Here is a 72089-nt window from a genome sequence, read left to right as displayed (position 1 = left end):
GTAACTTAGTATTCAATTTTTTTTCTCTCACTGGTAACTGGATCCAGTAGAGGTAGATATCATGCCTAAGAGATGTTGTCCTAAAATTACATCAGGTTTGAAACTAAGTGATATATTTTTCTATAAATTAACCAAATTGCAAAAGTAAGCATTTACGGAGACCAATGAACTTAGTCATCAACTAAACACCCATAAGTGCAGCCAGTCACAGTATATATGAAATGAAATAACATATAGTAATGTGGTGCATAATACGATAAGTAAAAAAGCGTGTCTCATGCTAATATACAGGCTTACTGGATGCAACCCAAAATGCTTAGCATAATATACGTGCATAACCAAAGCCAAACAAATCAGTAATCAATGGTATCCATTAAACGTAACATAAGACATTCCACTTCCAATTCACTCAGGAACAGGCACTATTTGAAAACAATTTTCTGTAGTATTATGAGACTACAGAAATGTAGAGATGAAAATAGAAATAGTGTCCGTGATGCCTGTAGAAAAAACAAGTGATTTTTTTACACACATCATAAGGGCTGCTGTAAGTGGCTCCAATATGGTTTCTCCATGGGTAATTGATAAGGAAATGTAATAATCATAAGAAAAATGTCTCCTATCACAGGAGGGCAGTGTTGTTAGTACACACAGAACAGTGACTTTTCTACAGCTAACTTTTCTAGGCTGTGCAGTCTAGGGACATGGTAGTCATGGGGGACCTTAACTACCCAGACATATGCTGGGAGGAACAGTCAGCCAGATCTAACCACTCATGCAGGTTCTTAACCTGTATCCAGGGCCTCCACCTAACACAGGAGGTAAGGAATCCCACCAGGGGTAACGCCTTGCTCGATTTGGTGTTGGCCACAGGCGATGACCTGGTGGGAGACCTGCAGATTCAAGGCAACTTAGGGGAAAGTGATCACCAAATGATAACATTTACTATCCAGAGAAGGGCGGGCATTACACCCAGCAGGACACAGGTGCTAATCTTTAAAAAGGCTGACTTTAATAGGCTCAGGGAACTGGCTAGCAGGGTACTAGGAACCAAGAGCCTAGATGCTCTGTGGGTCCAGGATGGGTCATTCCTCAAGGAAACCATCATTTGGGCTCAGAGTGAGACAATCCCATGGCAGAGGAAAGGGAGCAAAGGGGCCAGGAAACCCCTTTGGCTAACCAGAGTCATCCAGGAAACCTTGAGGGCAAAGAAAGAAGAACACAGGAAGTGGCAGCAGGGGGAAACTAGAAAGGAGGACTACACTTTGGCCCGCGCCTGCAGGATGTCAGTCAGGAAGGCCAAGGCAGCTCTAGAACTCAGGCTAGTGGCAAGGATTAGGGACAATAAAAAGTCCTTCTTTAGGTACATTGGGAGCAAAAAGAGGGTGCAGGGTAGCATAGGACCCCTACAGTATGGGCAAGGGTGCTTAGTGACAGATAGCAGGGGCAAGGTAGAGCTCTTCAATGAGTTTTTTTGCCTCTGTCTTCTTAAATAGGAAGCTGGACAAACCCTCATTATGCATCACGGACACCAACAAGGGGAACATCAGCCGACCAATGGTCAGCTCTGACACCATAAAAAGACACTTGGAGGGGCTGGACGTGTTCAAATCACTAGGACCGGAGGAACTCCACCCATGGGTATTGAAGGAATTAGCGAGTGTCATAGCTGAACCTCTGGCAGGGATATATGAGCACTCATGGCGCTCAGGTCAGGTACCGGAGGATTGGAAGAGGGCCAATGTCATCCCGATCTTTAAGAGGGGGAGGAAGGAGGATCCAGAGAACTATAGACCAGTCAGCCTTACCTCTATCCCTGGGAAAATCCTAGAAAAAATTATCAAGGAACACATCTGTGGGAGCTTGCTGGCTAATGTGATACAGAGGGGCAACCAACATGGGTTTATAGCAGGCAGGTCGTGCCTGACTAACCTAGTTGCTTTTTACGACAAGGCCACTAAATGTTTAGATGCAGGAGTTGAGGTGGATGTTATCCATCCGGACTTCAAAAAGGCCTTTGACATGGTATCCCATACAATCCTTATAAATAAACTGAGGAGATTTGCCTTGGATGATTATACGGTAGACTGGGTAGCAAACTGGCTCAAGGGTTGCACTCAGAGAGTGGTGGTGGATGGGTCAGTGTCAACCTGGAAAGATGTGTGCAGTGGAGTCCCCCAGGGCTCAGTTCTGGGGCTGATACTGTTCAACATCTTCATCAGTGATCTGGACAAGGGGGTGGGAAGCACCCTGTCCAAATTCGTGGATGACACAAAAATATAGGGTGAAGCTAACACCCTGGAGAGGAGGAACCAGATCCAAGCTGACCTAGACAGGTTGGGGAAGTGGGCAGAGAGCAACAGGATGCAATTCAATAAGGACAAGTGCAAGGTGCTGCACATAGGGAGAAAGAACTGCCATCATACCTATAGGCTGGGGGGTGACCTTGTCAGCACCACTGAGGAAGAAAGAGATCTTGGAGTCACTGTTGACTCCAGGATGAACATGAGTCACCAATGTGATGAAGTAGTCAGCAGAGCCAATTGCACCTTGTTGTGCATCCCTAGGTGCTTCACAAATAGGTCCAGAGAGGTGATTTCCCCCCTCTATATGGCACTGGTCAGGCTGCAGCTGGAGTACTGTGTCCAGTTCTGGACACTGCAATTCAAGCAGTATGCAGACAACCTGGAGAGGGCCAAAGAAGAGCTACTCATCTGATTAGAGGCCTGCAGGGGAGGCCCTACAAGGAAAGGCTAAGGGACCTTAACCTCTTCGGCCTCTCCAAGAGAAGGCTGAGGGGGGACCTAATGGCAGCATACAAATTCATAAGGGGAGAGCAACATGAAGTAGGAGATGATCTGTTTACCAGCGCACTCCTGGAATAACAAGGAATAATGGCCATAAGCTACTAGAGAGAAGGTTTAGACTGGACATTAGAAAAAGGTTCTTCATGGTCAGGGTTGCCAGGATCTGGAATGGGCTTCCAAGAGAGGTGGTGCTCGCCCCATCCTTGGGGGTCTTCAAGAGGAGACTGGACAGGCACCTGGCTGGGATCACATGATCCCAGGTTTGGTGACCCTTTTCTTGCCTGCCAGGGGCAGGGGGTCGGACTAGATGGCCCACTGAGGTCCCTTCCGACCCTGGAATCTATGAATCTATGAAACAGTAACAGAATGGGTTTACATTAAATATTACTGGTTAAGAATAATAACTGAGCAGATATAAGAATTACTTGCATTTATCCCACAAAAGTTGATAAAGGAAAAATAAAGAAAGCTGAAGGAAAAATCTTATCTGCAGGTAGAGGTTCAATCATTCAAATTCATAAGCACTACAAATTAGTCAAAACAGGGAAGAGAAAATATGCCCCCTGAGTTCTTTTTTTTAAAAGCGGACTACTGAATTTCAGCTCTTAGCACACCTCAGCCAAAAGCTGTGAAAGCCAAATGCTAATATTAATACTCAAAGCCATGTCTACCATGTCTAGCATAATGGGGGCCAGCCTTTTTCGCAGACTTGCCACAAATTCGCTCTGCAAACTCCCAGAGTACCACTCCAATCCCCTTCCTCTGCCTGATCTGCTGCTCTGCTCTCTGCTTCCCATGCTATCTGCCACTGTCCAGCCTGTCCCTTCCCCAGTCTGCCACATACTACACGCAAAGGCTGCCCTTACCACTTGTGCTACTTATTTTGCAAGTTGACCATCCCTGGTCTAGTGCCATGCAAAAATACCAAAGCTAGCTCATTCAAAACTAGCTTGGAAACTTGAAACCTTAGTCCCCTGCTACTGATTACATATATTACACAATAAACTGGTTAAATGCACAACAAATTTAGACCAGCCACACCTCCAAAGTAATTATTACAGGATAAAAATGAATATGCAACTATTAAAAGAGCCAACCAGGTACAAAGGTAGTGCTTGAAAATGCGTAACTACTCTTTAGCTGGTTTAGCTTTCATTTGAATGTGTAGCAGAACCCCTATGGTTGTATTATCATGATACTCTGCCCAGGGGTAATTAGCCCTGTTTAGAAATATGTATATTAGCCTGGGTGGAGCACCATGCTAGTATGACTGTACTGTTTCAATAGGTAGCTTGGGTCATTTTTCATGGCATGGTATTGTCCCATGCAGACCTACCCTAATGCTTAGTAAAGGAGTAGCTGAAATTCCAAATGCCTACCTTTGCAAACTCTTATAGGGTTACAGCGGCTAGTCCCGAGGTCTTTTACTAATAGGGGATAAAGACCCAATCAGTAACTATAGTTTGTGAGCAGTTGAACAAATTTACTGGAAAATTAGTACTTTAAAAAGCCAGGCCAAATGTCTGTCAGTTGAACTGAACACTCCTGTTTTTTCAGGTTCAGCCATTCTGTGTAGATCTCTTCCTTGTCATGTTTTAGGTTGAGATTTAGGGAAAGTATGACTCTTGGTTAATGTAAAAGATGAAATTCTCAGCAGGTTAAGACCTAGACGCAGCAGGTCTGTCCCTCTGGTCCCACCATCTGCATTATGGGAAATCAGAATTTTGATTTTCGTTTTCTAATAATAGGGTCTAGATCCACAAATGACCTTAGCCAGGGCTATCATTTTAGGAGCATCTTCAGAATCTTTACTCTAAAATGGCCCAGTGAGGTGGCAAATACTATAATCCCCATTTTACAGTTGCAGAATTGAGGCACAAACATTACACAGGATGTTTGCAGTGCAGCAAGTACACCTGTGTCCAAGTGCAAAGTTTTTGTTTTCTCTACTCTATCAGTTTCCTCTTTAGAAATTGTCTATATGGATTGACCAGGTCTTCTTTGTCCTTTGGAAAGCCAGAGTTAACAAACCAGCTTCTCTGCAAAGAGGGCAGAGTTACATGCCCAAACATTACTTGTAAGGCTGCCTGCTTTAGACAGCTTTTTGCAATGATTGTGCATTATACATAGGAGGTACAGCAGCCTGGACAAATACTGGATATCTTTGTTCTGTTTTTAGCATAAATACTCATAATCGGTTTGTCACATAGCAAATGTATTCCCTAGTTGTGCTTGGCAACACAGCCAAATCATTTGTCCTTAATCAATTTTCAGTGATGATTACTTAGCATTTTTGCTTTAGTCAAGCTGGTAGAAGGCAGGGCAGGAGCAAGGGCAGGGGTTGCACGTTAGAGATCAACTCATTCAGAAATGCATAAGCTTTCACAGGCAACAACCTGGCTTGTGAATTCCTGAGAGAGTTAGTCTGTAAGGTGCTCCCCTGCCATTCTTTTTGCCAGACTTCATGCTAATACTTCTTTCAGAGCTAACTACCACTCTTTAGTTGAGCTGATAAAAGGAAAAAAACAGATGCTTGTTGTTTGTATGTTGTTTCTTTTTCAACAGAACGGGTAGCTTTAACTGTTTTCAGCATAAAAGAGTTCATTCTTCCTCACTTTCAGCTCTAACGTGAAACAGTTGCATTCACTTTAAGCTAGTGTATATCTCAGAAAAACTCTGATCTTGGTTTAAGACATAGTTAGATGGAAAAATGTGAGAGAGAAAATACGAAAAATGTAGAGAAAAACAAATGAAATGGCAATGTCATTGCAAGAAGACTCCTGTGATAATTACAGTCGTGTATTCGCAAAGGAAGTACCTGTATGTGAATTTTCTTTTTATAATAGTCATGACAAAGATTTTACACTATAGCATTATATTGTAACTTTAAGTTAAAAAAAGAAATATATTAAAATGTGCATTTTTATGGAACTGCTGTTACATGTCCTGGTATGGAAAGCTATGTCATTCTTTGACATTGGTCTGCTTTATTCCACTTGGTTAAAAGTCAGTGCATCAGAATTATTTTTATCATTCTTTTTCTAATTACTTTCCAACATTCATAATTCCAGCACATCCTATTCAGCCATGATGAAAGATATTTCGTGCCCTGCCTTTCCTCACATTAAGTACTTAGGAAGTACAGTGTAATTGCTGGCTTTACATGAATTAACGATATTGGTGGAGAATTGCCCATCTTCAGAGTTTCTTCAGTATATTTAACAAATGTTAGGCATATTCCTGTTCACTTGATTTGTGTTTTCAAAATAGTTCAAACATATTTAATAGGTTGCATCTGCATATTGAAGACAACCATTGAACAGTAAAGATTATTGATGAGGGGAGCTTTACTGCTAATGAAACCTTCTGCATAATAATGTGACATTTTAAAGTGTGCTTTCACCCTTGTGTTAACTGATTAATTTTTCAGGAAAGATCTAAATCTTAGAGATATTTTGTAAGTGATGTATTATGATATGCTACACAGATAAATCAGAAGTTTAACTAAGTAAATTGCCTTATATTAAACATCTCCCTAAATCCAGAGCCAGTCTCAACCTCCCCCAAACTTCAAGAAACTTCACACATTCATAGTTTTGGAGGCTAAAAGGACCATTCTTATCAGATAATCTTAGTTTTTGTATAATTCAGGATGTGGGACTTCCCAGATTGAATTCTTATTTGAACTAGAGCATTGCTGTTAGAAAAGCACAGATCTCTGTATCAAAATGACCTGTGTTGCAGAATCCACCACAATCTGTGATACATTTTTTCAATCACCAATTGCCATTGCTATTAAAATCTTGTTTCTGATTTCTAGGTTGAATTTGCCTACCTTCCGCAACTGGATCTTGTTGCACCTTTGTCTGCTAGTTTGAAGAGTCCTTTACCAAAGTTTTATTTCTCATGTAAATGATTCTAGACTGTAATCAAGTTACCTCTTACCTTTCTCTCTAATAAGTTAAATAGAACCTAGCTCAAAGGTCTGTTTCTATAAGGAATCTTTCCAGTTTTCTGTACACTCTCAAATTCATCAATATTCTTAAAGTGTGGACACCAGATCGGGTGTCTATACACATGCAGGAGAAGCATATCCAAAGGCGCTTTAACTTTAGTGCTTTAATTAAAGTGCTTTAGATTAAGTGCTTTAAAAATTAATACACTTGCCATCTCTTCATGCGAGTTTCAAGCCTTGCTGTAGTTCTGTGGAGTAGAAGGCAGGGAGTGCCAGACACTGCATAATCTAATTGCATTGCAGTGAGTGAGTGAGTGAGCAAGTGATGCATGCCATCTCCTTTGTTATTAAGAAACAGTAAAGCAACAGAATAAAAATAAACTTTTTTATCATTTTCACAACACCCTCCATGGAGGAAGGGAAAGAGGGAGGGAGAGAGCGGCAGAGGCAGGGGATGCAGATGGCATGCTCCCCGTTGTGCCATCCCAGTGAGCACATTAGAAGCTGTGCTAAAGAGGGAGGGACATGGCGGGGTGGGGACTCCTGATGTAAGAGCCCTCCTCTCCATGGTCCAGGAATCCCTAAGGACTTCTGCATCTGGGGATATAAGAGGGCTTCTCTGGTCTCCGATCTACTTCCAGAGCAAGGAGTGGGGTGTTCACACAGTGAAAACCAACTGGCAAACTGCACCCCATAATGTGTGGGTTGGCAAGCCCCAAAGGCAAGCCCCTTTCCCACCCCACAAGCAACCCCCACTGATCACCCCTGAAATGGGGCCAGCCACCTGAGAACCCCTCCATCCAGCTCACCACAACACAGACAGGCTCACCCCCAGTTTCCCCTGCACCCAGGAGGGGACAGACCGGGGAATACACACACACCCCGCTATCACTACATGGCCACTGCATACCCCCAAAAAGGGCAAACCCATCCAAAAACCCTGCAGCTCCCCAAGCCCCTGCCCATTAAAACACACCGGGTTCCCATGCACAACGGGAGCCAATGGGAAATACCTCCACTCCACTGCTGTATCACTGCGTGGTCACTACAAGGCTCCCAAAAGGGGGAAACTCCCAATGAGACCGCCTGCAGCCCTGCAAAACACTGGAGGAGGCCCCCAGGGTCCCGTGAACATTGTGGAGATTGGGCAATAAAGGTGCTCCACCCCACATCATGGCAGGGAGACCACAAATGCAGGGATGGGGGAAACCCACCTATGACACCCCTGAAGTCCCACACACCCCAAAAAGTATCCCCCCAGGTTCATGTGAATGATGTGGGCAGTGAGAAATGCCCCCCCACCCCTCCCCGCGCTTCACTGCAGGCAGTCAGAATCTTCTCCCGGCTTGGAATCAGTCTCCAAAATGACATGGTATGTTTGCAGTGAGATGCAAAGTACAGACAGACAACAGACCTCGAAAGATTCTGACAGCTGCTCCTGGCTGCAGCTGGGGCTTTTGCCTCTGCTCTACTCCATGCCCCTGCCAGCACTAAAGACCCCCAAAAGCCCCCACCAAAGCCCTATGCACATTTTGGGGAGCAGGTTAAACACTTAACCCCCCATCGCAGCCGGGAGAACTGCACTCGGGGGGGGGGGTCACCACCATGAGACCCCCCAAAATCCCCCCCAAACCCTAGGCAGCATAGCAGGTTCTTGTGTACACTGTGAGGAGTGGGTTAAATACCCCCCCCATTTCAGTGAGATGGGAAAACACCCACGTGAGACCCCCTTGAAGCCTCAGAGAATCCCAAAAGACCCCCAAGATTCTGTCCCCACTGTGGGCAGCTGGTTAAATACTGGCCAGCCCATCACAATGAGGGAGAGAACCCCCCACCAGTCCCCCCTGAAGCCTCCCCCAGACCTCGGGCAGCATGTGGATTATGGGGAGGGGCACTGCCCCCATATCAGCTCCAGCAGTGCGCTCCATGCCACCACCATTGCTGCTCCTGGCAGCAGAGTTCAGGCTGTGACTGGGGCTGGGGCTTCTATTTTGGCTCCACTCCGCGCTCCTGCCACCCCAGAGAACCCCCAAAAGCCACCCCACCAGGGTCCCATGTACACTGTGAAGAGCAGGTTAAACATCTGCTCCCCCATCCATCGCATCAGGGGGAGAAACCCCTCTAATACACCCCCAGAAGCCCCGGAAACTCTCCCCCCCCCGCCGCCGCAAGGTCCCATGCATACTGTGGGGAGCAGGTTAAACACCCATACCCATCACAGTGAGAGAGGGAATCCCCCCATGACACCCCCCAAAGCCCCAGAGACACCCAAGGGACCCCCTGGGCCCTGTGCACACTTTGGGGAGTGGGTTAAATCCCTACCCTGTCACAGCAGGGAAAGCTGTCACTCTGGCAAGGGGGTCACTATCACCATGAGACCCCCACCAAAGCCCCACCAGACCCCAGGCAGCATGGCCAGCTGCCCAGAGTCCCATGTACAATGTGGGGAATGCGTTATACACCCACCCCCCAACTCAGTAAGGGGGCAACCCCCCCGCAAGAGCCCCCAAAGGCCCAGAGACCTTCAACCCCTCCCAACCCCAGGGTCCCTTGTACACTGTGGGGAGCAAGTTAAACACCAACGCCCTCCACCACAGTGGGGGGGGGGAACCTCCCCATGAGACCCCCAGAAGCCCCCCCAATAGCATGTGGATTATTGAGAGGGGCACTGCCTCCCATATCTGCTCCAGTGGTATGCTGCATGCCACTGTCACTGCTGCTTCCAGCGGCAGAGCTCAGGCTACGCTTGGGGTTAGGGTGTCTGCCACAGCTCCGCTCCATACCCCTGCCAGCCCCAGAGACTCCCAAAGGGCCCCACCCAGGGTCCCATGTACACTGTGGGGAGCAAGTTAAACACCTGCACTCCCATCGTAGTGAGATGGGGAAAGCCCCCCACTAGACCCCCAAGATCACACCAATATCATATCACATGGGGGGACCCCTGTGATCTTACCCCCCTAGACCCCCCCAAGATCCCTGTGATCTTACCTCCACTAGACCCCCCAAGATCACACCAATATCATATCTTATGGGGGACCCCTGTGATCTTACCCCCGCCCCGCAAAGCTTCCCTACACCCCGGGCAGCATGTGGATTGTAGGAGGAGCACTGCCCACCCCCAATATCTGCTCCATGCCACCACTCTGGTGCTCCCAGTAGCAGAGCTCGGGTTGTGGCTGGGGCTTCTCTCCGTGCCCCTGACTACCCCAAGACCCTCAGCAGCCCCCATATGTGACTCTTTGGAATCAGTACTTTCTGTTTATGGGGTTGATTGAATGAGGCAGTCCTGGTAGATTGGCCAGCTACTGCTCATTGGAAGCTAATTAAGGCAAAGTGAATGGAAGACAGGACACAGTCTCACTGTGTTCACAGTTTGAACCCCAGGTACAGCCTGAATTCACCTGCCCCCCACCACCGCTGTAGCACAAGCTGACATACTGGGGGGGTCACTGCCCCCCAAAAGCCACCCCCCCCCCTGTGTTCTGTGCACACTGTGGGAAGAGGGTAAAACACAGGAGAGATCAAACTCAGTGAGGGGGAAAAGCCTCCACTGGACCCCTCCACGAAACCCCCTCAGACCCCAGGCAGCATGTGGACTATAGGAGGAGCACTGCCAACCCCTCATATCTGCTCCAGCGGTGCACTCCTGGCAGCAGAGCTTGGGCTGCCACTGGGGTTTCTGCCTCAGCTCCACTTTGCACCCCTGCCAGCACCAGAGAACCCCAAAAGCCCCCCCCCCCCGGGTCCCATGAAGACTGTGGGAGCAGATAAAACACCCGTCCCCCCCATCCATTACAGTGAGGGGTGGGAAACTCCCCCCCATGAGACTCCTTGAAACCCCAGAGACCCCCAAAATTGCCCCCAGGGTCCTGTGCACCTGCTCCCCCATCCATCACATTGAGGGAGGGGAACCCCCCATGAGACCTCCTTGAGCATTGAGGGCATTTGCTTCAAATAAATAAAACAAATAAAAGCAGGCTTCTGGGTTGTACCACAGCATTTCTGGGACCCTATGAGGGGCTTTCTGGGATCTTTGGGGTTTTGGGGGCCAGGGTTGTACAGGGGGGTTCCCCCCTCTGGGAGTTTCTGCTCTCACTGCAGCAATGCAGGAGGTAGGGTGAATTCTGACTGCACCTGCAGTTTTGCCCACTCCCCAGTTTGCATGGGACCCTGGTGGGGGCTTTCTGGGGTTTGGGGATTTTGTGGCAGGGTTTCCCTTCCCCCTAACCAGAGGCTTCCCTTGCTTGCACATGGGGTGCATCTAACATGCTGGAGAGGAGGAACCAGATTCAGGCAAACCCAGACAGGCTAAGGAAGTGGACAGACTCTATGAATCTATATAAATACAACCTACACAGACAAAGATGATTATTTTTATTTTTGGTTTTTATTCTTTTCAGTTAAGTTTCAATGTGCAAAGCAGAATGATTTGAACCATACTGATACCAGGCTTCTGGCTGTAGACCAGGGGTGAGCAATTATTTTGGGTGGAGGGCTGCATACCCAAGTTTTGGCAAGCTGTCAAGGGCCACATGGGTAGCCCCACCCCTTGACAGGTGCCCCGCCTCCTGATCACCATCTTGGGACCAATGTCCCAATGTCTTGAGACCAGTGTCTCCGGGCCAGCACCGGTGGGGCCGTGGGGCGGAGGCTGCCAGGGGTCTGGAGCTGGGCTGGGCTGCACCAGCAGGGAGAGGGGGGAGCTGGCCTAGCTCCATGGAGCCCCTGCCGGCTGGGACCCTGTACCGGTGCCACCCTACTCTGGACCCTGCTGACGCTGGCCCTGGGACATCGGTGTGGGCCCTGTGTTCCCACACCCACTCACTCCCAGTGCCCCCTACCCCCACAGTACAGGTGGGGGGCAGCACACAGGTCTGAACCCCTGCCCACTGGCAGGGAAGGAACTGGTGCAGAGCATGGGGAAAAGTGGCCCTTTGCTCACCCCATGGCCGGCACTTCCTGCTGCAGTCACTCACAGCCCACGTGGGGCTGTCCTAAGCAGGCACAGGCAACCCTACATGGGCTGTGAGCAGCTGCAGCGCAAGGCGCTGGCCACGGGGTGGGCGAGGGGCCGCTTTTCCCCTGCACTCAGCACCAGCTTGTAACCCACCGCCGCTGCCAGCCTGGGCCCCGTACCGGCTCCGGGCTTGCCGGTCGGGGCTGCGCACAGCAGCAGCAGCTGCAGCCCTCCAGCTTGCCACACCTGGCAGTGTTTGCTGCTGCTGCCCACCCAGAACTCTCATGCTGGGCAGCCCAGAGGCGGTGCTGCCAGCCTCACTGCAGCCTATTGCGGTGCGAGCTCCGGGCGGGCAGCAGCAGCAAATGCTGCCCAGTATGGCAAGTGGAGGAGCCACCGCTGCTGCCTCTGCAGCACAGCCCTGATTGGCGAGCCCAGAACTGGCACAGGGCCAGGTTACAAGCTGGTGCTGAGTGCAGGGGTAGCAGCCCCTTGCCCACCCCATGACCAGCGCCCCGCACTGCAGCCGCTTGCACCCTGCAAGGGGCTACCTGTGCCTTCTCAGGACAGCCCTGCTTGAGCTGCAAGCAGCTGCAGCAGGGAGCGTGGCCATGGGGTGGGGGAGGGGCCGCTTTTCCCAATGCTCCACATCAGCTCCTTCCCTGCCCTTCCCCCGCCCCCTTACTTGAGCTTCCTGTGCCAGGGCATTCATGTGGTCCCAGGCCAGAAGCCCCCGCTGGGGCTTCCGGCTGGGGGGTGGGGCCAGATGGGTCCTGCTGTTGCAGGAGTCCACCAAGGATTCCCCTGGGTCCTACTGCCCCTGGATCCTGTCATTTTTGACAGGAACCAAGGACAGAAAAGTTTTAATTTTCAAAAGTTGTTTAGGGCCAGATAGAATGGCCTCATGGGCCGAATGCAGCCCACAGGCCGTATTTTGCCCACCCCTGCTGTAGACCTCGTTAGGTACACCTGGTGGTAGCAATTAGTAATTACCACTTAGAAAGCCCCCATTAAATACACATACAATTAAGGCGAATGAAGTGTTCGGACATACATAGGCAACTGGTAGGGTGTGCACAGAGGTGCACGTGCCCCCCCTGACGGGGCCGGTGCCCCCCCTAACGGCTGACACTGATGCTGTCAGTAGGGCTGGTGCTCCCCCTGACAGGGTCAGCGGCTTCTGCGGGTACCCCCCAGATTCAGGAGGCACCAGTCACTCGCGGACACACATTACCACATTTTGCCTTACATTTAAAACACATGCAACCAGCTTTAATTAAGGCAACTTCTGTCATTTTAAAAGTGCTCTAAAGTCAGTCATGTGTATTAAGTGATGATTCAGCCCACTTTAAATGGTGAAAATTGTCACGTGTGTAAGTCCCCAATATTCCAGTAGTGGTGATACCAGTGCTAAGTGCAGACGGAACATAACTCCCTACTCCTGCTTATATATTCAAGATTCACATTAGTTCTTGTAGCTAAAATAACTGATTTTGGAGCTCATGTTCAGCTGATGATCCCCTTTTACCCCCTCACTATATTAGTTTCACTGCTTTCCAAGACTGGCCTGTATCCTTTGTTGTTTGTATACATCTATCTATACCAAAACATACATGGTTTGCTTGTATCCACCTCACTGAGCAATCCAAAGGGTTTTATATCACCAACTTGTTCTCTTCAATATTTATCACTCCCCAGACTTGGCATTTTTTGCACATTTCATGAGTAATAAAACAATAATCAACATAGTTATTTCCCTTGTCAGTCCAGATCAGGCACCAGATATAAAGTACCAGATATGTGTAGCCTAAAACCTCTAATAACATTGATAGGAATTTTGTCTCTGTGGAAAACCGCCTTTGTCAAATTGTTTAAAGTTAGGTAAAACTATTAGACACAACTGAGGTGATGTCATATCCCTGACATCAAAGTCACTGACTCTACTGTTGGGAATCTGGTGTTCCAGTAATGAATAGGAAGTGACAAAAGAAAGGATGAAAGTAGCTAAGAGATCAGGACTGAAATATGGTTAAAATAATAAAAAAAAATTAAATTGGAATCATTTAACCCCATTTAGCAGCTAAAGGTATTTAATCTTTCATGTGGGAACACAATGGAGTGTCCAGCAGTTGAAAAGATTGAAGGAAAAATGTTTTGGTGAAAAGATATTTGATAGGCTGCATAGAATCTACATTAACAAAATGAAAACATCCCCCACCTTTTTGGTGTCCTTTCACTGTGTAATAAAAGTAATTGCTGTTTCAAGATTTCATTTAGTATTAAACCTTAGAATAAATGCCTCTGTCCATGCATTTACTGATTTTAATTACCTGTCCTTCACTGAGAACAAACATTTCTGTTGGGCTATGGTTCTCTTGTGCATCATTTGAAATATCTCCCATCACTGCTATGCAAGGTCTGAAATTGTATCTTGAAGATGGCAGAGGTTTGCTCAACTTGTGTTACTATAATTCAAAAATCTATTTTAGATATTTCCAAAGTGACTGTCACTGTGATATCTAGGGAACAAAATTAAGAAGTATCAATAATCTACAGGGAAAATGATGTTTTGTCTGCATTTTTTGTGAACAAGGGCATTGAATTTAAACGTTACATTTCTATTTGGCTGGAGAGCTGGTAAGATACCATTCTTAGAGAAAGACTTACCTTTAAGTGTATGGATCTAAACATAGTCCAACAGTTCAGTTTGATGTCTATGGATAAGAAACATAGGATGTCTGTAAGTCACTTTGGATATATCTATAATGGCTCCATGCTGTCCTGAATGCCTAGAAAAAATGTCTCTATCAAAGAAGAACCTTCCCTCAATCAGATTTGTAAATTCTGCTAAAAACTCTCCACTGAGACACACAAAAAAGATTGTAGTGATGTGTGCATTATTGTTTAGTTTTGTTCTGTCTTGTCATTCTCTTTCCCTTTCTCCTTTCTTTAAAAATAAAAGTCACAGCTAATTAATGTGATTACTTTGTTTATCTTTACTTGTGGTATTCTTTAAGGAAACAGCTTCCTGTGATTAAAACAGCTAGTTCCCCTGAACTGCCTTTGAGACAGTAATTTATATCTGACCTACAAATTCTTGACTGTATGTTTTGTTTTGTTATTTTAAACAGCCTTATACACTTGTAAAGTGCCCCAGTGTCATTATTCTGTCCATTTTGGAATGGCAACAGCAACTAATCAAAATCCAAATATCATAATAATGGAAGAGTTACCTAATGTGAGGTATGAAGACAGGCAGATGGCCATATACTGGTAATGCAGTGCACATACAACTCATCCTGCAGTACTTGTTAAATTTGTATTGTCATGAGTTTTCTGTTGCTTATCTTAATAGATAGTAGGAGATGGTCATAAGATCACAGCAGCTACTGTGCTACTGTAGTCCCTTGGTTCATACATGGTAGGTATATGCCATGTTGAATACCACTAAGAGTTATGCATCTGAATTTCTACAGTGCATTTTTTTATGAGCGTATGTTCTATGCTGCAGCTAGTGCACATTACAAAGATAAGTTCAGGTCAACAATCTATGCTGCCATATATTAGGGGCTTTGACCCCTGTACAGAGTTTATCTTACTTTACAGAGATCCCCAAATCTGGGATACAGACATAGATAAAAATGCCCTGGCAATCTTTTATACATAGTAAATCTGTAGGCCTCACAGAAGAAGTGGCTTTATAGTAAGGATTTGAATGGGAAGAGCATAAGCTTTCCATACCAGGTTTGGCCGGCTTCTGTATAACACAACTGATGGCTTTACAATGAAAATACAAGCTTCAAGTCCACTCACACATTCCAGTTTCTCATCTGTTAACTCAGCAATGCATCATTCAAATGCTTCTTTCACTCAGCAGCAACTTAGTGAGGGTCTTGACACATGTAACAATTGAACTGTCCCCAAATGCCACTAATTGGGAACAGTTCACAATTGTTGCAGGTCAGAAGTGTCCACCCTAGCACACCGGGTAAGATGGTCACCTTTTCCATGTTGAAATGCTATGCCTTTGACACCAGAGGGTAGGAGTGAGTATCTTGCCCAGTATGCTTGCAGTGAGCTAGTGGGGGTAGGGAGGAATGCTTGCTTCCCTGCTTTGAGGGTCCTAGGTGGTGGGTGACGTAAAATGCCTGTGGGTGTGTAAAGTGCTTATGACTACCAGAACAGTAGTATATTCATTGTCGTGGGCCTCTCCCTGATACCTTCCCTTGTTCCTCTATAGTCTTCCCCCACCGTGATCTCTCCTGCCATTCCTTGACGTAATAACATGACAAGGGAGGCTGCCTCGAGGACAAAGAGGGCTTTGGATAATGGAACTTTGTCTGGTCCGTGGCCCCCTGGCTGCATCCCACATTTACTCTGGCTGAGCCTTTCCACTTGGGGCCCATTGCTGAGGACTGCAAATGTTTGCCTCAGCTTTGGTCAGCCCCCCTGGTCCCATTGCAACTCCTATACAGGCTTCTGTGGCCACGGGTCTCCCCTTCAAAAGTTCTGAGCCTGCACCCCTCAGTCTTTGGTGAGCTTTGCCCCTCTTGGGTTTTGGGCTTATGCTTCAGTCACCATCTTTAGTCATATAAACAACTGCGCCAAGAATTTGGGCTGTCCTGAGGCATCCCTATCAGTGGCCTCTGCCTCTCTTACAGTTGCAACTGGTCCCCTGGGGACAAAAAGAAAAGAAACCAAAACCATGCACACTGTTGCAGCTCAAAGGAAATTATTCATCTAGAGTTAGTTTCACCCTTCAGTGGTGCTTGCAAAACAGAAACCACACAGGTTTGGGGTACATACCTTGTTCCTGGCACAGACTCCAAGGTTCCCTACACTCTGGCTGCCACTCTGAGTCTTTCCTTTGCAGTCCATCCCTGGGCTCCTCTGTCTGGAGCAATATCCCCCGTGGCTTCTATAGCCAGACTGCCCCTCTGACTTGGGCTTGGGCTTTTAAAGCACTTTCTGGGTCACCTAACCCTCCACTTCTGGCCCAGGTCCATCAGCCACTGTTTGCACCTGAGCTAGGCGGCCACTTTGCCTCAGGTTTCTCTGCCTGTCAGCTTGGCTTAGGAAAAACAACCAGACAAAAAAAGAAAACAGGAAGCAAACATATGAAAAAGGGGAAGAGAGCTAGTCACCCCTAGACCCCTCTTTAGTAACGGGGTAGGGATCCCATTACAGGTGACTGGTGTTTAGAAGTGTTGTCACATTTCTCCTTTCCCAGCTCTCCTAAACATCAGTTCAGTAAAGTTCATTAGCTTGCACGTGACCCACCTCTGCAGTGTGCTGGCCTGACTTGGGGTGCTTTGGGAGGGAGAATTCTTGAACCCATATTTTTAAGTTCCCAGGGGTTGGTGAGTCAAGTAGGGAATAAGGAAATGAGGACACAGTTTGTTGTTAGAAAGATAGCTTTTATTGGACCAACAGTACAGCAGAACTCATTGATAAAAATGCCAAGAAAAGGAAAGGAAAGCAGGCAGTTGAGTTCTAGCCACATACCAGAGCAGCTAGTTTCAGCAGCAGGGGTTGCAGGGTATGAGAAGCAATGCAGTGTGGGATACCATGGAGCACTTGGTATCCAGACATAACGCACATCTAGTTTACAGTGTACCAGTTCAAAAGAATACCTGGAAAATCAGATATTCTTTTGAAGTGTTCCAGGCAGCTTTAAATTGATTAAATGGGCTTGTATATCTGTCCTTTTCAGATTTAAACTGGATTTAAAATGATCTAAATATTACATATGTCTATATTCTAAACTGGCAGTGAGGTGATTTTGAGGAGTGCTTCTCAAGTGTTCCTGTCAAAGCAGTACAAATTAAATTTATAGGATATACACAACATATAATATAAATTGATGGTGGCACATCATAAAAATAAAAGGGAGTGCTGCATATCTGGAAACCAAAGTTATCTATTTAGGTGCCTAAATATGAGTTTAAATGAACTAACTAAATTTAATATATTTAAGTTTTTAAAAAATGGCCTACATTTTCTTATCATTTTCTCCACATTTCTTATCAGGCCTATGGATTTATCTTCACAGAAAAGTCTATTATAATGCTTTATTCATAGATTCATAGATTGCAAGGCTGGAAGGGACATGGGAAGATCATCGGGTCCAGCCCCCTGTACCAGGCAGGAAAAGTGTTCTCCTTCCCTCTCCCCAGCTTCAAGCCACCCTCCAGGCATGCTGAAACACAGTTTGGTCATGCCTGTGTAAATGGGAGTCAGAACCAAATCATGTTTATAGCTCTTAGAAGACGAGGCCATAAATCAGCTCTGACAGACTGCCATAAAACAGCCATTGCACTTCTGTTGATTAAATGCATTTTCAAGGTAATTCACCAAAGTTGTCTTGCCATGTCTTCCTTTCCTGCAAAAAAAAAAAAAAAATGACAAAAAAAAAAGAAAAAGACGTTTTTTAATTATGTGGGTTATAGATGAGGTTGCAATTTATGGGGCAGTTGTGAATATCAAAACAATAATCTGTAAGTGCATATGATCCATGTCTGAAGGAATAAAACCCATGCTCCCTGCTATTTCCCTGCTCAATTCCATTCAGTTCCTCCCAGACACAGATCAGGCCAAAGTCATTAATCCCTGTTTTAATTGCTTTTCTCTCCCATTAAATTGTCTGCATTACAGAGCTAGATTTATCCAACAGAGGAGAAAGGGACAATTAAAATCTTTTTGCTGGTTATCCCCTGGTATGATTTGCAAGTAAAACAGGCACTTCTGAACAGAAGAGGGAGGATTGTTCCTAATGGACATAAGATTTAAAGGTATCCTAGAAGGGTATTTTGAAGGATCTTCTCTCATATTTGCCCTTTCTCTTAGTCCAGAGTTATTTGATTTTTAAAATCCTGGTATCTTGTGAATGAATATTGGAACACCACTTTTTTTTCCGATCTCTCTTAAGCTTGCAATGGCTGGATCTCTGAGTTTCCTACAAAGCAGTATCTATTTTGTTTAGATTACATGATCCTTCAGGATATGTTATGGTGTCTTTCTATATTAAAAAACACTGATAACATTTCAGGACACTTGTAGTCCTTAATAGTAATTAAGAAATGATTGCACAATGGTTCATGACAGGTTTCCTTAAAAAACTGGGTTAAAAAAATGGTTTTTAACCTTCCTTAAAAACCCATTGGAAAGAAGATTTAAATGAATAAATTGATACATAATGAGTTAGCATGGCTGGGAGTCAGGAGTTGTATTCACATCTATTCTAGTTGTGTGCTATGTGACCTTGGGCAAATCATTTTATCTCTCTGTGCTTCTGTTTCTCATCTTTTTTTCTTGTCTGGATAGATTATAAACTGTTCAGAACAAGGACTGTCTATGTCTATGTCCTTGTATAGCACTCGTAAACATGTGAATTACTATTTTATTCTGCTAGTTGGAAGGGGGAACACAAACATATGCCTCTGTTTAAAGCATACTGTAGCAGGGCACTAAGATGTGCCTGCTCCTTAAGGCTGAAGAAGCCTGGCCAGGGAGCTCGGTAGGCTAAGCAGAGCTCCCTAGCTGCAGGTTGCTGGGGTAACAGCCTAAGGAAGTGATTGGTCACACCTGCCAACATCATCTGACCGGCAGGAGACAGGATTCTGGGATATATAAGCCCAGGCTGAAGATAGCAGACATATTCTCTCTCTGGCAGGTAACAAGGAAGGAGTGACTGCCTACTGAAGGAATTTGAGACCTGGTGCTGCTTGCCTAGGTTTCCCAGGACTGCCTACTCTGCTATCTAGGTGCTACATGACTACAGGGAGTCTCCCAGGTACCTAGAATAGAGGCATGTTACTCTGAGTGGAAGTTTGTCCCCTTAAAGAGGAATAGCACTGTTGTTATTGCTAGTATTTAAGTTATAGCCTAGGGGCTCATGTTTGTGTTCATGTTTACCACAGAGGATTGGGATGAGGCTAGAAGGGGAGGTTTGGAGGCCTCATCAGTGCCTGGAGAGAGGGCATATGATCTGGTAGAGCCCAGAGGGGTGCAGCAAGCACCTAGGAGAGAGGCACCGAGTCAGGTATCTGAGAGAGGCACAGAAAGCCAGTCACTAGAGAACTTGGTGCCTGCATTTTAGAGGTGTACAATTTCCAAATCCTATTTGATTTGGATTCGGCCCGAATTGGGGACAGTGATTCCATTTGTTGATTTGGATCACTCTCTGACTTTGATTCAGCCAAATTCAAACCTGAAGATTCAATGCTGATTCAGAGAATCAGCGATTTGGACATGGACACAGCTTTAAAAGTTTTGTTTTGTTTTTTTTTCTACATACCTCAAGGTACCAGCATGGTTTGTGAACGCTGTGATCCTGGGGCGCGTGGGGTGTCCCACAAGAGTGTACTCAGTGGCGAACCTGGAAGTGGACTGGAAGTACTTCTAGTCCACTTCCGGGCGTGCTGGGGATTGTGCTGGGGATGGCACTAGGCATGTACATGGTAGAAGGGTTGTCCAGCTTCTGGACAGTGGGGAAATGCAAAGGCCATGGACCCCTCAGCTGCATGCTCTGCTGGTTGTAGACCCCAGGGCCGCACACGGTCCCTCTGCAGGCCTTCCCATCATGCAGACAACTTGTGCAGCCTGAGTCCCTTCCCACCTGCTTCCCCACATGATGATGTGGGCATCATAAGCAGCCCAGTTTCTTCATATCACACCAGTGGCTTAAGTAGCACTGGCCCTATTCCCTCTCTACTTCATTCCTATCCTTTTCTTTGTTTATTTATATTGTAAACTATTCTAGACAAGGACTTTCTGTCATCAGATACTTTAATTGAATAAATAATAAGGATTATATTAAAACTACTTCTTGCATACAACACTCACCAAAAAACAGCTGTTGGAAACTGGAGTGCACATTATGCCACTTACCAGGCAAAAGTGAAAGCCAAGTCTACATATAGATTCATAGATTGTAAGGCCGGAAGGGGACCTTGGAAGGTCATTGGGTCCAGTCCCCTGCACCAAGCAGGAAAGATAACTGGGGGCCAGGTGACTCCAGCAAGATGACTGCTTAGTCTCCTCTTGATTTCCAGGGTAGGCGATTGCACCACTCCTGGAGGGAAATTATTCCACGGTCTGGACACCCTGACTGTGAAGTTTTTCCTAATGTTGAGACTGAATCCATCTTCCAGGAGTTCATGGCCATTACTCCTAGTTTTCCCCTCAGGTGCCCTGGTGAACAGTTGCTCACTAAGCCCTAGATGTACTCCCCTAGTGTAGTGGTAAGCTGCTACCAGGTCCCCTCTCAGCCTTCTTTTCCTCAGGCTGAAGAGTCCCAGATCCCTCAGCCTTTCCTTGTATGGCATACGGGTGGCTCTTCTTTGGACTCTCTCAAGCTTGTCCACGTCTTTGTTAAAGTGTGGTGCCCAGAACTGGATGCAGTACTCCAGCTATGGTCTCGCCAGTGCTGAGTAGAGCAGAAGAATCATTTCCTTGGCTTTACTGGAGATGCATCAATTGATGCATGCTGGAGTATTAGTTGCCCTGCTGGCTACAGCATCACACTGCTGGCTCATTCATATTGTGGTCTGTTGTTACCCCCAGATCCCTTTCATTTGTGGTGCTAGTCAGTTTGGTGCCGCCAAACCTGTAGGTGTGTTGGGGGTTACCCAAGGAGGGTGTTGAGAAAATGACAAACAAGATGGACAAGGTTGATTTTATTCTCTTTCTTTTTTTTAATACCATGGGAGATGGCTTCTATCACTCACTCATTCCACTCACTCACTCTACAAGCAATGCAGTCAGTCATGAAGATTTTGCAGTATCTGGCACCCCCTGCCTCCTACTCTACAGAATTTAAGCAGGCCTGAACCTTGCAGCAAACTGTGAAATGTCTATCAAATGTTAAGGCACTGTACCTACAGTGCTTTAGGTAAAACGCAAAACTTACAGTGCCTTTGGAAATATCTGCCCTGCATGTGTATAGGCACTCACTCCAGACTCATTTTGCATTGTCTTGCTGTGTATCCTTGAGGCTGCAACCAGACCTTGACCTAACCAGTCCTTACAGATTTACAGAGGAGAGTCCTACCAGCTCTTTCCCTGGGTATGCAAATGAAAATGAAGATGGATCCCTGTCTCTGTGGAAATTATATACTTCAATGTCAGCTGCCTTGAAATCACCTTATCACAAAACAAGCTGTGAAATATGAAAGAGAACAGATTATATGATTTTTTTTTTTCCTGTTTTGTGTATAAGAAAAGTATCTGGTAGGTTTAGAGACAAATACGAGGAAAAAAAGCCAGCTATATCTCGCCCTGTTCTCTCCAAGTACAGATATTTGGGAGGTTAAATCGGGTTCAGAATGACATCCCAATTAAAACTTAGCTTGTCCCAGTGCCAATTTTACACTTAACAGACTTGGCTTCAGTGATTGAAAATCAGTCTAAACCTGTAACTGAACAGAAGTTCCATGTACACAAACCAGTCTAAAAATTGCAGAACCCAGTTTAAGATAAACCTGGATCTATGTAGTATCAGACACATTCAATATAAGTCATATCAGTGTGTGGAACTTCTGTCTAATTCCCTTGTGCAGCCCCAGGGCTAGGAAAGCCCAACCACTGGCCCCAGCCCCAGGGTTGCTCTTTTCACTCTCTCCTTCCCCTGCACTGGTCTTTTTTTTTTTTTTTTCCTACCCCCATCCCAGCTCCTTACTCTCCACCGCCATCCCACAAGCCAGTCATATCAACATTCATCGCTGCCAGAACCAAGCAAGTAAGTCCCAGTGGGGGAGGGATGGAGGTGTATGTTCTCTGGGGGGACCCCACCCCAACCTCAGGTTACACCTGCCCCTCCCCTCACCTGTGTATTGTGCTTGCTCCCCCACCCCACCTCTGGGTCAGACTTGCCTCCCCTACCCTACCAGCACATCACACTTCTCCCCACATCCCCCCAGTGGATTCCTGATCCCCTCCAGCCTTCTAGACCCCCAACCCATCCTCCCCTATCCTGACTTACCTGATACTGGACAGCCAATTTGAGTTGACCTTCCACTAATGCCCCAAATGTCTGTACTTAGCCTCTACCTTTTAGAAGCCTTCTAGTGATTTTTGTCAGTGTTTCTAGCAGTCTGACCCTACTGCTGTACTCCAAGGGAAGCTGCTTGTTTCTGGGGCTCTCCACTTTCCACTGAGATTTGGGGTGTTGTAACAGGGCACTCCTGATCCTGTTACTAGAAAGGCCTGAGAAGATGAGGGACTCAAGGCCAAGAAGGGCAGTCAGAAGTAATAGCCATGAGGAACTGGGCCTGGGACTAAAAAGGGAACTTGGCTAATGAAGCAATTAGCTGCACCTGGTCACTGGGTGCAGAAGACCTGAGCACATGACTGGAAGTAGACTGGGCTTGGGGATACAAGTCCAGTCTCTGACTGTGCAGTGGGTATTTCTTGTCTGCAGCAGGAAAAGCATCTCTTGGGAGTGAGGGGTTGCTGGCAATGGACAGACAGGTATGCAAGCCATCCAGGGGAGCTAGGGAAGGAGGCTCCTACAGAGGTAAAGCCTAAAGGCAACATTTACCCCTAGGAGGAAAATTATTTATCTTACGAAGTAGCTGGCTCATGTTTTTGTTCTGTTTGTACCAGATGACTGGGTTGTGGATAGAGGGACAGAGGAGGCAATGAACAGGGATGCCTGGGTGGCACTGTTGTTCCAGGAGCTAGCCCCTGAGTTAAGGGTTGGAGGCTGATACTAAGATTGAACCCCTAGGAAGGGCAGCTACTAAAGCAGGAATGAGGTTCTAAATAGTAGGCCAAGGCTTGGGGATATGGCCAGTGAAAAAGTGGGCCATGGCCACAACAGCTGAGGCTCCAACAAATGCTCAGAAGCCTGTAAGAGCACTCTCTTAAAAGGGAAGTGCTTGAAGGGGAGTGCAGGTCCCCACATGAAGCAACCAGCAAAGTTACCCTAGGACCCAAGGACCACTTCCATTGACAACAAGCAGAATAATATCCAAGGCATGGCAGATGAGAGACTGGAGGTGAGGTGGAGCCAGGGATAGGGGAAAGCCTGGTGTCAAGGTAGCAGCAACCCCAGGGGTACCACAGTATCTTGTCCTTGGTTGTCTCTGTTCTGAAGGACCTTGCCTTCCTCCCAGTTTCTGCTATACCCTCTCCATATCTCTTCATCATTCTTTTGCAGTTCAGTGGAGGCAGAGCTATTTATCTCTCTTTGGAATCCTCTCTCCCTTGACACCTGACTGTGAAGCCTTGGTGCTTTGCTTGATACACCTGTCAGTAGCTCCTCCCATTGGAATATAGTCGGCTGTCAGTTAAGAGTTTTACATCCTTTCTGTCTATTAGCATGCAGGCCATAGCTCTTCTAAGATGTAAATGGCCATTATCTAGAGAAAAGCACCTTTGTTCCCTGATCTGGCTATTCCCCAATTGACTTTTTTGATTAAGTCAGGTCACACAATTGCAAAGATACACACACACACACACACACACACACACACACACACACACACACACACACACTAGCATGATCCATGCAGTCCTCAAAGTAATAAAAATGAAGACAGATTATCATTAGCTTTAAAAAAAAGAAATCAAACATGAAGGTAGTTAAATCAACTCAAAAGATACCTATGCATGAGGGAACATGGTTCTCTGATATTAATTATAGAATAATGAGTAACTATGGCAGCCCCAACCCAGCTTAACAGTCTCATCTTCTTATTTAAACAAAGCCTTGGAAGTTAGACTATGGCTTCCTACAAGATTGAAATGGATCAGAATTTTAAACTTTGTCCTTCCAAAAGTACATTAGCGCTTGTTAATGGAAGTTTTTTTTTTCCATTGATTTGAATATAAACTGGATCAAGCTCGTGTTATACAAAGTTCACACACCATCCAGACTAAGTTTTTACTAACTACTGTAGCTGAATTGCAACATGGTTGCCAAGAGAAACACAGTTGAATGCTATTGGTGCACTAAAGGTAGAAAAGAAACTTAGATGCAGAAGAGGAAGCCTAACCAATGGCTGTTCAATTTAAATTACTTGTAAACAACAGATATAAATATGGCTTTCTACTATTTTCTTCTATCCTTCAATTCTAAACCAGTCTTCTTGGGGTGTATATTTGGTGAGAGCGTAATTTGTTGATTTTTTTTTTTTTTTTTTTTTTAAATCAAATCGCACAATATTTTACCAGTTTTAAAGCACTATCGGGCATGTATTAATGGACTATGAATATGCTTCTCATGAAATTGAACTCATTTGGCCTTCAACCTCAGAATTTAAAATGCACCTGAGGCATGGATTAATGACTCAGGAATATATCCCATTTAATGTCCTGTTCCTTAAATTAATCAGCCCTAGTGCTCATCAAGAAGCCATCTGATAAATGACCCAGAAAAGGCAGAGATTGTTGTAATTGGTTAAGTATCTGATGCTAAAATACATGTCAATAAAGAGCTTTCTTTGGGATTTGTTACCATACTAAAAGTTTCATAGTGCCTAAGACTACGAAATATTCATTTAACCTGTATATATCAAAGTTACATCTATACATTTCTATATACATTATTAATATTGTATCTAGAAGCACCTAAAGCCTTAGCTGAGGAACAAGACACTATTGTAATGGGTGCTTTAATGCACATATATATTAAAGAACAGACTTCAATTTTTATAGTTTAGATTAAAATTGGATATTAAAAGCATAGCAATTTGGTTGTTTTGCCTTAACTCAATGATTGCTAACCACTTCTGCTTTCTGTACTTGGTTGTAAACTGTTGCAGATGGTATTAAATGTTGTCCATGATACTGACGGGTCTTTTTTCAGCTGCACGCATGTGTTCACAGGTCAAATTTAGAACATTATAAATAGTACAAGATCATCCCTGTTAACGCAAGAGAATATTTTAGGTTTTTTCTGATATGTAAGTTCATGTACAGGAGGCATTGTTTCACCTGATATATTCAAAGGTATGTAATTTAATTTGAGTTTCAAGTTTGTAAAAAAAAATTATGTTTTTAGATTATAATACATTTTAGTATACGTTATAAAATGGATTATGAAGTTATTTCATATATGAGAACATTGCAAAATATATCAATGTGCTTCAAAAGCTGAATTATGAATAAATATTTTTAAAAATAAATAAGATGTTCCAGGATTTATGACGTATGATAGCCTTACTCCTAATGCATGTAATTCATAAGTCTTATCCAATTTCTAATAAAAACACATATGATTTACTAAATTTAGCTAACAAAAATTCTTTTCTCCAAAATTTGGAAAATCTATATGTGTTGTTTACTAGTAAGAAGGTAGTGTTGATATATGGTGTAACTGCTCCTTTCAATGCTGAAGGAATGGGTCCTAGCAGATTAGTCCTTTTATGTGATAGAATTTGAAACTCCTGAATATGCAGCACTTCAAGAACACCAAGAAATTACCAATTTGTCATAACTTTTACTTCTAAAGTTATTTAAGTAAATAACATTTCTATGAAACACCACATTTGCTTGATAAATGTAAGATATGGGGGGAGGGGAACAGCAATTATACAGTAACCTGAGTGAGAAGCATAATTTGCATTCAGTATATGAAACATTGGGGGAATCAGAGCAAGCTGAAGACTACAGGAAATATTGACATGCTCATGTTATGAGTCAGGCTGCTTAGCTTCTTTAAATGTTTTAATTTTGTAAGTTTTAGGTTTAACCTCATAAGTACAGAAATATTTTAGAAATGTATACATCCAGTCACACACACAGGTGACTGGTACTTAAGAGTAGTAAGTAGTAGTAATTCACCAACTTTGTATTTTCTAATTGCTGAATGTGAAAGCACCAATGTAATTCTGCAAGCTTTTGGGACTTGCACCTCCCAGAGCACATGTAGAAATGCCCCATTTGTCTAGCAGAGTCAGCATTTGTGCAATGGGCTCTTTAAATAGAGTGGCTCCAGGAGCCACTCTAATTAGAGTGCCCGGAGCATCATGTGTATCAGCGTCCCTATGCTGAAAAATGGCAGCAGGGACACTTTAACTTAAGCTAATTGAATGAACTTTAGTTTTACAAGCTTTAGTTAAAGCACCCCTGAGGCCTTTTTTCAGCATAGGGGTACTGACACATGATGCTGGAGTCTGCTAGAGCACGGCAATTACCATGCTTCAGCAGACTCGATTAATCGAGTCTGCTCTGATGCATTGTAATTCCAGTGCATTGAAGCAGCTTCAATACATGTGTAAGTATAATACAGCCTCAGTCCTGCATTCCATAATCTTTGGAGTAATTTTATTTAAGATAATGTGATAAGGATGACAGGTTTGAAACTAATATATAAAACATAAGAATTTGAGTGTGCATTTAACTTCATGTAGATTCATATACCTCACTATGCTATTGAGTATTTAATATCTATAATGCTTTAAATATGCCTGACACATTACAGAGCAAATAAGAAACAACCTCTGACCCATAATGTCGCTAATCTACATGACCATTTCTGTGGAAGCTTCCTCATGTGCAAATGTTTATTCCCAGGCAGAACCATACTCACAAGAGGAGGAACCATTTTCAAACCAGGATTCTAGATTTAGATATAAAATAAAGGTGTAAATGGATTCTATGCTGCTATAAATCCAGAGTTAAAATGGCTTAAAACCAGCACAACTAATTGTTTTTATATATTTAGTTTATTATCTGATTTTTGTTTGGTCCCACTTAGATCACAATTTCAAAATAAATATGTAACTTAAGTATTGTAGTTAGAATACTGATCAGCAGATATTAGCTAACCCAAGTTGTGTAAACTTTCTCTTCTTTAGGGTTAAAATGTACGTTACTTCATGATACTTGTGTAGCATATCAAAACATAAATAGTTAGAAATAATTAAAGCTTTGATGTCTAAATCATTGTTCTTTTAAGCAGTAGATTAATAGAATCATAGAAAATTAGGGTTGGAAGGGACCTCAGGAGATCATGTAGTTCATCCCCCTGCTCAAAGCAGGACCGTTCCCAGCTATATCATCCCAGCCAAGGCTTTGTCTACCCGGGTCTTAAAAACCTCAAAGGATGGTGTGGCGAAGCACTGGGAGAGTGCTCACCACGTAGAGTGGGCGGCAGCAGGCTGGAGAAGGGCCTGCAGGGAATGCGGCCAGATGAAACTCCGGGGAGTCAGTTAAAGGGGAAGCCGTGTGGCAGAGCACCGGTGGGGTGCTCGCCACTTAGGGATGTTGCAAGCTCTGTGAAAGCTTGTTGGATGAGCATCAGGGAAAGCCCTCCCCAGGAACCATTTTAAGGGGGAAGGTGGGTGTCAGAGCACTCATGGTGCTCTGCCACTTTAAGAACTGGGCAGGCAGCAGGCAGGTACAGGCCAGGCCTGATGAGCGGCCATCTTAAGCCTCAGGCCAGCAGGGATGGGGGCAGCAGTTGCTGCCTGGCACGGAGGAAGGAAAATCTCCCAGCGGAGCTGCTGCTCCAGAGACAACATGGAGGTAATGGCAGGAACTATGGGGTGGCTTAGAGGCTCCTGGTCCTGGGTGTCACTTGAAACTGCACCCTGCTGGGGACGGGTGGTCTGGTGGGGCTCCTGGTGGTGTAGCAGAAGAAGTGCCAAACCAGTTACTGTCCCAGTGAAAGATGAGGAGGAGCACCTTAACTCAAGCCCCTGCTTTAGGGCAGGTAATGCAACATCGGAGGTAGTTAGGGCCATGCCTGCCTAGGTGGGGGACCAGAGCCCAGTGGGGGCAAGGCCCTGCACAGTGAGTAGTGGGGCCAGGCATGGCTGTGGCCATCTGAAGCCGGTGGGGAGTAAGACCCTGGGGAGAGAAGAAGAGTTGTGGGCCAGGCACACCAATGAGGGGCACCTGAGCGTGCAGGGGTTTTCAGCCTCAGGTCCCAGAGAAGAGGGTGGAGTATGTGCCTCAGAGGAAGTGAAGATGCAGAGAGGCACCTGCAGGGCTGCATCTGAGGAATAGAACCAGTAGAGGCCCTGCAAGGACAGGGCATGAGTTGAGGCCCTGTGAGAAAGGGGGGGCTCAAGTTGAAGTCCTGTTAACTTGGGGGACTAAATCAGATCCAGATAAGCCTTCAGGTGCCTGAGGCCAATTGAAGGGTGGCAGAGGAGAAGCTGCGGAGAAATAAGGGGGTGAGTCAGCAGCCCTGTATGGCAGGCAGCTGGGGGAAGTTACCTGGCTATGAGACAGGGGCAGAGCCTGTACAGAGTCTGTACAGTATTTGGCGAGCTCCCCGCACTCGTTCAGATGAGGACAGTGGGAGATGCCCAAAAGGCCCCGTGCTTGCTGGCTGGGGAGTGAAGGGAATCAAGCCCAAGGACCCTTCAGGATAGGACTGGGTGAGTGTCACCCCTGGGAAAAGGGAGGTGGTACGAGGTGAGGCCCAGCAAGAGCAGCGTGAGAGGCCTAATACTGTAATGAGTTGGACCCAGCCTCAGGCCGAAGCTTTACAAAGGTTGTTAGAAACACCTATGAGAGGTAGGAATGTGTATTCAAGGCCCTAGATACCAGGGTCCAGAAAGGGTAACCTCCTACCTATTTAAGATCATAATTACTTAACAGCAAGGCACAGCAGATAAGATAGACTGGGAGACCAGCACTGCGGCTGGTTGGGGCGTGGGGAGCTCCCACTTTGCCACAGATGGAGATTCCAGTGTTTTACTACCCTCCTAGAGAGAGTTTTTTCCTAATATCTAACCTAAACTAATACTAACCTAAACTTCCCTTGCTGCAAATTGAAACCACTGCTCCTTGTTCTGTATCTGCCCCCACTGAGAACCACCCTTGGGGTAGCTGAAGGCTGCTATGAAATCCCCTCTCAGTCTTTTTCCTCTTCTGTAGACTAAATAAGCCCAGTTCCCTCAGCCTCTCCTCAGAAGTCATGTGCCCCAGCCCCTACCCATTTCTGTTGCCCTCCTCTAGACTCTCAAATCTGTCCACATCCTTTCTGTAGTGGGGAGCCCAAAAGTGGACACAGTACTCCAGATGTGGCTTCAACAGTACTGAATAGAGAGAAATAATCACGTCCCTTGATCTACTGACAATACTCCTACCAGTGCAGCCCAGTATGCTGCTAATCTTCTTGGCAACAAGGGCACACTGGACGCATCTATGTTTCTGTTAATCTTCTGTAATTATGATGCATTAAATTTAGTACCTGTAATGACAGGTACCAACTTAATGTGCTATAATCGGCGCTACTGTGCATTAGTGCAAACAAACTTTTTGGGATTTTTAGTCACATTAATGCACAATGACTAAATCTGCTGTGGATTAGCACAAGTTTTACCTGCCACACTAACATGCAGTAGAATTGGTCTACTGAGCTTAAAGCATATCACGTAGATGTGCCCACTGTTGGCTTGTATTCAGCTTAATGTCCACTGTAACCCCCAGGTTCTTTTCTGCAGAGGATATAGCTCATCTGCTAATTAGTATCACATTTGAATTTGGCCATAGCTTTGTTTTAAAATGGGATATAGTTTTTTCTCAACTAGAATTTACTGGAAATATCTATCAAGAATGACTAATTGTTGTGTCAAGAAGTCAGGTAAGGCTTAAGAGTAGGTTTTTAGTCTTTGTTTAAAAAATAGCATCTATAGCATGTATGATAACAGATGAGAAATTATTTTGTAGTTATACTAAAGAAAAACTAATTGAGTTTATTTCTGCCACTTCAAATTGGCATAAGCTCATTTAGAGAAAAGAAATCTTTTTAAGCCTGCAATCCTGTAGTTTTCTTTTTTTCTTTTGGGTTATAACTTTTCTAAAATAATGACTTACTTTATCTAGCACTATTTCATCAGTATTCTAAATCATTTTTCCCCAGAATGTCAAACTTTGAACAATTTCATTCAGACTTTTACCAGTCCAGCTATACCATTGATAATCAAGAACCAGGGTACAATCATTCTGAGGTCAATGAAAATCTTTATGGAAACAGAAAGTAAGTAGAAAGATAGAAGGCAAATATTGATTTTTATTTTTTTTTAATTCAACATCAAATTAACAACAAACTACAATGTTAAATTGTTGGAAAAAAGATGCGTTCAATTGAATTTAAAGTTTTATGTGAAGAGAATACTATAAAGTAGCACTAGAGACAGAGAACAAAAGTTTTGTGTTGTTTGGATTTTTTACATTTGTGGGACTCTTATTTTTTTTTTTTGGATGAAGCGGCATTAGGAGAAGGAAAACACTGAGTGGTTCCCATAAAGGAATTTTCAAAAAAATTATTCGTTGATGGCAGTTGAATTCTGCCATTTTCTCCATACTCAGGGAACAGGTAACAGCTCCACTCCCAACATTTTTAGATAAGAAGTGCTCCACAGAAAACCAACTCAATTCAGTGGCAATTTTCACCACTTACTTTGGCCCTTATGACAAGATCAATCTACTGAGGTCCCTGAAACCATCCTGCTTATGGGATAGACACCCCAGCTACTCAAGAACTCCTCAAATAGAAATTACATTACGTTTCTGGTGATCTCTGAAGGGAATGACACACATGCCAAAAGTAAGTACTCCCCTTCTGCCTTCAACCAATCATTTCCTCAGCCATGTATAACAACAGCAGAGCAGACAGGGAGGGATGATTCCTCCACTCAGCCCAAGATGGAGGAGATATATGGAGAAGGCCATCTCCATGTGGAAAATCCCATTTTACAAGAAGGATTTTAGGATTAAAGCAGTGGACTGGAAATAGTTAAGATCAGCTGCCAGTTCTGCCATATACTTCCCGGGTTACCTTAAATTAGTCACTTATTTTCCCTGCATATTGTTCTGCATATGTGGCATGGGAATAATAATCCTTTCCTTAAGGTCTTTGGAGTTAATCTTGAATGTGCTTAGACTGGCTGAGGATTCAAACTTATTTGGATTCTCCAGGCATTATAGAACTATAAATACAATATATAATTATAATTAGAAAATTGGTTGAGCATTGTGTGACTATAACTGATTTTTATTTGCACATATTGCTAGTTTGTTGAAACGACTTTTACATTGTATTCAATACAACTGTACATTCAGATACATGTAGAGCTATTCCATTAGAAAACTAAACGCATGAGAAAAGTCAGGCTACAGAGTGAAAAAACTCAGTATTTAAGGAATGTTTAGATTATAATTGTCCCCACAACCATACATACCCCATTGTGTGCATATTTTGTAATCAGTGGGCATGTATACACATGCACATTTACTGCATAGTAACTATGGCGACTTATGCTGACTTGGGCATCCTGCAGGTACCAAACTTATGCCTGACTAGTTACTGTGCAGTAATGCATGTGTCGACACTTTACTGTGCAGTAACACTGTGTGTTTGGATTGACTTCGGACTAACTTTAGTCCCAAGTCAAACCACACACAGCATTATTGTGCTTTCACACCTGCACATGTAGATGACAGCCTATGTTCCGCTTGCTGCACAGTAACTTACTGCATAGTAAATTTAATGTGACATAAATGCACATACAGATGCAACCATTATATTAAAGACTATGTTTTCTTGAGGACCCCTTCCTCATTCATTGGGCTTGTTAGAAATGCACAGTTAATGATGAAGGGATACAACACAATTAAGTAACATATAGAAACAAAAGGGACTAGGCAATCTGGTAACCATATTAATGCACAACTCTTAGCTATTGTGAAGTTACTTTATTATAAATTGTCCGTCTTACCCAGATATATGACTATGCTTATTGTTATAGGTACCAAATAGATGAGTTGCCTCAACCTGCTGCATTTGTTTCTCCAGAAATAATTCCATCTTCTCAAAATTACACAGGCCAGATTTTGCAGCCAACCTACAATCCAGAGTTTTTATCGCATTCTAATTCTTCTAGCAGTTTTGATGAAGAACCGCCTTTGTTAGAAGGTAAAAGTTCATCTATTAACAATATTAACCTATCATGTTTCTAGGTGTCTATATTTTTCACCAACTCATGTCACTGACTAGAGAATCATTGCTGTGCAGCAGAGCCACTGTATCTAACAGTAAGTCTCACAATTGTTCTATGTCCGAAAGAACAAGTCATCTGACAGTCCTCCATCCCAAAGACTGAAGCTGTATCGGGAGTCTGATCCTGCATTGTTGCAAGCTCCAAATCCTAGTTAGTGGGAGTTTTAGGATCCAATTGAGAGGACTAGAAAGACTTGTGACCAAGGTCCTGTAATCTGGACTGTGGGAACAGACCTTTGTACCAGGGCCTATATTGACGGGTACTAGGACGTGCTTTAAACTAGAAGTTACCAATCAGTATTAAGCTGTACACTACTTTCCAAATGGACACAACCAAACAACAAAACCACACTTCATTTACACTTGTTTTTGCATACCTAGAATTAAATGAGAGTTCTTTTTGCATATGCTTACAAAGTATACATATGTAAACTTTATACATGGAATGTAACATCTTGCTAGTTGACAATAAGAATCAAAATCTTTACTGATGTATTTTAAGAAATAATAATCATAGACTGTCAAATCAGAAAAATATATTGTTGATTTGTTGCTTTTGTATTTTTGACATAGGTACATATTTATGTTTGAAAAGAAAGTGCCACAATTTGCATAAAAAATAAGAGTATTAATTTGTATTTTGGCACATATTGCATATACTTTATTACCACTAGATGACAGCATAACAATAAATTTTGTACTCAGACTTTTTAACAGTTTTTCTCTATATATTTATATTGCATTATATCATTTTAGAATACCTATAAACACTTTCTGTAATCTTGCTTGCATATCTAGTAATACATTTACTAGTTAAAAAGACTCAAGAGAGCTCATTTAAATAGAAAGCTTGAGAAAGTTCTCATAACCTGCATACATTCATGTGGTAGGCCATTTAATTGCACAAAGACATGGTTCATTGTAAAAAAATCTATGATCCAAGCATGATACTTGTAACCAATTAGCAGGCCACTCTTTAGTTAACAAACATACTGATGATTTAAAGACAACACATAGATATGCGATTAAAATTGGAGACTTATTTGTAATGGATTTAGTATAATTAGTAAAGTAAATCCTAGTTACATTCAGCCAGACAGCATTGCTGAAGTCAATAGAACATTTCCCTTTGACTTCAATGGAAGCGGACTCACTTTGTGCCTATTGGAAACAGAACATAGAAGGTTAGATCTCCATCTCCACGTGCAGCTCACCTGGTGGCTGGACTGTAGACTGACATTAAAATAAAAACTGTTCTGACCACAAAGTTCTAGAGATGTTACCGTCTGAGGTTTTGGGTCTGACTACTTCTAATTAAAGTATAATTGGAAATATATAGTATAATTGCAGTATAATTAAAAACAATGTAGAGAGCTGCATACTATATAATCTGGTTTTTGTGTTGGCTCCAAAAATAAGCTGGCACAGTGCAGAAATTGGACATTTGCTTTCTGAATGGAGCCCTCCCTGCTGCTAGCAGCTTCATTCCAGAACTGTTTTTGCTCTTTGTGGGAGCATTACAGGAGGAATGTTGCTCCTGGGAGCTGCAATCTTTCTGCAGTCATTGACTTCAGTGGGGTAAAATTTTGCCCATCACAAAGCTTCCATAGAAATATTTGTAAAAGTCCCTTAAATGCTGCACAAGTTGTTATTGCTTTTCCTTGAAGGGCAAAGTGTCATTTTTAAAAATGCCTCTAGCAACTCAGGATTAAGAAACATCTTGTGTCATATTTACCAGAATTAAAGCATGCATCTCTGTCCTCAGTATTCCTTGAATTTTGCAGGTATTGCTAATTAGCACATTATTCAAAGTCTCATTTAATAAGGTTAGAAATGTATATAATGTGTATATATGTCTCTCTCTCAATTGGAAAACCAAACATTAAGTGGATAGTGTTGATAGTATTTTGTTTTTGTCCATTGCATACAATTTAATTTAATAATTTAATTACAATAATTCTGAATTAGGAATTCGTCTTAAATATAATGCATGAAAAGGCAAGAGAATCTTTTCTGCAAAAGAATACATTTTCTTGCATTCAACCCTCTAGTCAGACAAGAGGTTGATTTTTCTTATTTTGGGTTCATGGTTTCTAGTGATTTCTGTGTAAAAAAAAAAAAAAAAAAAAAAAAAAAAGGCTTTTAAAATAATAAACAATTATGGAATTTTTCTGTTGCAGAACTTGGGATCAATTTTGATCATATATGGCAAAAAACATTAACTGTCCTAAACCCAATGAAACCAGCAGATGGCAGCATTATGAATGAGACAGACATGACTGGGCCTACAGTTTTCTGTTTGACTCTTGGTGCTACACTGCTACTGGTACAGTATGGCAAAGTTATGAATGCTTTAAGCATTTTCATGCCTGTACAATAACACTGGTTCAGTTTGGGCAGATGCTATGCAGGTACAAATTAAATGGTTTGTTTCAGCTTGCATTCAGATTGGATATAAGAACATATCTGCTGTACAATTTATTTATAATTTTTTTAATATAATTTTTACTTCTAACACAGGTAAAATTATTGCTTCCATAAAAAGACAAGGGCAGGACACACACTTTTTTGTAGAGACATAATATATAAAGAGAGGCAGAGAGATTTTATGCAGGTTGTGTTCTGTACATTTGCAGAATGTGTACAGGAAAGGCCTACATTATTCCAGCCCAAAATAACACCTATAGCATTTTATCACTATTACAAATTTGTCATTTCAATATTATTTCGGGGAGAGGAAAGATTTCTTAACACTTTTTATATCTAAACCATTCCAAAAAAATCTTTAAAATACTTTATTTTCCTAAAGCTGCCATACTTCTCTGTTGACTTTATTAATGCTGTTTTTTCAATTTTTTTGCCTAAACAAAAGAAAGAGGCATGGATATAACTCTTTTCTCTTCATTTTCCTCCTCCTTTCTTTGCCTTCCACTTTTTTCCCTATGGAAATAGCTTTGTAATAGTAAAGCTGAGGAGAGATGTAAAATGTGTTATTTTATAATACAATTATTTTATTATAATAACTATAAACTGAAAAGGTGGAAGGGAAGGAAGTAGAAGAGTGAGGGTGAGGGAAGGAAACTCCCAGAAAAGGAAAGTGAGAGGCAGGTAGAAGGTCACTGGTTTCCAGAGAAACAAGAAAAGGAGGGGACATGTTATTACCTTTATATTATTATATTTAAAAAAAATTGGGGAGCATTTAGAAAAGGAGCGGATGAGAGGAAATGTCAGAGAGGTTGTTTTAGGCTTGCACAAGTCCAGTATGTCCATAACATTCAGCAATGCAATGGTGAATCATGCCTAATGGTTCAGTGAATAAAAACAATTAAAACCTATGTGGTTGTGTTAGATCGCTAATATAACTTTCTACCAATTGGAATATAGGACTTTAAGTGCCATCTTACTCTTTGGAGTTGCTTGGTTTTTGCACTGATATTTGATATCAGGCTAGCTTTTTAGCCTTGAAAGCTAGGATATACTTTTTGGTATTGAATAATTCTCTTCTAATAGCACTAGTAATATAATTTGGCTGAAGGCATTTTTTTCAGAAAAGAATTATAAATTACATTTTTTTTCAAGTTCTTTACTACAGAAAAATATGCAGAAATATTCTTCAGAATATTTCAGAAATACTTCAGAAATATGCAGAAATATTGGTAGCAGTTATTTTGGAGCACGATAAGACAAGGAAGAAGAGAACGGTAAGGATTTGGAGCATGGGAGCAAGGCCTGATTCCCCTCTCATGTTATTAATTAGGGCAACAGCACTGCAGATGCAATAATAACAGTGTCCATTAAATTAGTTTTTAATGGAGAGGAGAGAGCAGCATTAGGGTTGGGGACATGAGTCTACTGTCCCGCATATTTTGTAATTAGTTTTCTATGCAAAGTAGGTGTTACTAAATCATACTTCACCATGAACATATATCACTGGTAGCATTTGCATCCACTTTGTACTGGAGTAAATGAGAAAACAAAATACCATCTTTGCCCAAATACAAGATGACTTCAAATTTAAGACAACCCCTCTCCTCCTCCTCTTTCCCCCCCCCCCCCCCATAATTAGATCCTATGCACGGAAAATTATAAATTTGTTATAATTTTCCACATATAGAATCTAATTATTGGAAGGTCATCTTAAATTTTTCCCTACCACCACTACAGTAGGGAAATCAGGGGGTGGAGGCCTGCCCCTTGCCTCTCTGCTACACAGTTCCTGTGCCCCCCAACATCTACCCTGCAGCCACCTGTCCCCCTGCCACTTGCCCTCCTTGATGCCTGTCCCACTGCCACCTGCCTCCCTAGCACTTGTGCCCCCTGCGCCTGTTCCCCCAGCCCCTTGCTCCTCCTGAAGCCACTTACTCATAGCCAGGCAGCAGCGGTAGCAGCAACAGTGGCAGCAGTATTTCTGGCTCTGGATCCTTGTCCTGGGTTTGGGCCAGGGTCAGAACTGATACTTTACTTCAATTTTATTATTTCTGCAAGAATACTTAGTGCTATCACTTTAGTATACATCCATTCCAATTCTGCCAAAATAATGGGGGCCCACTCTGATCTTGCATATATCACCATAGATTGGAAATCAATAGGGTTAAATGGAGCAGGTCAAAAAGACATTGGGAATATTGTGTTAATTTACAACCTTTTTTTTTCCCTTTCAACTGCACCTAGCATAAATTCCATGCATATCAAACAGTACACCAAATTTGTGTTGAGCTGATATGCTCTTTTCCTTCGTTGCTGCCTTCATAATTTGTTAATCTTAGATTAAGCTGCTAAATAGAGCTCTGTCAATTAATTAAATGTTCTGAAACAAACAATGTAAAATATTAGCTGCTGGTGGTTGTTGTGTCTATTTAGGATACAACATCTGTTAGTTGTTCTAAAGGAAATACTGCCCCAGCAATTGAAAATGTTAAACCTATTAAAACCCTCTAATGACTGTGATTGTAGTTAGTAGTCTGATGTAGTAGTATTTTCCCTCAGTATTGCTAGTTCTCGTTAATTTTCTTTAATGAAGCAGCTTTCATTAATTCTTTAGAGGTTCCCAGTATTTTGAATGCCAGCAGGGGAGTTTGTACCTAAGAAATAGGACTTCTCATGTTGCCAAGCAGATATTCTTTTTTAGAAATTTAAAGCCCTAAGCTCTCAATTACCTCCAAGTAAACTCACTAAGTTCAGTGAGGTTGCGCTGGTTTAAAAGACATGAACTGAGATGAGTATTGGTTTGAGTGCTAGACTGAGACTTGAAAAACCTGGTTTCAGTAACTTTTTCCAACTCAAACTTCTTGTGTGATCTTGGGCAAGACATTTAGCTATGTTCTATTGCCTCAGTCTTCTGAGGCACTAACTACCTGAGAAGAGTGGTATGAGGTTAAATGAATTAAAGATTGTGAAATGCTCAGGCACCTTGTAATGAGGACTGTATAAGCCCTGTATATAGACAAATGTTGTTCCTTAATATCCATAGGTGAAACAGTACTTGCCTAATCATTTCTATTCTGAATTTCTAATTAAATTTACTATAAGTAACTCTAGAGTCTGATCAGATGCATCTATCTCTGATTGTTCTCCTCATGGGGGAAGGGCATATAATGGTATGGTTTTTTATTTTATTTGACTTTGTGTGTGCGCGCACACACACACACACACACACACACACACACACACACATCTATAGCAACATGTATTTATTATAGTGAAAGAAGATAACAGCAAAGAAATTCACCTTACAATGACAATGAAGCAGGTGAGGTTTGGTGGCGCTTATTTCTATGGGAGTTTTTTCACAGTCTTGAGCCAGCCTCTAACAAAGCCCTGCCTTGATGAGTTTCTCTCTTTTTGTAGAAGTTTGACTACAGACTTCATCTTTGAGCTATATTTCCTTTCAAATGTGTGGGTGTCAAAATCGCAGTATTATCCTCACAGTTGGTATTCAGTAGTTCACTTCCTAGTAGCTTAAGAGAGACCATAGATTTAATGGGAAATGAACTAACCCTCTTATGTCTAGAGGTGATTTCTCTAAATTGGGGCTGGAGCAATGTGAGGAAATCTGTCCTATTGCTACTGCTGCCTGTATTGTACTTGCTTTGTGGATAAATTAGAAGACATCAGTCTCCAGAGCTGTCAGGCTGGTACCTTTCACAAGCATTAAATTCAGACAAAAGAAAAAGTCTAAAAAGAGGGGCTGGAGAATCACTCATTAAGTGGAGCAAAAAAAACAACAAAAAAAAAAAGAACATGAACTGACAGGTACTAGAAAGGTTAATGTAGAAATTAACATTTTACATGAAGCCGATCACAGTGATGTGGCAGTGGTACACATGCTGAGTTTAGGTTCAGGGGCACCTTTTAACTTACACATGAGGAAGGAATTCACCATAAAAATGGCCAGGTTCACACAACACTTTTACCGATATAAGTGATCGGAAACTGGTCTATACCCATAACAGAACAGAAATTCAGCACACACAGACTGGTTCAAAAATAGCAAAACCCAGTCTAAGATTTGCCCTCTCCCCCTCCTGTCCTCCCTCCTCTCCCCACCAAAGGGTGAATTTGTTCTGTTTGCTACCAATCTAAACTACACCACTTACAGAAAACTGTAACTTAGATCAATTCCACCTCTGGCTTTTTGAATGTCTGTACTGAGCCTAAAAGTTCACAAAAGGTTCACTTCCTTTTGATGAGCTTAGATAGTATTTGGGTTTAGTAACAAAAATATATATTAGAAATGTCTGGCTGGGGTCCATGGTTCAGTATGAAATGTAAATAGAAGTATTTCTCTGTACTAAGATCATGGCTTTTCTTGTTTACAAAATAGTTATATATAACTATAAAAAGCATCCCTTCATTCCCAGTGTCCAGTCTAACATGAAATGTCTCAAGTAATGGGGCTTCCACTTATTTTCTTGGCAGACTTTTCTACAGCCTCACTCCATTTGTCTATTTTTCTGATATTCAGTCCAAATTTTCAGGTCCTTAATTTTATCTCACTAGTGCTAGTGAGGTCACCTAAATAATACCTGCCTCTTGGAGTCTGACTAATAGAAGGTGATGCAGAATCAGGCTCTATATCCCTGTGAATTTAAAACAAATATGACATTTTTTCTTTTGGGATATTTTATTTCAGATCAAAACCTTGTAAAATACTGGCTTGGATTCTGATTGCACTTAAACCGGAATAATAAAAGTCAGTAGACTTTGGATAGGTACAGACATTCAAAAAGCCTGAGGCAGAATTGATCTAAGTGATGCAGTTTTCTTTAAGTGGCATAGTTTAGATTGGTAGTGAACAGAACACATATTTGCTCTTGCGGGGGAGGAGGGGGTGCAGATGTTAGACTGAGGTTCTGCCATTTTTAAACCAGTCTCTGTGTGCTGAACTTCTGTTATGTTACAGGTATAGACTAGTCCTGTGTGTTGAACTTCTGTTATGGGTATAGACCATTTTCCAATCACTTACACTGGTAAAAGTGCAACGTCTGTACCTGGCCTGTAAATGTCAAACTGTGTAAGCCAAAAGTGGACCAGGCCTAGTCCTTATATTCTGTTTTCTCCTAGTGTTTCATAATTAGTAGTATGATAATGCTGTTTGGTACTGACTCATATTTATTTCAGGCAGGAAAAGCTCACTTTGGCTATGTGTATGGTATGAGTGCTATCGGATGCCTAGGAATACATGCTTTATTGAACCTGATGAGCATAGCAGGAGTCTCATATGGCTGTGTTGCAAGTGTATTGGGCTACTGCCTGCTACCCATGGTGATTCTGTCCAGCTGTGCAATCTTCTTCTCGCTACAGTAAGTATCAGCATATATGACAGAACCCAGAAGGATTACAGTAATTAAGAAGTGCAGTATTATATGAAGGATTTCCTTTTAAGATTTGGGGTGACTCTGCCTTCAAAAATGTAAAGAAAAATATCCATACCGGAATGAACAAAAAACGGAAGATTGGTGTTTTCATGTAGAGATAGACAAAACGAGGACAGAGGTGATTTGGGTTCTAGAATTGCCCAGAGGGGTTTAGGTATGTGACCCCAAAGTTTGGTAAATTTGAATCCAGTGGGTGGGGACCCCTTTTTTGACAGTCAGTCACAACTGAGAGTGGCTTTGATTTCAGAGAACCCCTTTTTTCTGTTGTGTAAATCCAGACCCAGTAGTGGTTTGAATCCTGGTTTTGTATTTTAAATGGATTTGTATAAATGGTTGTGTCATTACATCTTCCTTCAATAACAACTCTCTTCATTCCTGTTCCTTCTCAAGATCTGTTGTAACATCAGTTAACCCTTCATTACTAGACTAAGGGACAGTAAGCAAGGTGGTGGCAGGGAAATGCTGACAATTCCAAATCTATTTATTACTCTAATTAAGAAACTGTAATTTCAGATCTAAAATGTAATTTAAAATGGTAAATGTAACCAAATATTTATATAGAAGTTTGTGTGTGCATATAGCTAAATATGTATGTATAGAAAACGTCTGTATATTCAGATTTTTTCCTTCCTCCCTCTTAAACTGCGAGCTCTTTGAGGTACAGACTGTGTCTGCCTCCACGTTTGTACTCTTCCAAGTAGAAGGAGACCTAGCACCTGATTATAGCCCTGGGGCAGCATTGCAGTGTATGTGATAAATAACAACTCCCTGCTTCACAAATATGAAGGAGAGAATTTTAACTAATATTTTTGTGAGGTACTAGTCCATAAGGTGTGGGATGTGCCTTGTATAGTGAGTAGAATGCAGCTGGAAATTGAATAGCTGCCCCTACTTATTTTATTTAGAAGAGCAGTAGTTGTGTATACTGTTTTTCAGCATCTTTTGCTGGCATAAGGATTTTAGCACACTGAATTAGTCCACTTGCTTCACGTTTCCATGGAGCTATTATGGTCTAGCCTGGCAATGATCCATGTATTGAAGTGTTTCTAAGCTCTCTCTGCCATGACAGCCAATAAAAGCACTGAAGGAGCCACTCACTCTCTGTTGTTTCTACAAAATGTGTATTTACTTGGTTACCCTATTTAATACACATTTATAAAAGGTGCACACATGCAGTTACAGGACAGATGGGTTTAGCTCCAAAGCAGCTGTTACATTTGATCAGGGTGCTATTGTTTGTATCAGACAGTCCCTAAGTGAATACAGTACATTTGTAATATGCTGTAAAACTACTGCAAGTTCACACTTTTAAAAGCCCATAAATACTTTGTAGAGTAACTCTTTCTGGAGAAATTTGTAGGTAATTCTTAAAACCTTGCAGATGTTATCTGAAATAAATTTCTCAAAGAATTCTCCTGATACTGATTTAATCTTGTGCTTCTTTACTTAACATGGGAAGTACTATACATACTAAGTCCATGGACAGGAGCTCATTTCTACTAATAAGAATTTCTTGGAAACTGGTTGAAAAATAGCCTGAGAGCTGGAGGTTACCTGTGATATAGCCCCCTGCCTGAAGAGCTCCACGGGCCAGCTCTTTAGCCAACAGGCACAAGAGTGCTGCTGCCTGGGCCACCTTCTCCCTTGGGGGGGGGGGGGGGGGCTATTAATTGACACCCTGGATGGAAAGAGAGCAGGCTGTCAATTGGCAGTTGCCAGTTGCTGAAAAGCCGCAGTTGCCACAGAGCTCAAGGAGGATTTACACCCCTGCAGAAAGTCCCCCACCATCCTATCAAACAGCTGATTAGGCAGGAAGCCTCCTGGTTTCCATGTCAGGAGAATAGCCCTGACTCCATGTACTCCTCCAGATAGAAAAGAGCAGCATGAAGGGGCAGGGGACCGTTTTCCAGCAGCAGCAAGCCTTTCCAAACCTGGGGAGACTTGCAGCTGCTGCACAGCTGTCCCCTACCTCTCACATGGAGGAATGGGAATGGGTATATGGGGGCAGGGGACTGTTCTGTAGCTGCATGCTTCCACCCACCCACACACACACTCCTTCAGGTGCACTGGGAGAAGCACAGGCAGGTGGGGAGCCTTCTCCGCAGGAGGCAACCTTCCTGGGACTCTGGGAAGGTTCCCACTACAGAAGAAGAATGCTCCTCCCCTGACTGGTGGAAAGGTGGGGAATTTTCCTGTGCAGGATTTGCACCAGACTCCCTACATAGAGCTTTCCCCCTTGGACTATCAGGGGGCCAGTGCTCTCCCTTCCTCCCTCTTCTTGAGGTACTAAAAGTAATGTCCAAAAACATGTAACAAAAACAGATCATTTTCTAACTAAAATCAAGCCCATGCTCTTAGCAAGAAAGCTGTTGTCATAAACATGTGAAAAATATACATCTTTTCCACATTTTGATTTTTGGGAAAAACAGCCATATCATTTTAATTGCTGGTGATGCAGTATTTAAAGAAGGAAACAAGATGGTACAAAAGGATTGGCCAATATTTGGATGCCAATATTTTGTGAAACAAAACTGTATTTTCCAAAGCTCTGGTTATGCCAGTCTCTGAGGGTAGTGTGCTTTGTGACAAGCTGATTAGACAATTATTCTAAGGGAATTAGTTTCTGGTCAGAATGGACTTGGAAGAACAGTCTGCAGACTTATCTTTTTCTTTCAGGAAACCCCCAAATCCCAGAACAGGAAGGTCACCTCTTTTACTTGGGATGCACAATAAGGGAAATGAACATAGGGCAGTGGACTGGAATCCTAAATCCTAGATAGAAGCAGTTGGTGCAAAGATATTGTTGTGAGCATGTCTATGGGCTGTGTGAATGAGCAGTGGACTTGGCCTGCAAGACCCTCTACCTTTGGGCTCTAAATTGGTAAATCCAGGCTGTCCACAGGTCCAGACTATGAATCTGTTACTAATTCCCCCAGCTGTCACCCATCCTTCAGTGTTCCTATGTAGATCGCCACATTCAAGCTGAGCACCCCAGCACTCAAATGCTTCAGTGGGCCCTCACAGTCCATATCCACATGCCTGACATAACCTGCTCAGGCTGCTGGAGCGTGCTAATTAGCAGCTGGAGCCAGCTGTTATACATCTCTATACGGCATTGGGAAAGCCACAGCTGGAGTATTGCATTCAGTTTTGGGTGCTGCACTTCAAGAAGGATGTGGAAAACCTTGAGAGGGTCCAGAGGAGGGCTACTTGGATGGTTAGGGGGCTGCAGATAAGGTCCTATGAGGAGAGATTGAGGGACCTGGATCTCTTCAGCCGCTGCAAGAGAAGGCTGAGAGGGGATCTGGTGGCTGTTTACAAATTCATCATGGGGGGACAGCAAGGAATAGGAGATGATCTGTTTACCAGGGCACCCCTTGGAGTTAGTAGAAATAATGGCCACAAACTGACACAGAGCAGATTTAGGTTAGACATCAGGAAGAACTTCTTTACAGTAAGGGTGACCAGAATTTGGAATGGGCTTCGAGGGAGATGGTGCTGTCCCCAATCTTGAGGGTTTTTAAGATGAGACTGGACAAGCACCAGGCTAGGGTCACCTGGCCCCAGCGCTCTTTCTTGCCCAGGGCAGGGGGTCAGACTTGATGGTCTACTCAGGTCCCTTCCCACCCTAAACATCTATGAACCTATTCTGACGTGGACTAATCAAGTCTGCTGGAGTGTGCTAATTAGCACGCTCCAGCAGCTTCAGTGTCACATGTATTCAGCATCCCTATGGTTCAAAATGATGGCGGGAATGCTTTAACTGAAGCTCATTGAACAAGCTTTAGTTAGTGCCCCTGCTGCCATTTTGAAGTGTAGGAAGATGAATACTTGAGATGCTGTGGGCGCTTTAATTAGAGTGTCTCCAGAGAGTGCTCCCCACACTCCTTTCCCCACCCCAGAACATGTGTAAAGATGCCCTCACTTACCTAGTCCTTCAGGGAATCATATACATGGCATTTTCATTGTACCTTTCTGTCTGCACTGAAGCATCTCTTAACTCTTCAGGTGAAGGATGACTTAATGCTACCTTGCTATTCCATTCATTATCAGTCCTGGTGCCAAAATTTGGCTCGCACTACAGGACACATCAACCACACTTTATAACAGTCCCCTGAAAAGTTACATTAGCTAGAAATTGCCATTGTACAGCATGCTCCTGCTACATCTTTTTCCTCTTCCAGCACACCCCTAATACATGCTTCAGAAGACATCTTTACAAACCATGAATTTCCAGCCGGCTATGCCACCTTCCTTGCTTCTCAGTCCAGAGCAGGATCTAGGAAACTGGATAATTCTGAATGTGGAAAATCGAGGTGAAGGATTAAAGTAGCATTTAGACTGAGGATATAATATCATGCTTGGCTTCTTAGCATACTGGTTTTTTATGAGTTAATCAAATGAGGCACTGAGTGACCTTAAATTTTGTTGCAGTCCTCAGGAACTGAAGGTGCTAAGTACCTTATGGGATTTGGAACTACATTTCCAAGAAATAAAATGTGAACTTACTTGATTACACTAACAAAAATAAATAAATGAAATAAATAGGTTTCATTATGCTGGTTTAGTTAGCAAACTAATTTAGTCAAGATTATTTGTGATAGATGAGGATAAGTAAATACGTCTGATGTACTTTTTATGTTTGGTTTTATTCTGTTGATACTTTTGAAGAATGGAATTAACACAACCATTCAGTAAGTGGAAGAGCTCTATTTATCCTGAAAGTCCTTGAGATTGACATAGGGAAAGTGTGAAACACAGCCATCTTATTATGTACTTTGGCAACATATTATGTGAATGAACTCATACATTTTACAGAAGCAGACTGCAAATGCAAAATGCAAATAAAGTATGTGTGAAACATTATTTATTTGCAATACCTTGTTCATATCTGGCTTGGATTCAATGCAAGTCTTTCAGCAGACTCTGGCTCACAGGACCATTGCATCAGATTTTCGAGTGCTATGTAGCCACTTTGCCCTGCAGCACTGGCAAAAACTGGTCCTAAGACAATTTAGTCAACCAAGGGGTAGGATAGATTTTATCTCTTCCTTTTTTTTAGTCCAGAGAAAAACCCTAGGATTAAGGAGAAAAGCCTTTGTAGGCTGTGGGCTTTGGTGATTTTTTTTTCCTCTCTTACATTCTCCCAAAATACATCCTTTGAAAAGGTCATTCATCACAGTGGGTCTTGCCCTAGAGCCTGTCAACACCCTTCTGTGTCCAGCAGAGTTGTAATTCCTGAGTGATACAAGGCTCTGTCTCTCTCAAGGTCCGAGTATGTTCCTGTTCCTGCCATACAAAACAAAATGCACTGCCTCTAGGCCATCAGGCTGCCCCGGTGAAAACAGCAAATCTGTAGCATCATTTAAATCACAGCATCTCATGTATGTTTATTTTGGCTGCTAGGGGACTTCTGCTCACTTTTGGAATTAAAAAGCTCACAGTGTTGTTTTTCTCGCAGCCCCAGACAAATTAGCTCGAAGCTTTCTAGTCGTCCAAGTAATACAATTGATGCAGCTGCTATTTTCATCCAAAATGAAGTAATAGCTTTTTGCTTGATGTTGTATTTTAATTTGTAACTTGCCCTTGACTTTCATTACATAAGTCATTCCTCACTTTTACCAGTGACAACAGCCTTAATAACAGCAAGCTAAACATGAGCTAGAGTTTGATAAGATTTCCTTCAATACATAATAACCAATGGACTCTTTTTTCTTTTTTTTTTTTTTCTTGGTAGGGGGATACTAGGAACATTGCTAGCTCTGATTATTATTGGATGGTGCAGTCTTTCAGCTTCCAAAATTTTTACATCTGCATTGGCCATGGAAAGACAGCAGCTTCTGGTTGCTTATCCTTGTGCTTTATTTTACGGACTTCTTGCACTTTTAACTGTTTTCTGAAATGTACTTTGTGGTAACCTTATTATATTTTTGTCATGTTTATTTATTTATTTATAGTCCTAGAATTGCATTAAGCTCCATTAACAAAATTAGATTATGTGCTTTACCTTTTATTTGCTTAATGGATGATAATGAAATAAAAACAGGAAGATAACTTTACTAATAATAGTGTGGTGAAAAGGCTTATCTTTTACAATTGTTTTTGCTCAAATGAGAGTAAAAATAAGGCATGTTAGAAAGAAAAATATGAAATAATATATAACTAAAAAGGCTCTTATGTTCTTGTAGCATTTCACACAGAATTACATATATAACATAAGGAGTGAGTGAAAAGCAATAAGAACTTGAGTATTTCATAGGTGAAAATGTTATCATATTTAAAAATGTGTTTGGTTTATTACTCTTCCTGAACCTTTTTTTTAACTTGTTAAAAAGAAGTTGAATGTTTTCCTGATGGTGAAGACTCATGAAAGACGGACAGCAAAAGAAAGTTACTACAACCTGCAGTGAGCAAACTACATCTATCCTCTGCTTCTTAAGAGATGCAGCTCTGCAAAGCCCTATTGTATTGTACATAATGTACTGTAATGCTAGATTATAAAATTGCCACTAAACCACTGCCTGCTGTCACTGCAGAAAAAACACTGCGCAAAGAAAAGGTAACTCCTAAATATGTCTCCCGAAAGGCAGAACTGCATTTGAGCAAAATACAAATCTCACCCATTTTGTATGGAGAAAAAATCTTCTTCATTTCTTTTAGTCTTACAGGAACCTAACATTTTCATAATAATGATGAAACACAGAGTGCACAAGTTGTTTCAAAATATAGTATTGGAAGTAACAAGCTATCAGAAGGGGATAAAGATATGTGAGTAGGCTTAACTTTTTAAAGAGGCAAGTATGTAGTGGTAGAAAGATTGAATATAGTTGTAGAAAGGCCAAGGGGAAAAAAACACACAAGCACCTTCTGTAAAGGTAAATTTGAATAAATTAATAGTTGCAAATCATTTAATCAGTGTTTTTAGCGTATTGTTTTTCTTGTGAAATATTCATATTATCTTGATTTTTTTTTCTAGCATATTCATTATTCAAAAAATTCAGTGCAATGTCTGCAAAATGTTTTACTTCTCTGGCCTGCTAGCAAATAGCTCAATATTCAGGACCTGAACTGAGTTGGGCCCTGATCCTGCAAAGACTTTTTTGCATACTTAACTCTGTTCCTCATAATTATCCCCATAGAGACTTCTCTGAATGCTTAACGATTTGCATCATCATAAATCTTTATAGGATCAGTTCCCAGCTGATTTTTATGATTGGTCATGTACTCCACATGCTGTATGATACTATTCCTTTATTGGATAAGTTCTTTAAGCCCTTTTGGCACAAATTCTTGCCAGTGAAAATTAATATTTGGTTTTTTTTTAATGTTCATGCAAGACACTTTGAAATGTGCTTTCCCTGAAGTCCTCCAGAGTAGGGTTCTTGGGAAGAAAATGTCAAAGAAAGACCAGTATGAATTGTGGAAATTGTTTAAAAATGTCACTATTTTTATGGAAAATATTTGTCTACTTTATCCACTTCTAAAAAGAAAGATTTGTGTCATTTCACTTATTTCCTATGACAGATAGCAAAGGAATCCAAACAAATTGCTGAGTCTTAGTGGTCTTTCATTTTCAAAAGAAAATGTCACCATTGCATCAGCTTTGAAAATGTGCCCCACATACTCGCATTCCTTATGCAACACAGGTTGAAAAAATGTCATGTATCTACTTTTTGGTACATGCCTAAGGCACTTCCATCTTCACTGTAATTGTGGTTCTGCAACATGTTTCCATCATGGTGTACCCATGCAACAGGAGCAAGTGCACAGGTGTGTTTTCGTAGTAGTTCTCCTTAAATCTGTGTAACACAGAGGGACTCGCCTTCAAAGCTTGATTTACTGCTGTCCAGTACCTTGTATCATTACTTACACCAGTGCAAAGTAGGTGTAAAAAGCTCAGATTCTTATCTGGTAGTATGTTGCATCCACTTCTCCCTTATACTGGGATGAATGCTGGCAGAAGATGGGGTAGTATTTTTATCTAGGCTATGGTAATACAGTAGATAATGAAAACCTTGCAACTTTGTTATTTTCAGAACAAATTCAACTTTGAGAAGAGAAAATGGGTAGTTGAAAGTAATGGTAACGCACAGCATTAAAAACATTGCAGATTATTTACATTTAAATAGTGATATTTACATTTACAAATAGAATTACTTTTTTTTACAAATATTTACATTTTGTTAAATATCAGTAATTAAAGACAAAGCATGCCCCAAGGAATATAAAGACAAAATACTGGGAATCCTGAAGTAAAGAATAACTTAGACTTTGTGGGGAGGTACAGACATTCTAAAAACCCAAGGCAGAATCATTCTAATTTACAGCAAAAGCTTTGTTATCTGGCACGAATTGGGGGGGGGGGGGGGGGGGGCGGATAATAACATATGCTGGTTAACTGAGAGGCCTGAACAGGTGTCTTTGGCTGTTCAAGCCATTGCTTCTCCTGCCACATCCGGGGCATTGCCGTCCCTCCTGCCGCATCACCGCCCCTCCCTCGGGCCCCGCGGACCCTGAAGGATAAGAAGGTAGGCCCCACGCAGGCTGCTATGCCCCAGGCCATGGAGGCTTGGGAGCGTAGGCTCCTTTGTCCCGGGCCATGCGGGCTCAGTGAAACCAGAAGTGCCGCGGTGGGGACTTCCAGTTTCGCTTTTACCTTATAAGCCGGCATGCCAGTTAATAGCATGCCAGCTTGTAAGGTGCCAGATAACACAGCTTTTACCCTACATGGTTTTCTGTAAGTGACATCAGTAGTGAGTAGAACATACATTCACCCTTCAGTGGAGGAGAGGAGGCAAGGGCAAATCTTAGACCAGGTTCTGCTATTTTTAAATCAGTCTGTGTATGCTGAACTTCTGTTCTGTTCTGAGTATAGACTGGTTTTGGATCACTTATACTGTTAAGAGTGTCATGTCTGTACCTGGCCTGCTTTTTTTTTCCCCTATTGACTAAGCACATGAAGGAGAACATGTGGTTAAAGGACTGTTCAGCCAGGAGAAAAGAAGACTCAGAGGGGACTTGGTGGCAGTCTATAAGTATATCAGGGGCATACATCAGGGATCAGGGGAGCATCTATTCACAAAGACCCCCACCAAGGGAGGACAAGAAATAATGCACACAGACTGATTGAGGATTGCTTCAGACTAGACATAAGGAAAAACTTCTTTACAAGCTGAGTCTCGAGGTTTTGGAACAGGCTCCCCACAGAGGTGGTACAGTCATCCATCCTGGCAATCTATCAAAAAACATCTTGATGTCCATCGTGCTGGGGTCATCTGATCCCAGCAGTCTTTCCCCCGCACAGTGCTTACCCCTCTAGCTCAGGCCAGGCAAACCCCAGCCTACAGCTTGCTTACTCCCCCTCCCTTCTCCCCCTTTTCCCTTTCTGCAGGGGGGAGTACTCTGACAGCACCATAGCTGTAGGGTGGGGCTAGGGGAGAGAGGCTGCAGGGAGGGCTCAATCAGCCCCAAAGTGGAGCTTGATTCCTCCCTCCCACCCAGTAAGCAAATATCTGTTGGGTCAAGGGGGCTGCTCTAACTCATGGTATGAGTTAAAGTTGGGGCCTGCACATCTGCCGGTGCTCAAAAACTGTAAACCAAGTCTGTCTGAGTGAGCAATCCTCAACCCACTATAGCCCTACTATATAGTTGGGAAGGATATAAACAAGCTTTTGGGTACCACTGTACCCTTTCTCAGGTCTCTTTTATTTAATTCATTTTAGAATTTAGTAGTAATTCAAAAATCTAGTAATTTAAATATCAAGAGACTAACTTTTAAATATATTAGTTTTATTTTGTTTGTTTATTCTTAAAAATATATCATTGAATTTGAAAGTTTATGGGGCTGTTTTTAGCCTGCTACAGGCCCAAGGGGCCCTCCCCCAGTTACATGTCACCGTGGGTGCCAGGCCAGGGCAGGGGCTCAGGCAGGCCACCTGTGCTGCTGTACACAGCATGGCTGTGGCTTGGGTCCCAGGACGTGAGGATGTACATCAGTTGCCGTATAAAGGACATGGGCTTACTGGCACTTCCTGATCATTGGTTGTGGTCAGTGGTGGCAATTCACTGCCACACCATGCTCCTGCATCCAGCCTGACAGCCCCTCATAGATGTGGGCATTGGAGTGCCCACCTCACTCAAACTGGCACTGCAACTCTGCATCACCGCACAGTGCCATGAGGTTGCCAGTCTCCTCCATAGACCAGTTGGGGCCCTGGGTGGTGGGCACGGGCCTGGGTGATGATGAGGCCATCATGGGTCCTACGCTGGCTCTTTGGGTCTCTGCGCAGCTGTCTCAACTGCTGAGCCTTGGCAGCTGCCTGCAGAACAAAGCACAGGGGCCCATTGAAGAACTGACAGCCATGTGGCAGAAGCAATGCCTGGCAGCACCTGCAAGCTGAGGGCTGGCTGCTGCGGGTGGGTTGTGGGCAGGTGCAGCTCACCTCAGCAGCCAAAAGCTGTGCTGTGGCCTGTCTGCTGGCAGACCTGGTTAGAGTCTACAGCAGCCTGCAAGAACCTTCAGGCCTGGATGGTGTGGGCCTGGCAGCTGCACAGCTGTGCCATGTCAGGCAGCGGCACCGGGGTGCAGGCAGGCTGGTGAGGCTAGCCTGCAGTCTGCCCAGGGGGACATAAGGCTTGGAGTCACCTCAGGCTTTCTGCTGGTATGCCCCAGGGCTCAAAATGTCTACAGACTTTTAATGGCCTGAGGCAGGGGCTGCCGTGGAGGCAGTCCAGCCTGGGATAGGAGAGACTCCCAGCTTGGAGCCCTGGGGCTAGCCTCAGACTGGTCCCTAGTGGCAGGGCTGACCTGGGAGCAAATGTGTTCTCTGGTCATGTCTACATGTGCATTACTGTGCAGTAACTAATCATGAGTAAATTTGATACCAGCATTTGCAGAGGTATCAAATGTACTCACGATTAGGGGTTTTTACTGAGAAGTAAGCATGTGTACAAATAGACACATACACTTCCTGCACAGTAAACTATGTTAGTGCACAGTTAAGCATCTCATGTAGATGGACCATTGTTTAGTTATAGTATATTTGCAGGCAAATGTCATATTTATCCTATGATAAACCATTTATCCTGGGGCAAAATGCAGTCACTCAGAAGTCCAAGTCTTTTGTCCTGGGATAAATCCTAAAAAAGTTTCCCAGATAGGAGACAGTAACTGTTTGCCTTGGAATACTGCAAAGTTTTGTGCAATTATCCTTGGATTGCATCATTGAATCAATGGCAGAAAAGCAGCACTGCATTCAGCCACTCACTAAGCCCTGATTAGAAGGACATAGTTTGTACAATCCCAAGATATCTTTGTTCCAGAACAAACACACAAACAATTTATCCAGGGAAAAATGCAATAGCTGTTCCTAGCCTCAATTAACTTCTACAACCTTATTCAGCATAATTAAATTTTGATAGCGTAGAGGTACTACTATGCTTCTATTACCAGCCTTTAGGTTGGAGCGCCATGCTTCTATATATTTACTTTCTACTTGAAGCAAGAAAGTCGATCTTTCTTATCCCTATAAACGTATTTGTTTATTTGATGATAAATGCAAACACAAAAAGTAGTTGGTATATAGTGTGTTAGTTAAGGGGATTCGTAAGCATTTCTATTCTTAGCCCCCATTTTTTTCAGTTGCTTATAATTTTCTGAAACTTTCACCTGTTCTTCTGACCTTGGGACTGATTTTTCACTGCTTATACTCGTACAGATACTTACCCCTGCTTAACATGATAAATGAAAATGGCTGTAGTACACTGTCAAATCAGTATTGGAGAATCAGGTTCTTCATGTTGCAATTTTCTTTTCCCAAGTCGGATGAGGAAGAGTTTGGCTTCTTTAGAGTACACTAAGTAGTGAAAAATGTACCCACTCTAAAACAAGCTTTACAACTTTTTTTAAACAATTGTAATGCTGAAGCAGTTAGAGGAAGTTTAGTTGAAATTAGGCAGGAGATAATAATGCTTAGGAAGAGAGAGTCTTTTCATTTTCTAACGTAAATCCATTTGATCTGACCAAAGTAGGAGGAGAGTTTGACAATCAGTTGGCACATCTGCAGTACATTAAGAACATCACTGTCAGTACCAACATTCAAGAAGAGGACTGCAGTGTGCATGTCAGAGCATTTCCATATTACAAAAATTCTGGCTATCACAGTGGTTGTTATTCACTAGTCCTATATTTTGCAGGTACAGTGCAGTAAATGAGGCCTACAAGTCACTGATTACTGGTTGCTCCTCACTTGCTGTGACTGACTGCAGGGATTTTAAAAGGTCAGCTACGTGTCAACTCAATGAATGAGCTTGTTTCTTGATGCTATACAGTAAAGTGCACACTCAGGTTACATCCAAACATACAGGGACGTGCACTTGCAGGGGCACAAGTTGCTGCAGTGTACACCCTTGCATGTACCCTTCACTGTGGGACAAATTGTCCCACATCAGGCAAACTGCCCTTGTCCAGCTCCTCCCGGCTCTTCATCCACTGAGAGCAGGAGGCTGGGGCAAGCACTGGTGTTGGCCCCAGTAGTCTTACCTGGTGGCCTGGAGCAGGAGTCGTCCAGGTCAGGCAGCATGGAGGCCTGGCTAGCAGCCAAAGCATTCTCTGGATGGCCTGGCATCCACATATGCCAATGCATGCTTGTTGGGCATGCATTGCACTGCTTTTTGCTGGTGCTTTTTTTTCCTATCAGGAAATCCCCGTGCCCCATGCTGCAAACTTACAGTGGAAGGCACATTTGAACATTTGCCATGTGTGGTTTGCAATGCCACAGAGGCTTGTAGCACTGCAAACCACATGTGCCAGAACATCTGGATGTGGCCTTAGTGTATGTTTCTTTCATATAAACTTTTCCATGTAAAACCACAGGAACATAGTACCTTTACTATTTTAAACAAAATACTGTTATGCTTTTAATGCAATGGCAAGCAAAGCAATTCTCAAACCATGCTACTGTTTAGGCACTTCACCTAGGTCACTGAAGAAAGACTTTAAAAATGAATTTGTAAAACCCTAGGCAGTCATGCAAAGTATCTCCAATCTTAAGGTTGCTAAACTGAGAAAACAGTCATCCAAGCGTGTTAATGTTAAGTTTCCATATGCCCCCTTAACTTTGCCTCTTGTTCAAAATAATGGTGGCTTACATTTTATATGGTGTTATGCTAGGTATCTGTGGCATAAAACAGAAGTTGGTACAAGTTAAGGAAGGGACAACCTTGCAATTTGGGTCTATGAGAGTGTGCTGTGGCACGTGCTGGGGTTTTCTGCTTGTTGTTTTGAAAGTAAGTGAATATCAGGAATCAGTGAATGGAGCATATTTTGCATAAGAGGGGTCACAGCCTACATAAAGGTATATTACAAGTGATCATCCAGAAGAAACATGGAAGTATTTTACAGACATGCCTAGAGTTGATTCAGTGAGCTTTATTTCAGGTGGAGGTGTTCCAGCCAGGGGCCAGTTTTGCGGTAGCAATATTGTGCTTGCTATTTCAAACTATCAGGATGACATGCTCCACCTTTGAAATGTTACACAGAGGCCCCCGCCACATGCTACACTTAAGTTGTGATTAACCAGTTAATCATATCTTAAGTTGTGACAGGCTGCATGTTCAATCAATGAATGGTGTGATAAAATGAGAAATAAGCCACAAAGTTATTTCACAAAAACTGTGCAGTAACTTTGTGGCTAGTTCCTATCACACCATTAATTGAATGTGTGGCCAGGGGTACCCCTGTGTCTAGGAGCCTAGAACAACTAACAGGTGTCCCAGCCAGGGGTGCTTGTAACTTGCCAGTGCAGAGGGAGCTCAGGATCATAATCCCAGTCTCCCCTTGCACTGGTAATAAGGTGTGATGGGATCTGAATCCCATAATCATGCCTTCCCCATGTATGTGTGGCATGGCAGGAAACATGATTGTGTGGGTTGTGCATCAAATCCCATCACACCTTTACCAGCGCACCTGGCAGAGGCCATAACTTAGGACAATACACAGGAATACTAAGGGATGGAAGCTGCTAATTCATGTTTTATAATTTTTTTTTTAATATTTTAGCAAAACAGCACCATAATATGGGGAAATAGTTTGCAATGATATTGATTTTTGAAATACCAAAGAGATTAGAGAATTCTTTCTGCAACATATACTACACATTTAATACAAAAGAATAGGTGGTGGAAAGTGATCGTAACTGTCATCATCACCATCATTATTTTATATTCTACTTAAGACTTTTTCAAGTATTAACTCATACTTGTCAAAGTGAAGACAAAATATGCCCCCAGTGGTGAATGCTGATTTCATGAACTGTATTCCTTACAGCCAGGGACAGACATTACATTTTAACCAGTATAAGTAATCAGAAACCAACCTATACCTGTAACAGAACAGAAGTCTGGCACACAAGACTGGTTTAATACTTGCAACAGAACAGAAGTTTGGCGCACAGGCTGATTTAAAAATGGCAGAACCCCGTCTAAGATTTGTACCCCCCACCAAAGCGTGAAAGTGTGTTCTGTTCACTATCAAACTAAACCATGCTGCTTACGGAAAACCACGTAACTTAGATTGACTCTGCCTTAGGCTTTTTGAATGTCTGTACCTAGCCTATGCTACCTAAGGTCAGGACACAACAGCTGTGTATGTCTTGTCTTAGTACTCTGTTATCACCAGTGTTTGCTCCAGATGCTTCCCAAGTAGCCATTCTTGCATATTGGCATTATTTGTCCACCAAATGATCATAATTGAACTCTGCAGTAATGTTCAATCTCTGACCTTTACCTGTAGCAGTGATGTGTGTAAACGGAGATTAGCATGTATGTGTGTTTTGAAAATTTGCCTCCCTCCCCTGTAGTCTTTCCCAGAGTCAACATAAAGCTATTAGTTTCTTGTTCATATGTAGTAGCCAAAACATACATGCATTCAGTGGGTCAAACACAGAGAAAGGCCGCAAAGAGTTCTGGAAACATCATTAACTCCCTACGAGGTTAAGGGCCATCAATCTGCCTGAACCACTCTGGGAGACAGAGAGTATAATTACAGGGCAAACTTCAGTTGTGGACACTCTTTAGACAAGCTGACAGCCTGATGCAAAACCCACTGAAGTCAATGAAGAAACTCCTAGTGACTCAACAAGCTTTGGAGCAGACTAGCTAGGAAGTCAACATACTGTCTAAAGATAATACTGTTATGGGATCTGTGAAAAAAGGGTAGCAGTACCCTAATGCCCACAACACTAAACTGTTTACCATTATACCATGGTCGTTGTAATAAGTGTGTTCAAGTCACTTTTCATGTGTCAGAATTGCAAAGGCTCATGTTTCTTGTCAATGATACCTCAGTATCTGCTGCCTTTTGAGATTTGTAATACACATTCCCCTATGTTGACTCTCTGAAAATTTACCCTCTTGCTGTTCTCCTCCATAAAAACTACATCACATTTGTTTTCATTATAGAGTCTGTAAAGTAAGCAGCATGTGCACCTTTGCATTTTATGGAGGCATAAATCTGTTGTCAGTGAAGTAACTGCAAAACTAGAGCATTTTTGCCTAGCAAAAGTGTTCCATCCAGAACAACAATGTACTGTTGAGATACAGGTTGTAATACTTTAACAATCACAATATATATGTGTTTTCTACCATAAATACTTGTAATCTCATAAACTATCTATAGTGCTAAATGACTCCTGGCCTCTTAATTTTTTTCCCGTTTTCTCATTTTCTAGCTTAAGACTCCCAGGAAATGTTTTTATCTCTGTAGCATCAATGATCTACAGGTTATCACTACTGATACTATATAACTTGCTAAAATGCTCTGCAGAAAAAGAGAGCCAACATTGACTTATAATAAGTGGTGATTTTCTACCTATAAACCTATAGACTTAACTGTCTAAACAGACTTCCACCTGCATGTGATTCTTCATGGCACATTGCTACGAGAGGTCAAAGTTTGTATCTCAGCCATGTTTGCTAAGTGATTTGGAAGAATAACATCTGTGTTAATGACAATATGCTCACTATGATTACCAAGCACATTTACTAGACTTATGGTCTCATCATTAGCTTAAAGAATATCGGTGACCTTGGTGCTGCATCACTGAACTAGATGAATGATGCAGTTCACAGTGATCTGCATAGAGTTGCATAACAAAGACCTTGGACAGCATGTGCAGGCTGTAATGGAAATACTTTATGTGCTATTACAGAAAGGAATCATTACACTTATTTTTCCATAATTTCAAATGTATTGCTAATGAGCAAGAAAAGAACACAAAAGCACCAAACAAGCATAATTTTAAAAATAATAAATAGCAGGGAGAATAAATGATCATTTTTCATCTCTGTAGAGTCCAAGGGGGTAGATTTTCAAAGGCACAGAGGACAGTGAGGAGGAACCCAACTCCTATAGAAAGGCAGTAGGAATTGGAAGTTTAACTCCCAGTTCTGCCTTTCATAATCCTTTCCTCCTCTCCTTCCAGCTTTAGAAAACAATGCATGAAGAGAAATAAGGAAATGCTCATGCGCAATAGCACAGTCATTACAAAATGAAAACTCCTGGAAACACTTTGGCAGTTGCAGTTACTTTTTGGTATGCATCTGACCATAAGACTGAGTTACTGTCAAATAGGAGTATGAAATGGCCACAGCAAAATGTCCTAGAAAGCATCCAATGTGTATTATGAGTAGTAGTAGTATTTGTATTACAACAACACGTAGGGGCCATTCAAAGTCAGGACCCCTACAACATAGAGAGCCATAAAATTGAATGTTCAGTTGAAAAGGTCCAAGAAAATCATATCCTGGCGCTTAAGGGCCATAAAATGGTCTACCATATTACATCTGCTTTTCATAGAACAACATGATAGTCACGCATTACTGTTCAAATAGCTCTTTTAAATTGCCAGTCTAATGGCAGGAGTACACTTTTGATGCACTGCAGAATGGGAAATACTTTAGACAGTTATTCCTTGTGAAAAGCGGTAATGGCACTTGGCTCTTCAGAAGTAGGCATGATAATGTGATCTCCTCTAAAGTGCACTTGTGCATTTTGTGCAGTGAGTCAATTTGCCAGGGGAGGAAAATACTCAATGACACTAATATCCACAAATAAGAATGAACGCAGAATAAATTTGCTTACATTTCAAACTTTGTGCACATAGTGCATATAGATCTGCAAAGCATTGCAGAGCAGCAACACTGATATCTCCCACCTGCATTAAAATACCATAAAAAAGTGCATCACTGAATAATTGTTGGCATTGCATAAGTAGTCTGATGACTGAGACATAAATACCAGGGAAACTTCCTGCCTCAGTCAAGAATTATATCTGAAAAAAGAAATTCTTCTTAGAGACAAATGAATGTATATGCTTTTGCTTAGTATTTCATAAGTTGCTGCACAAAACACTACTGAAGGGTCAGGCAGTCAGAGTCAGATTATGCATTAGTACTGGCATTTTCTAGGATACCAGGAGGTTATTCAGTTATTCTTGCTGCAAATGTAGAGTAGGAAATCAGTTTATAAGACCAATTTTCCAGAAATGCCCTGTGAACACAGTACTGTGTATGCAAGTAGTTGTCTTTCAAGGTAGTTGCCTTTCAAGTGAAAAAGCAAAGACACATGGCATATTAATATCCATCAGAGATCATTCAGTCTTGGCTTGTGTTAACAGCAGAAAATAGAAAGCATTTTTGCTGATACAGCAGCAATGTTGGTACTGACTCTCAGCTGTCTTGGCTATGAGGTACATATGCATATAGCAGCACTGTTCTTATGGTATGGCCATATGTTTCATTACCAAAAGAATTATATTTCTCTCATGACCATAGACATGGTTCTTCCACAGACTATGTGGCTGATTTTAGTAAAACCTATAGAAAGGCTATATTGTATCATATTATTTAGCAGATTCAAAGACTGCCCTCCACCTCAGGGTAATTGATATTTATCTCTCTAGCCAGGATCACTGATGGATGATATCATAATGAAAGTTTCCTTTGGAACCTTAGGATAAGTAGGGAACTGCTGAAATTGCAATTTCATGGATTTGTGAAATCCAGCTTTGCCCATGAAATCAGGCAATGCCCACAAAATCTGCAGGGAAAAAAATACTGAAAAGAAAATGTCAATTCTCCAGAGGGAGCCAGCAGTCCTCAGGGCATTGAGGCAACCTGCTGAAGCAGGGAAATGGGGAGAGGGGTTTGCCAGGAAGATGGCTACTGCCTCCACCCATCACCGCTGATTGGCTGCGAGAGCTGCCTGTCATGTGGCCCCACCCATCACCACCAATCAAAGACAAGGGGTAGGGCTGCATAACAGGCAGATTTGGCAGCCAATCAGTGGTGAGGGTGGGGCCATCAGGGCCCCTTGGCCAATCAGGGGCAGCCTGCCATGTTCCACCTGTGAAATGGCTGTCAGGCCCTGTGGTCTGCTCATGAAATTGGGAGGCAGCTGTTCTAAATTTGGTAGGCCCTAGCCATAGGAATTTCAAAATGCAAAGAAGTACATGTTATAGGGATTTACATCTGTGTCTGTGTTTGTAGGTATAAAGGATAGTGAAGTCAAAGAAATGCAATGGCATTGGTCTGCAGACTACCTTTTATCTTGAGTTGTTAGGTCAGTCATCCAACATTGTAGAGAATGCAAATCAACAGGTAGAGGATAGCTAAACAGTCTAGTAGCTTTTGAGGAGGAGGAGTATGGTAATAACTAAGGCCGGTCTTGAATAGAATCCTTGTGTTTGGCACTGTATAAACATATAGTAGACATTTCTTCCCCCCAAAGGCTTACACTAGCAAAAAGTGACTAAAACAACACACAACCTAGTGTAATCTGTTTCAATGAAATCATGACAAATATTTTTCTATGTGTATTATGGCCTGAACGCCCCAGAAAGCATCTTGAAGGCATTCTGATCCTGGAATACATAAGACACGTAAATAATCCTTGCAATATGATACTAAGTCACTTGTTAAAAAGAAAGAACGATTTATGGTTGGTACCTCAAGTACTGTATTTTTTATTAGTTGTACCAACAGTTATGTATTCTGATTGCCTGACAAAACAATTCAAGCAATATGCAAATCTATGCAAACACAACTTATCAAAGGTGTGGGGACAATAATGTCATTGATGAAAACATCTATTGATAAGCACAATGTTTTCTATTTGTATATGAATGAATTGAATAAAATGAACCTCAACTCACACATGCAATACTACATACAGTACAATTCTGTATCAGTATTTCACAGGGTCTTACAATGGTTTAAGTGAACCATTAATGAATCACCAGGGACAGTTGATGAAATCTGGGATGCAGAGCTATACTCTGGTTTAGCACAGACATTTTGTATGACCTTAAGCAAGTCCATCAACTTACTGATTTCTGACAGAGTTAGGTACCTAAACATTTTTGAGAATATAGGTTTAAGTCTTTCCTAAGGAGAAAAATTGTATTCCTTCTCCCGCACAAGGTAGGATAAATGGATTAAAGTTTACAAGTTGGTATGCAGAAACTAATGTAGCACTATATTTGTTTAGATGCTTTGCATAGTTATTAATAATCAAAGATTCATCTCCATTGGCTAGAATGCATCTCTCTAGGCAATACTGCATTATATAAACACTTTCATGGTAAAATCTACTAATATTTTTACTATGCAATCTTCTAAGGACTATCTATCACAGTGTGTATGGTCAGCAATAACTTAATACAGGGGTTTATTCATCATATCCTGTTCATATTCTGCCCATTACTGGCTATTTGCAGTCAGCTTTTTTCTTTGTCCTTCATCTGCCACATGGCTTTTTAGTAAAAGGTTTCATTTTGATTTTTGACTAGATATGGTTGAATTTTTTTAATGAGAAATTTCATAATAAAACTATCTTTTTATCAGATCAGAAACAAAATTTTCCATTTAATTTTGACAAACATGTTTACATCTTCATCTAAAACTGGGAGACTGAAAAAAATGGGTTTCATGTTTAGGTTGTCAATAAAAAACAAAAACCTTGAAAAATAAATTTAAAAAATATTTAGCTCTAGTCCTGTTCATTTCTTATTCCTTCCTTAGAAAGCTCAACTTTTTATTATCCTACCCAAGCAATATCGGTGCGGGTGTTTGTTTCTTTGAAAAATGTGTACAAATATACACACCAATATTACCCTTATATAGAAGTTTGATATATGCTGTTATTGCTGTTGACAGTGAAACCATTTTATGCACTGATGCTCCAAATGATTACCCTTAACACATTACATGTGTCTGGCAGCTGCATGTAGGAGATAGTGACTTCATATTGTGCCTATTCCATGATACATTATTTCAATCTAGAACAGGCTAACAGACAACAGTACATTGAGATACTGTGTAATTATCTGCTGTTGCAATGTCAGCTTTTTTACTGTGCAGTTTCCTCTTTCACATGAGAATGGTTGATATAACATGAATTTGGTCTTATTTAAATACTAAGAAACATTAAGCAAAACATATGTGTACATGTAAGGGCTTGTGCTAAGCACATGGGCAGATCTAGGATTTTGAAAAAGGGGGTGCAGTTGGTGTGGCCCGTCATCACATATACCACAATGCATATTTTTCTCCAGTTAAAGAGAAACTAGAAGCTTTACTAAAATGCTAAGGGGCTAGCACTGCATACTTCAGTTTAGATCAAGGCAAAAACCAATATAACTTTATTAGAATGTGCACTGATTTGCTAGACTAGTGTTCTAACTTCAATGTGCATTGAAATTAGAACACTAATTTGAAAAAAACACAAATTAGGCAAAAAAAAGCAGTCAATTGATATTATTAGTCCTCTAGTCATTATAGTTAAATGCGCGTCTCTTATTCAGATTTATAAAATAAAATCTAGTCTTCTAGAGCATCCTGATAGTGCCTCTAATACTTGAGTGTCAGTCATTTCTACACCTAACTTAATATTACCATACCTGAGTTAAGATTTTTGGCTAGAGCTAACAACAGTTTGCAGGACTGTGAAATAGAATAAAGATATTATCAGGAGTGGCAAACAAGCAGCAAAACTGAAGAAAAAAGGATAGCTTGATTAATGGAACATCAAGACTATTAAAAAGGAGAGAACATTATTAACATCTGTGAATGGATGAGATATTAGCAGGAACGAAGTAGATTATAATGAGTCATGAAGACAATTGACTCTCTCAGAGCTGCCTGAATGGAAATGCCACTGCCTCTCTCAGAAAGTTGTTTTTAATGTTTGGGTGGAGCAGGAATCAAGGGGAGTGCAATTGCGCTCTCCCTCCACCTGGATCTGCCTGGGACTGAGCACTACCAGCTGCAGATTCACAAAATGTCTGCTTTACATAGTTTCCTACAGCAATCATGGGACATAAGAACATGCATCCATGTTTGTTTTAATGTCTGTGAATGTGCCATAATGGACTGTGTTTACCTCAAATTAACACTGATGTACTGCTCCTGTGCCTATATCAGTGATTCTCAACCAGGTTGCCGAGGCACCCTGGGGTGGTGCCAGATCCTTTGAAGGGTGGCTGAAGATATGAGGAAATAAGTGAGGTGCAAGGTACAGATAAGCACAGGCTCAGGCCTGTCTTTGTCTGGATGATTCTCCCCCCGTCCCTACCCACAATACCCAGCCCCTCTGTAAGGAGGTAAGCACTGTAATATTTTGAAATTGGATGCCACGCGATTCAAAAAGGGATGGATGGGTACCTTGAATCCAATGAGGGGTGCTTTGAGTCCAGAAAGGTTGAGAACTGCTGGCTTATGTGCACACACCATGCAATGTGACTGCAAACAGGGGCAGGAGAAGGCAAGGCAGCAGAAGCAGAGCAATGCATTAATATATTCAGGGTTATATTTAGGGAGGACTGGAGGTGCAGTCACACTCCCTTTTGATTCCTACTCCACTGAAAATTTAAAAAAAACCTACCTAAGAGGGAGAGCCACATTTCTATTCAGAGGGAGCCAAGGGAGTCAACTGTACTTAAGGCTCATTATTTATCTACTTTATTTCTGCTTAATCTCTTCACTCCGTATGTTAACAACCTTAGATCTTCCTGTAATCCAGCTAGCCTTCCTTCTACATTTATCCTGTCTATTATCTACTCCTGATAATGTTTCTCTGCTCACCCTCCAGCATATCCAATAAAGGTGTGCTAATGCCTACAGATCTATACTGGGTTACTTTGTCCATAGGAAACAGACCCACAGCAAATCAGACACAGGATGGGGATGGGCTGGGAAGAAGCAAGTTGAGCTGTGCAGTGGCACAACAGCCAAAGGCAGGAGGGAATTATACAGGTGAGGCAAAATTGTAAATTACTGCAGTGAGCCTTTCCTTGATTATTCACTGCAACAGCTGACACCAGCTGTGGGAGACTGAAACAATGGTGCAACCAGGTTAGCATAAACTGAGCATGGGTGTATGAAAGGGGTTGGTGTCCCCAGGTAGGGGTGCTGCCAGGGGCTGAGTCAAGTCCTCCCCTGCTCCCAAGGGTTTGTTTCTGCATGTTGAGGGTGGAGGGCAGTGAAGGCCTGCTAAAGGCATGCTGTAAGGAGTGAAAGGAGTATGGAGGGGTAGTTTACTGCCCTTTCTCCACCTCCATCTGTCCCATGGTCAGAAGCTGAGGGGTGGGGAAACTGTTAGGGAGGGATTTTGAGGGGCATCTTGAGGCCACGGTGGAGTGTTTGGGGGACCCATGTGTTCAAGTACAAGGAACAGTCCATGGCCATGCTATACACATCTGTCCATAAGTAGGCTGTGGGGGGAGAACAGCTGTACGTCTGGCATCAGGTGCCTGCCACACCCTGGAGCTGGCAGTCAGCTCCCCTACAGACTTAGTTATATTTGTTTTTGCTTGGATCATAAAATTAATAATATAGCTCTAGGCCCCTAGTATAGTAGTAAAGTTTCTAGTTTTTACTTGGAGAAAAATGTTTTAGCATGATGCATCATCCTATTACACATTCTCCTCCCCCCTGCCTACCGCCATTTCAAAATACTAGATCCAGTCATGACTGTGTTGCAGGTAGTTTTACTTTCAGGAATACAAACCTGACTTAAGCTGTTCCTCACATTTCGCCTGTTTAGGATCCCTGCAAAATCACTATGTAGATTTACTTGCATTACTCATACCATTTTCCACACCTCTTTCATGTATTCTGCACAGAATTTGGGCCACATATTCACATATATTACATCCATATGACTGCTTGTCCAATCAGTGTACAAGTTAGACCATTCCTAACAAAAAGGGAAGTTACATAATAGTTTAAGTAATATCTGGGGAAAAAAAATCAGTAGTAAGGCTACCAAGAAAAGGGAAGGGGGGGTTGAAGTGGCACTGTAGCCAGAACCTTAGGGAAAATAGCACCCTGAGTGAACTTGTAATTTGGCACCCTGCCCCAAGACAGTGGTGCTACTGCAGGCAGAGGCAGACGCAGGCAGACAGGGGCACAGGGCACAATCTGGTGGGAAGGCGGAGTTGGATGGTGCACCAGGCAGGCAGGTGGGTAAGCACCACTGCTGCTGTGCAGGAGCAAGGTGGGTGGACTGGAGCAGGCACCACCCCACCCACATGCCCAACCATTCCTAAGCAGTGGCTGAAGGCAGGGGGCAGGCTGGGCTGGGCACTGCTCCTCTGGCCTGGGGCACGGATTGGCCAGGGCAGGGTGGGGTGGGGCAGGGGGCAAGCACAGGTTGTTCACGTGTGTATGCATGCACATATGTGCACGCGCGCGCGCATGCGTGTGCATGTGTGGGGGGCGCCTCCCTACCACAGAGCCCACGTCACCCGACCCCTAACACCAGCTCTGATTGTATCTATGATGGTCAGGGTTTTTTAGTGGTATCTTTTATTGAATGGACTGTGTAGTTGGGAGAGATGTACCTGACCTAAGGAAGTGCACTTCATGCCCAAAAGCTTATCTAATCTCTCTCTCAACTATGCAGTAGTTCCAATAAAAATATCACCAAATAATTAAATAAACAAATAAACTTGCTTCAAGGAAAGGAAAGAAACTTGCTTTTGATCCAAAATACTACAATTTGTCTTCTCCATGTCAATTTATTTGATTATAAACCTGTTTATAAGTATTGTTTAACTGAAAGCAGGTGCCATTTTTACTTCTACTTGCTACAATGAGAGGTTAGAGCCAGCCTTTACTTCCCCCTTAAACATCTGTGGCAGCATCCAGATGAGCACAGCCGCATGGTATGAGGTACTACAGACCCATCTGCGGTGCCACACACCACACATTGAGGTGTTTCCTGCACTGCTATCATGCAGTGCAAGGGTTTTTTTTCTGACCCCTGGAGATCCAGGGATCAAAAATACCCACACAGGAAAAAGTGGGATGACACATATGGAGGCAGTACATGTTACCCAAAACCAGAGCTTGGCCAGCTGGAGCCACACACAATCTGCTAGCCAGACTCCAAGCTGCAGGACCGATCCGGCTGCAGCTTTCCAAGCCCCCAGGAACCCAGGTAAGGCTGCTGGGGCCAGCATAGTTGCTGTCCCCAGCCTCCTTTACCCCACATAAGGTAACCTGCCATGCACCAGAGGGCACATGACATGGGCATTCCCCAGGGATAACTAGCAACACTAGTTGTTCCTGGGTAACCAAATGTCCATGCTCATCTGGATGCAGCCTGTGGATACAGTTCAGTCTTAATTCTGTGTACACAGTGTATGCTACTGGCTACAGTACATTCAGCTGAGGCAAAGGCTCAGAGATTTTAAGATAAAAAGAGCCACTTTAATCACTTATTTTTTCCTTCTGTATAGCACAAGGTATAGAATTTTATCCAATAATTCCTGGAATAAAGAGGATTATTTTTCTCTTTTGCATATATGAATGCTATTGAACACAATTACCTGTGCTTGAACTAGGGAAATAAGAAACAGATTTTACTCTCAGTTACACTGTGGTAAATTCAGACTAAAAGAATAAATTCTATTTCTGGATTTTAAAGCTGCAAAATCGAGACGAATGTTTTGGCCCAAAACCGATTTCAGAGCAAAACTAGAAGATCAGGAAGTTTAAAGAGCTACAAACAGAATGGTTTTTAAGCCTTCTGTAGATTGCAGACTAACTGTGACATGTCTGACAAAGAAGAGTTTGTGTTGACAACATTTTGTACACATTTTTAATGAAAAAACAAACAAACTTGGGAGTAGATTCCTTCTGGTTCAGACAGACATTAATCACTAGAAGCAGGTACTTGTAAATAAATTAGCTGATACCATAGCCTCCTCTGCTTTTTTCCTTCTGCATGAACTGAGAAATCACAACTATACCTCAGGGAATATGGTCTTATTTGGAGTCAGAATCTGAACATGTCCTTGAAAAGCAATAAATAGCAATCAGAAGTAAAATAAAATGCTTGTCTAATAAAAAAAGTAAGAATATTTGGCTAGTTTGTACTCCTGAGCATTTGTGAAATTGAGGTCAGTATTGTAAGAAGGATCAATCAGTTCCTAAGTCTATTTGTTTAATAAAGCAGTACCAATTCATCAGTAATTTATTGTGAAAAGACTGGTAAAGTTTGTGGCTTGGGTGCAATTCATTATTCAATACCCAACTTTCTCATCACTAAGTGTTTACACAAGATGCATATTTAGCACTGCAGCTGTATTTTAACCTACCAAAGGAGCTAAGACAGTGCAGGAAAGACATCCTAGAGATAGCTACTTCTTTGCACCAAGCATATGCATACTGGTAAGGGAGTCATTAGGTGCATCTGTTTTTCTTCTAAGGGTGTTAGGGCAAACTATGAGTACTATATACTTTTTTTATATAAGCACAGTGACTATGGTTGTTTGTATTATGCCCCAAGCATCATGCTGCAAAGTTACCTCTCAGGGAAAATTTTAATTTAGAATGTGCATATATTTATACTGAGGAAAAAGTGTTACCTCACGCACAATGCACTTGTGGTAACTGCTAGGAATGAACCCTTTCTGTAAGCTTTTTCCATCTTCTTAATATGAAACTTAAAAATAATGGACCATATGTTCACCTTCTCTGCACAGCATGAAGAAGACAAACACACACTGTACTCAGCAATACAGGCTCAGAAAGCAGCAGCTATGTGTCATACTGCCCCCAGCTACATAGCCACAAGCAATCCCTCCAAGATTGCAATGTAACAGTGTGAAAGAAAGTGGACATAAAGAAGAAAAGGTGAAAAATGTTTCCATGCATTAAGTTTGCAACATAATGTAATGCTATCCACTGTAGCACAAATGCTTTTTTTATAGCCTCATCCTTCTGCCCTCTGCTACAATGAGGAGGTACTGCAAACATTAGGGAGCCTTTGCATAGCTACCAAGTCACTCATACTTCCTGAGTTGCAGGGGAGGCAGGAAAAGAAACAGGATTATTTGTGAGGAGGGGAAAACATGGTTCATAGAAACTTGAAGTCTGGAGTGTGTGGATTGTCCTTAAGGAACTCCAGGCTTCACTTAGCTTAGGGACAGAAGTTACACATAGACCAGTAGAAGTGATCAGAAACCAGTTCAAATCTGTAACACAGCAGAAGTTCAGTGCACATAAACTACTTTAAGATAAGCCTGGATGGATGTAGTATCAGACTTAGCTGTTTTAGGTTAAATCAGTTTATTGAACTTCTGTCCCAGATCCCCTCCAGATTCAAATGAACTCACAGTCTCCCAGAATCCCAAGATGCTTTGCACTTCCCCCACAAATGCCTCCACTCACAGGGTAGGCAGGCTAGCTTTGGCCCAAACTATTTGCTCCAGCTGAGTAAGGAGGTGTGTTCTTGCACTCCCCAGCTTCTGGCCTCAGTCACTGGAGGCATGTGGCTGCAGTTCCAGAATTAAAAGTGCATGTCTGTTCACTTATTTATCATTTCAATCTACACAGTTTATACTAACCTGCAAAGATTGAATCAATTCAGTCTTGAGCATTTTGACTATCTGTAGTGATAAACTTGCAATCTCTGTAGTGTACAGCCAGCTTAACTGTTGCCCTTTTCATGTTTCTTTGTTTTCTGGGGTAGAAAAAAATATAGTTTTACTAACCTCATTTTAAAATGAAGTTCATGGTCCATTTTCAGAAAGAGATCAGCTTTTCATGGAAACAGAATTATAGAAATAAGATATGGCAAATAAACATTTGGGTTTTTTGTTTGTCCCTTTGTCATTGCAAGACTATTGTCTACAGTAGAGTACCAAAGGGGCTAACAGCTCACAGTATGAATAGCTCTCTGAAATTAATATCTGAGATGAAGCTCCCTGTGAAAGAGGTAAATTTTAGGGCCTTTTGAGAAACCTACACAATAGGTCTGCGCAATGAATCTACATTTTAATATACATTTAAAGTACAGTAAAGAAAATGTGGACAACGTTCAAAAGACAATAGTCTTTTGTTGTGGGAAATGGTCTTGCAGTGCAAATGATTTTAAGTGCAAGAACAAATGCTACATAACTGAAACAACATGGGGCGCACACAGCAAATGTGCAGGTCAAACCAAAAAGCACAACTAACACTTCACAAGGGCATTACTAAAATGTTTTGGCTTCATCCAGTTGAAGATAACAACACTGAATCCACTGAGAGCCTTATAGCAATTCTACAGCTGTTTAATTTAGAAGGCAATTCATGAAGTCTTATTTGGATTTCTTAACAAGCGAAAGGAGGGAAACTTAAAACAGAGTTTAATACAAGCTGCTTCTGTAATTTCACAGTAGGATCACCAGAGACTATTTAAAGGAGTAAAGTTACAAAAAACTCTCTGTGCTTCTAAAACCAAATATAAGGGTGATCCAACACCAAACTATAGACAGCTTATCAAGGATTCATAGACAACAGACTTGTAAGGACTCTTGGGAGATTATCTAATCCATCTGCTTGCCCAAGAAAGTATTATCTTTATCTAAACTATTTCTAGCAGAGATTTGTCTAGATTGTTTTAAAAATCTCCAATCACAGTGACTCCACAACCTTTCTAGGTAATCTGTCCCAGTACTTAACTTTCCTTACAGTTAGAAAGTTTTTTCTAAAGTCTAACCAAAATCTACTTTGTTGTAGTTTTACCTCAATAATTCTTGTCCTATCCTCTGTGGACATGTAGAACTGTTTATAACCTTCCTTTGTGCCCTTTACATATTTAAAGAATGTTATTGTGCCTGCCCATAGTATTCTCTTCTCCAGCCCAAACAGACTCAGTTCTTTCAATCTTTGTTCATAAGTCATGTTTTCTAGACCTCTGATCTTTTTTTCTGTCCTTCTCCTCTGGAATCTATTTGATTTACATCTTCCCTAAAATATTGCATCCCAAACTGGATGTAGTAATCCAGTTGACACCTAAACAATTCTGAGTGGAAGAATTACTTCATTTGTTTTATGTATAATATTTTTGTATATACATCCCTGTAGGACATTTGCTTTTTCTCACTACAGTATTATTGACTCTTGTTCAGTGTGTGATCTACTGTACACAGCAGATCCTTTTCTGCAGAACTGTTGCCTAGCTAGTCATTCCCCACCTGGTATATGTGCAGTTGATTATTTCTACCTAAGTTTTCAGCTGTCCTTTTAAAAAGCATCAGATTTATTTTAGATCATTTTCAGTTTGTCAAAAACATTTTGAATTCTAAACCTATCCTGCAAAATGTTTTCATACTTTCCAGCATGATATCACCTACAAATGTAATAAGTCTACCCTTTCTTCCATCATGCAAGTCATATGCAGCAGTACCAGGCACAAGGCAGAGCCCTGCAGAATCTCTCTGGATACCTTCCTTCAGATAAACCATTGTATTTAATTGCTAAATCTCTGTGTTGTTAAAACTAGGGATCCTGTATTGTTCAGCAGAGGAAGGCTGAAAGATTCAGCTGGGTCAGCAAAGTATAACATTCTTGCAGATTAAAAAAAATGAATGGTAGCCCAAACAAAACAAACTTTGGACAAGGCAGTCGATGCCATTTAGCATAGTATTGGAACCTTGAAATAGATGGAAAAAATATGCCTGAAAAGTTAGCTACTCCTAAAATTTGCAAGCCTGTACAATACTTTTATGATATGGCCAAGGATAGAGGCAAAACTTGTACATATTTCGGTATTTGGATTTACTCCAAGGTTAACTGGAGCAAACAGAGCATCTTGATAGTGCCAGTAATGAAAATTAATAATCCAATTTTGCATGTGAATCAGTATCTTTACCGAGAACAGAGGATATTGTTTTCCTCTTAAACTGGTGATATGCTCTTCTTTAAAGTAATGAAACCCAAAGCCATCTATCAATCTAACAAGAGGTGCTTCACAATTCGAATATTATTATTCACCTACTATTTAAAAGAGACCAAGGATTACAGAATATTCTTCATGCTCATTGCTACTTGGATAATGCACTAATAACAGGAGCTAATTATGAAGCTGTAACAAGGTGGTCTGTCCACTTAAGGAGGGGCAGCCAGCAATGTTAAGGATCTGCAGCTGTGGGGCATTCTGCTAATAAGGGAGTGTCCCACTAGGGTCTTAAAGCCAAGAGGGGAGAGCAGAAAGGGGAATTATGAGGGAACAGTTTGCAGGGAAGGAGCCGGCTGTGAGTAGAACAAGGAGCCAGGCTGCTTTACCAAGGCCAGAGCCAAAGGGGTTACCCTCCTAGGATGCCTGTAGACAAGTGGGGAGACTGCTCCAATGCACTGTAATTACTGCACGTCAGAGCAGACTTGATTAATTGAGTCTCCTGGAGCGTGCTAATTAGCATGCTCCAACAGTCTCCGCATCTCATGTATCAGCATCCCTGCACTTCAAAATGATGCTGGGGATGCTTTAACTAAAGCTTGTTCAATGAGCTTTAGTTAAAGCATCGCTGCCACCATTTTGAAGTTCAGGGATGCTGATACATGAGATGTTGTAGACGCTTTAATTAGAGTGGCTCTTGGAGCTGCTCTAATTAAAGGGCTCTCCCCCACCCCCAGTGCCCACCACAGCGCTTTAGGATTTAGTTTTGTTTATTTGTCTGCTTGTTTGCAGCTTAAAGACTGTGTTTTAGTTGGGAGGAGTGGCTGAGGAGCTCCTCAGGGGGGAAACCCACATGCCAAAGCCAGCAGGCTAATCAACCCACTTACAGAAGCTAATTATGTGAAGCTTCAAGAGGTCCTGGTGATGTTTTATGACAGATACCCATATAACAGCAGTATCCAAACTAATGGTTTTAACCCCAAGTGGGCCATGAGCCCAATACAAATTAAATTCCAAAAGTAAGGTCACAAGACTAAAAATTGGATTGCCAGCGGAAATGCTGACTTCTTATACAGCCAAGAGGGAGAGAAACATGGGGCCAAGAGGAAGAGAACAATCTAGAGGATCCATGGCTCAGTAAAGTGAATTACTGCTCTCTCAAAGAACAGGCCTTTGGTTCTAGCCAGGTCCCTTGCTTCGTATGGGACAGAAACTTCCCTACCGCTCTGTTGATTTTATCCAAAGGATAGTAAAGGCTGGGGATTCTCTTAGATAGAAGGTGCTTACCAGTTAGGTATTGCATGATAAGCCTTTGAAGCTAGTCCAAATTGCATAAACCATACAACAAAGGTGAAGGTTTAGTTAAGGCATTCCACATATATAATTCAACACTGCTGCGCTATTTTCCAGGAATGGCCAATATTACCCTGGTTCTTGCCTAATACATTAAGTGGGTTACATCCTGAAAATTAATGTATACACAGGAAACACAATGAGTATTGGTTCACGCAGTGCACCAATGCTTTTGATGAAACCAAGCTCCTAATGACACTCTGACATGCTGAAATGTATCATTTCTCATGAAGTCAGCTTGTGATACTTCCCTATACAAAATGGGAGTAATGATTTTATATGTAATGTACAGTCATGATGACTGGCCTGTTAACATCAGGTGAGATCCAAATTTTTCTTAACAGGACTTAGGTGGAATTTAGATATCTATATCACAAAAATCAATCCAAATCCATCCCATTCCGCCAGCCACAAAGCCACTTAGGCTCTTAGATTCATTAGGTACCGCTATTCTGGCCTGAAAATACCCACTGGAGCCTAGATTCAAGAGATTTTGCATGCTTGGAAAAGGTTCATATTAGCCACAACAGGCACCTAACTCCTGCAAAGCTTGGTTGCAATGTTATTGGTCCAAAGTCCACCTAAGTTCCTAAGACAGCCACAGAGCAATCCTAGTGACTGATGTTGATAGCATGCATGCAGTTCATTATGAAACAGTTGCTTTTGCTCCTGCCACTAGTGCTGCTGGGCAGGCTGGAGCCTGAGGTGATGGTGCTATCTAACACTCACTCAGGCATCAAAGGCACTTTTACATATGCTCCAGGGATTTGGGGGTGGGGGGGGAGCACTTTAATTAGAGCAGCTGTCAGAGCTGCTTTAATTAAAGCACCACTGTGTCTCCTATTTCAGCATCCCCACACTTAAAAATGGCGGTGGGGGCACTTGAACTGAAGCTCATTCAATAAGCTTTAGTTCAAGCACCCCCACTGTCATATTGAATGTAACAGTTTG

At 42.2% G+C, this 72089-nt stretch overlaps 1 protein-coding gene across 6 annotated transcripts; it reads left to right on the top strand.

The window, feature by feature from the left end:
- The first annotated feature begins 19301 nt into the window (after window positions 1-19301).
- On the top strand, window positions 19302-46624 carry YIPF7 (Yip1 domain family member 7). Of its 6 annotated transcripts, none has more exons than XM_019481104.2 (7): window positions 19302-19511; window positions 30543-30659; window positions 32508-32597; window positions 34862-35007; window positions 40302-40483; window positions 44743-44874; window positions 46296-46624. In XM_019481104.2, exons 1-7 carry the CDS (start codon window positions 19490-19492, stop codon window positions 46456-46458), a joined length of 852 nt encoding a protein of 283 aa, XP_019336649.1. In that variant the 5' UTR covers window positions 19302-19489; the 3' UTR covers window positions 46459-46624. The 6 variants fall into 6 exon arrangements, with proteins under 6 accessions (XP_019336649.1, XP_019336638.1, XP_019336651.1 ...); XM_019481093.2 differs by having other exon boundaries at window positions 19334-19511; window positions 32431-32597; XM_059721679.1 differs by lacking the exon at window positions 19302-19511 and adding an exon at window positions 27989-28192.
- The last annotated feature ends 25465 nt before the right edge of the window (window positions 46625-72089 follow it).

The sequence above is a fragment of the Alligator mississippiensis genome, chromosome 2, assembly GCF_030867095.1.
Source record: "Alligator mississippiensis isolate rAllMis1 chromosome 2, rAllMis1, whole genome shotgun sequence".
Classification (NCBI taxonomy): Eukaryota; Metazoa; Chordata; order Crocodylia; family Alligatoridae; genus Alligator; species Alligator mississippiensis.
This window is presented reverse-complemented; position numbering and strand designations above follow the sequence as displayed.

Bases quoted from the DNA above. Each gene is read 5' to 3' on its own strand.
- YIPF7 (XM_059721679.1), top strand. From the start codon at position 28,081: ATGAGCGGCCATCTTAAGCCTCAGGCCAGCAGGGATGGGGGCAGCAGT. The intron at 30,660-32,507 runs GTAAGTAGAAAG...AAAATTACACAG, and splicing joins AATCTTTATGGAAACAGAAA to GCCAGATTTTGCAGCCAACC. The intron at 40,484-44,742 runs GTAAGTATCAGC...TTCCTCTTCCAG, and splicing joins GCAATCTTCTTCTCGCTACA to CACACCCCTAATACATGCTT.